Source organism: Triticum dicoccoides, chromosome 7B (assembly GCF_002162155.2).
Source record: "Triticum dicoccoides isolate Atlit2015 ecotype Zavitan chromosome 7B, WEW_v2.0, whole genome shotgun sequence".
Lineage (NCBI taxonomy): Eukaryota > Viridiplantae > Streptophyta > Magnoliopsida > Poales > Poaceae > Triticum > Triticum dicoccoides.
In genome coordinates this window covers 573,541,575-573,613,663 of record NC_041393.1, presented here as the reverse complement: position 1 = coordinate 573,613,663, position 72,089 = coordinate 573,541,575, and the positions used below count along the sequence as shown (strand labels likewise).

Below are 72,089 nucleotides of genomic sequence, written 5' to 3'. Positions count from 1 at the left end.
CTTTTTCTTGACAGTAGGAAGAGGAAATTCAAAACCTCCAATAATAATAGTCGGAACTTTTCCAATAGAATTGATGCTATGAACTTGAGATTGTTTCCTCGGAAAGTGTACCGTATGCTCATTACCATTAACATGAAAAGTGACATTGCCTTTGTTGCAATCAATAACAGCCCCTGCAGTATTCAAAAACGGTCTACCAAGGATAATTGACACACTATCGTCCTCGGTAATATCAAGAATAACAAAGTCCATTAAGATAGTAACGTTTGCAACCACAACAGGCACATCCTCACAAATACCGACAGGTATAGCAATTGATTTATCAGCCATTTGCAAAGATATTTCAGTAGGTGTCAACTTATTCAAGTCAAGTCTACGATACAAAGATAGAGGCATAACACTAACACGTGCTCCAAGATCATATAAAGCAGTTTTAACATAATTTCTTTTAATGGAGCATGGTATGGTTGGTACCCCTGGGTCTCCAAGTTTCTTTGGTATTCCACCCTTAAAAGTCTAATTAGCAAGCATGGTGGAAATTTTAGCTTCCGGTATCTTTATTTTATTTGTAATGATATCCTTCATATACTTAGCATAAGGATTCACTTTAAGCATATCAGTTAAGCGCATACGTAAGAAGATACGTCTAATCATTTCAGCAAAGCGCTCAAAATCCTCATCATCCTTTGTCTTCGATGGTTTAGGAGGAAAGGGCATGGGTTTCTGAACCCATGGTTCTCTTTCTTTACCGTGCTTCCTAGAAACAAAGTCTCTCTTATCATAACGTTGATTCTTTGATTGTGGGTTATCAGGATCAACAGCAGGTTCAATCTCTACATCATTGTTTTTGCTAGGTTGAGCATCAACATGAACATTATCATTAACATTATCACTAGGTTTGAGTTTCAGCATCAGAAATAGAAATATCATTGGGATTCTCAGGTGTGTCTACAACAGGTTCACTAGAAGCATGCAAAGTCCTATCGTTTTTCTTTTTCTTCTTTTTGGAAGAACTAGGTGCCTCTAAATTATTTCTCTGAGAATCCTGCTCGATTCTCTTAGGGTGGCCTTCAGGATACAAAGGTTCCTGAGTCATTCTACCAGTTCTAGTAGCCACTCTAACAGCAAGGTCAGGTTTATTATTTAATTCATCAAGCAAATCATTTTGAGCTTTAAGTACTTGCTCAGCTTGAGTAGCAACCATAGAAGCATATTTGCTAATGAGTTTAAGTTCACCTTTAACTCTAGCCATATAATCACTCAAGCGTCCTATCTTGAAAGCATTATTTTTTAATTCTCTACCAACATAAACATTAAAACTTTCTTGTCTAGCCATAAAGTCATCAAATTCATCTAAGCATGGGCTATGAAATTTAGTAGAGGGAATTTCAACTTTATCATATCTATAGAGAGAATTTATCTTTACTACCTGTGTCGGGTTATCAAGACAATGTGGTTCATCAACAGGCGGTATATTAAGACCATGTATTTATTCAATAGGTGGTAAATTCTTAACATCTTCAGCTTTAATACCTTTTTCTTTCATTGATTTCTTTGCGTCTTGCATATCTTCAGGACTGAGAAATAGAACACCTCTCTTCTTCGGAGTGGGTTTAAGAATAGGCTCAGGAGTTGGCTCAATTGGTTCAGGAATTGCCTCGGGATTTGGCTCAGGAAGAGTCCAATTATTTTCATTAGTCAACATATTATTCAATAGTAATTCAGCTTCATCGACTGTTCTTTCCCTGAAAACACAACCAACACAACTATCCAAGTAGTCCTTGGAAGCATCAGTGAGTCCATTATGAAAGATATCAGGTATTTCATTTTTATTAAGAGGATGATCAGGCAAAGCATTAAGTAATTGGAGAAGCCTCCCCCAAGCTTGTGGGAGACTCTCTTGTTTGATTTGCACAAAATTATATATTTCCCGCAAGGCAGCGTTTTTCTTATGAGCAGGGAAATATTTAGCAGAGAAGTAATAAATCATATCCTGGGGACTACGCACACAGCCAGGATCAAGAGAATTAAACCAAGTCTTAGCATCACCTTTAATGAGAACGGAAATATCTTAAGGATATAATAACAGCGAGACTTATCATCATTAGTAAACAAGGTGGCTATATCATTTAACTTGGTAAGATGTGCCACAACAGTTTCAGATTCAAGGCCATAAAAAGGATCAGATTCAACCAAAGTAATTATTTCAAGATCAACGTAGAATTCATAATCCTTATTAGTAACACAGATAGGTGAAGTAGCAAAAGCAAGGTCGGGTTTGCTTCTAGCATTAAGAGATTGCTGCTTCCATTTAGCTAATAACTTTTTAAGATCATATCTATCTTTGCAAGCAAAAATAGCTCTAGCAGCTTCCTCCTCCATAACATAACCCTCAGAAACAATAGGTAATTCATAATCAGGGGAGATCTTTCATCAGCACTATCATTAATAATAGCATCTTCAATAATTTCATTCTCTCTAACCCTAGCAAGTTGTTCATCAAGAAATTCACCTAACGGCAAAGTAGTATCACGCACAAAAGTAGTTTCATCATGCATAGCAGAAGTGGCATCATCAATAACATGCGACATATCAGAATTCATAGCAGTAGCAGGTTTAGGTGTCGCAAGCTTACTCAAAATAGAAGCAGAATCTAGTGCAGAGCTAGATGGCAGTTCCTTACCTCCCCTCGTAGTTGAGGGAAAAATCTTGGTTCTTTCGTCTTTCAAGTTCCTCATAGTGATCAACAGATATAAATCCCAAGTGACTCAAAGAATAGAGCTATGCTCCCCGGCAACGGCGCCAGAAATTAGTCTTGATAACTCACAAGTGTAGGGGATTGCAACAACTTTCGAGGGTAGAGTATTCAACCCAAATTTATTGATTCGACACAAGGGGAGCCAAAGAATATTCTGAAGTATTAGCAGTTGAGTTGTCAATTCAACCACACCTGGATAACTTAGTATCTGCAACAAAGTATTTAGTAGCAAAGTAGTATGATAGTAAAGGTAACAATGGCAAAAGTAAAGATAACAGTTTTGTAGTAATTGTAACAGTAGCAACGGAAAAGTAAATAAGCAAAGCACAATATGTGAAAAGCTCATAGGCATTGGATTAGTGATGGATAATTATGTCGGATGCGATTCCTCATGTAATAGCTATAACATAGGGTGACACAGAACTAGATCCAGTTCATCAATGTAATGTACGCATGTATTCCGAATATAGTCATACGTGCTTATGGAAAAGAACTTGCATGACATCTTTTGTCCTACCCTCCCATGGCAGCGGGGTCCTAGCGGAAACTAAGGGATATTAAGGCATCCTTTTAATAGAGAACCGGAAAAAAGCATTAGCACATAGTGAATATATGAACTCCTCAAACTATGGTCATCACCGAGAAGTATCCCGATTATTGCCACTTCGCGGTTGTCGGATCATAACACACAATAGGTGAATATAGACTTGCAAGATAGGATCAAGAACACACATATATTCATGAAAACATAATAGGTTCAGATCTGAAATCATGGCACTCGGGCCCTAGTGACAAGCATTAAGCATAGCAAAGTCATAGCAACATCAATCTCAGAACATAGTGGATACTAGGGATCAAACCCTAACAAAACTAACTTGATTACATGGTAAATCTCATCCAACCCGTCACCGTCCAGCAAGCCTACGATGGAATTACTCACGCACGGCGATGAGCATCATGAAATTGGTGATGGAGGATGGTTGATGATGACGACGACGACGAATCCCCCTCTCCGGAGCCCCGAACGGACTCCAAATCAGCCCTCCCGAGAGAGATTAGGGCTTGGCGGTGGCTCCGCATTGTAAAACGCGATGAAACTTTCTCTCTGATTTTTTTCTCTGCGAAACAGAATATATGGAGTTGGAGTTGAGGTCGGTGGAGCGTCAGGGGGCCCACGAGATAGGGGGCACGCCCCCCACCCTCGTGGACAGGGTGTGGGCCCCTGGTCTTGATTCTTTCACCAGTATTTTTTATATTTTCCAAAACTTATCTCCGTGGATTTTTGGTCATTCCGAGAACTTTTGTTTTCTACACATAAAACAACATCATGGCAGTTCTGCTAAAAACAGCATCAGTCCGGGTTAGTTTCATTCAAATCATGCAAGTTAGAGTCCAAAACAAGGGCAAAAGTGTTTGGAAAAGTAGATACGTTGGAGACGTATCAGTCGGCAACGAGGATGATGCGCGGCGCGGGCAAGGGCGGGGGCGAGGGTGTGGGCGGTGACGGCGACGGCGCAGGGCGGCAAAGCCGATGGCATGGGGCGTCAAGGCGGTGAGGTCGGGGCAGCGGTGGCGTCGGGGGTGACAACGACGGCGCGGGGCGAGGGTGGCGACGGGGGCAGCGACGACGGGCACGGGCGACAGCGACGGTGGCGCCGGGCGCGGGCGACATGGCAAAGGGCGGCGTCGGCGGCGGGAGAATGAGGAACTGAAACGAAAATTTGACAAGTGTTGTTTATATAGGCAAAGCATTGGTACCGGTTGGTGGCACCAACCGGGACCAAAGACCCCCTTTAGTCCCGGTTGGAGCTGCCAACCGGGACAAAAGGCCTCTTTTCAGCGGCCCAAAGGGCGGGAAGAAGAGGCCTTTGGTCCCGGTTGGTGGCACCAACCGGGACTAAAGGTGGACATTTGTCCCGGTTGGTGCCACCAACCGGTACTAATGCCCCCCTTTGGTACCGGTTGGTGCCACCAACCGGGACCAAACGCCTCGTGCTGCCCGTGGCCAAAACTTTAGTCCCACCTCGCTAGTTGAGAGGGGCGGGCAGTGGTTTATAAGCCCCACTGCCGCACCCCTCTCAAGCTCCTCTCTATTGCAGGCTTACGGGCCTAATTGTCACTGATATGCCTGATGGGCCTACTGGGCCTTCTGCGAGCCTGAATCCTGGCCCATGGTAGGGTTTCTAGTCGTATTCACGCCGTAGTGGCCCAGTAGGTGGCATTTTTTTATTTTTCCCAGTTTTTTTTTGTTTTTTGCATTATTTATTTTCTTTTGTTTTTTGCTTTATTTTTTAGTTCCTTTTGCTTTTAGGTAATAAAAAATATAAACTTTCTGTTAGTGCCATTTCTTTTCCAATTTCAATAGTTTAAACTTGAATTTGTTGAAATTTATGTGAATCACTAGTTTTTGAATAACATTACTATAAACATAGATTTTTGAGTGATTCTTTTTCCTACTATTTAATATTACTGTGTTTTATCATTATATTCAAAAATAGATTTTGTTATTTTAGTGTCTAACATAAAAATTCTTTATGATAATTCTTTTTGCTATTAAAGTTTCTAACAAAAAAAATTCTTTATGAAAATTCTTTTTGCTATTTTATATAATTTTAGTTTCAATAATACTAGAGGTTTATAAAAGTTTTTTAGTTGATTCCTTTTGCTATTGGAGTTTTATAAAAGCTTTTTAGTTGATCCTTTTTGCTATTGAAGGATGTTATATTTTGTTTTAGTTGATCATAACAGAATATTTTAATTGATTATTTTTAGTTCATTCTTTTTGATATTAGTTCATTCTTTTTTCTTTTAGTTCATTCTTTTTGCTATTAGTTCATTATTTGAGCTAAATGACCCTTAAATTGAAAAGCACTACAAATGAACTCTGAAAAGGTTGAAAGTTGGCATGGTATCATCATTTCACCCACATAGCATGTGCTAAAATGTTGAGAGGGTTACGACAAAAACTAGATACAAAATAGACAATCTCTTTGGAAGTATCAGGGTTTCGGAAGAAAACTCATCTGTTACAAAGGGATTTCATTTGTTCAAATGTAACTGCAATGATATTCTACATCAAAGGCATCATCATACTAGTTGTTGATAGAAAGTCTTCACTTTTTCTTTTCTTGTGTGATTTGCTTATTGCGCCGTAACCATGGATAATCTTCATCGTTCAACAGGATGCTTGGGTCAGCCTTGACTTTGGAGGGAGGAATTTCGTGAAACTTTTAATAATCTTCAGACGTCTGTCTTGCCCTCCAATCCCATGCTGTCTCTTTTTCCTGAAAGAATTATGTGGCGCTTTGGCTCATCGTATGATGTATCCGCTTCCTTATATTTTCTTTTTCTCGGTTTGGTAGACATGTCCTTCACATAGAAAACCTGCGCCACATCATTGGCTAGGACGAATGGCTCTTCTGTGTACCCCAGATTGTTCAGATCCACTAATGGCATTCCGTACTGTGGTTCTACCTTTACCCCACCTCCTGACAGATTGACCCATTTGCACTTAAACAAAGGGACCTTAATATCATTTCCATAGTCAAGTTCCCATATGTCCACTATGTAACCATAATATGTGTCCTTTCCCCTATTGGTTGCTGCATCAAAGCGGACACCACTACTTTGGTTGGTGCTCTTTTGATCTTGGGCGATCGTGTAAAATGTATTCCCATTTATCTCATACCCTTTGTAGGTCATTACAGTCAAAGATGGTTCCCTCGCCCACGAGTACAGGTCATCGGAAACAGTATTGTCACACCTGAGACATGTTTGGAACCAACTGCCGAAACTCCTGATGTGTTCACATGTAATCCAGTCCTCACACTGGTCCGGGTGTTTGGAGCGTAGAATGTTCTTGTGTTCATCGACATATGGGGTCACCAAGGTAGAATTCTGTAGAACCGTGTAGTGTGCTTGAGACCAAGAATGCCCGTCCCTACATACTATTGAGTCCCCTCCTAGCGTGCCTTTTCCACCCAGTCTCCCTTCATACCACGATTGAGGTAAACCTATCTTCTTAAGGTCAGGAATGAAGTCAACACAAAACCCAATGACATCCTCTGTTTGATGGCCCATAGAGATGCTTCCTTCTGGCCTAGCACAGTTACGGACATATTTCTTTAGGACTCCCATGAACCTCTCAAAGGGGAACATATTGTGTAGAAATATAGGGCCCAGGATGACAATCTCGTCGACTAGATGAACTAGGACGTGTGTCATGATATTGAAGAAAGATGGTGGGAACACCAGCTCGAAACTGACAAGACATTGCGCCACATCACTCCTTAACCTTGGTAGGATTTCTGGATCGATCACCTTCTGAGAGATTGCATTGAGGAATGAACATAGCTTCACAATGGCTAATCGAACGTTTTCTGGTAGAAGCCCCCTCAATGCAACCGAAAGCAGTTGCGTCATAATAACGTGGTAGTCATGAGACTTTAGGTTCTGGAACTTTTTCTCTGGCATATTTACTATTCCCATTATATTCGACGAGAAGCCAGACGGGACCTTCATACTGAGCAGCCATTCAAAGAAGATTTCCTTCTCTTCTTTGGTAAGAGCGTAGCCGGCAGGACCTTCATACTGCTTTGGAGGCAAGCCGTATTTTTCGTGCAAACGTTGCAGGTGAAGGAAATATGCCCTAGAGGCAATAATAAAGTTATTATTTATTTCTTTATTTCATGATAAATTTTTATTATTCATGCTAGAGTTGTATTAACTGGAAACATAATACATGTGTGAATACATAAACAAACATAGTGTCACTACTATGCCTCTACTTGACTAGCTCGTTAATCAAAGATGGTTAAGTTTCCTAACCATAGACATGAGTTGTCATTTGATTAACGGGATCACATCATTAGGAGAATGATGTGATTGACTTGACCCATTCTGTTAGCTTAGCACTTGATTGTTTAGTATGTTGCTATTGCTTTCTTCATAACTTATACATGTTCCTATGACTATGAGATTATGCAACTCCCGTTTACCAGAGGAACACTTTGTGTGCTACCAAACGTCACAACATAACTGGGTGATTATAAAGGTGCTCTACAGGTGTCCCCAAAGGTACTTGTTGAGTTGGCGTATTTCGAGATTAGGATTTGTCACTCCGATTGTCGGAGAGGTATCTCTGGGCCCTCTCGGTAATGCACATCACTATAAGCCTTGCAAGCAATGTGATTAATGAGTTAGTTGCGGGATGATGCATTACATAACGAGTAAAGAGGCTTGCCGGTAATGAGACTGAACTAGGTATTGAGATACCGACGATCGAATCTCGGGCAAGTAACATACCGATGACAAAGGGAATAACGCATGTTGTTATGCGGTTTGACCGATAAAGATCTTTGTAGAAAATGTAGGAGCCAATATGATCATCTAGGTTCCGCTATTGGTTATTGACCGGAGACGTGTCTTGGTCATGTCTACATAGTTCTCGAACCCGTAGGGTCCGCACGCTTAACGTTCGGTGACGATTTATATTATGAGTTTATGTGTTTTGATGTACCGAAGGTAGTTCAGGGTCCTGGATGAGATTGGGGATATGACGAGGAGTCTCGAAATGGTTGATACGTAAAGATCGATATATTGGATGACTATATTCGGACATCGGAAAGGTTCCGAGTGATTCGGGTATTTTTCGGAGTACCGGAGAGTTACGGGAATTCGCCGGGGAGTAGATGGGCCTTATTGGGCTTTAGGGAAAAGAGAGAGGGGAGGCTGCGCCCCCCCCAAGGCCTAGTCCGAATTAGACTAGGGGGAGGGGCTACGCCCCCTCCTTCGTTCTCTCCTCTTTTCCCTTTCCTTCTCTCCTACTCCTACTACATGGAAGGGGGGAATCCTACTCCCGATGAGAGTAGGACTCCCCTTGGGGCACGCCTAGGAGGGTCGGCCTCTCCCCCTCCTCCACTCCTTTATATACGTGGCCAGGGGGCACCCCATAGACACACAAGTTGATCTGTTGATCTCTCTCAGCCTTGTGCGGTGCCCCCCTCCACCATATTCCACCTCGGTAATATCGTAGCGGTGCTTAGGTGAACCCTGCGTCGGTAGAATCATCAACATCGTCATCACGCCGTCGTGCTGACGAAACTCTCCCGCAAAGTTCTGCTGGATCGGAGTTCGTGGGACGTCATCGAGCTGAACGTGTGCTGAACTCGGAGGTGCCATACGTTCGGTACTTGGATCGGTCGGATCGTGAAGACGTACGACTACATCAACCGCGTTGTGCTAATGCTTCCGCTTTCGGTCTACGGGGGTACATGGACAACACTCTCCCCTCTTATTGCTATGCATCACCATGATCTTGCGTGTGCATAGGAATTTTTTTGAAATTATTACGTTCCCGAACAGTGGCATCCGAGCCAGGTTTTATGCGTAGATGTTATATGCACGAGTAGAACACAAGTGAATTGTGGGCAATACAAGTCATACTACTTACCAGCATCTCATACTTTGGTTCGGAGGTATTGTTGGATGAAGCGGCCCGGACCGACATTACGCGTATGTTTACGCGAGACTGGTTCTACCGACGTGCTTTGCACATAGGTGGCTGGCGGGTGTTAGTTTCTCCAACTTTAGTTGAACCGAGTGTGGCTACGCCCGGTCCTTGAGAAGGTTAAAACAACACTAACTTAACGAACTATCATTGTGGTTTTGATGCGTAGGTAAGAACGGTTCTTTCTCAGCCCGTAGCAGCCACGTAAAACTTGCAACAACAAAGTAGAGGACGTCTAACTTGTTTTTGCAGGGCATGTTGTGATGTGGTATGGTCAAGACTGTTGGGGAACGTTGCAGAAAATAAAAAAATTATATGCTTCACCAAGATCAATCTATGGAGTCATCTAGCAACGAGAGAGAGGAGTGCATCTACATACCCTTGTAGATCGCAAGCGGAAGCATTCAAGAGTACGGGGTTGAGGGAGTCGTACTCGTCGTGATCCAAATCACCGAAGATCCTAGTGCCGAACGGACGGCACCTCCGTGTTCAACACACATACGGCTGGGGAAGACGTCTCCTCCTTCTTGATCCAGCAAGGGGGAAGGAGAGGTTGATGGAGATCCAGCAGCACAACGGCGTGGTGGTGGAAGTAGCGGCGATCTCGGCAGGGCGTCGCCAAGCTCAGCGAGAGGGAGAGGTGGTACGGGGAGAGAGGGAGGCGCCTGGGACTAGGGTGCGGCTGCCCTCCCTCCCCCCTCTTTATATAGGGGCCCTGGGGGGGCGCCGGCCCCCTAGAGATCTAATCTCAAGGGGGCGGCGGCCAAGGGGGGGGACTTGCCCCCCAAGTCAAGTGGGGCGCCCCCCACCCCTAGGGTTTCCAACCCTAGGCACAGGGGGAGGCCCAAGGGTGGCGCACCAGCCCACCTGGGGCTGGTTCCCTTCCCACTTCAGCCCATGTGGCCCTCCGGGATAGGTGGCCCCACCCGGTGGACCCCCGGGACCCTTCCGGTGGTCCCGGTACAATACCGGTGACCCCCGAAACTTTCCCGGTGGCCGAAACTGGACTTCCCATATACAAATCTTCACCTCCAGACCATTCCGGAACTCCTCGTGACGTCCGAGATCTCATCCGGGACTCCGAACAACTTTCGGGTTACCGCAAACTAATATCTCTACAACCCTAGCGTCACCGAACCTTAAGTGTGTAGACCCTACGAGTTCGGGAATCATGCAGACATGACCGAGACAGCTCTCCGGCCAATAACCAACAGCGGGATCTGGATACCCATGTTGGCTCCCACATGTTCCACAATGATCTCATCGAATGAACCGCGGTGTCAAGGATTCAGGTAATCCCGTATACAATTCCCTTTGTCAATCGGTATGTTACTTGCCTGAGATTCGATCGTCGGTATCCCAATACCTCGTTCAATCATGTTACCGGCAAGTCACTTTACTCGTACCGTAATGCATGATCCCGTGACCAACCACTTGGTCACATTGAGCTCATTATGTTGATGCATTACCGAGTGGGCCCAGAGATACCTCTCCGTCATACGGAGTGACAAATCCCAGTCTCGATCCGTGTCAACCCAACAGACACTTTCGGAGATACCTGTAGTATACCTTTATAGCCACCCAGTTACGTTGTGACGTTTGGTACACCCAAAGCACTCCTACGGTATCCGGTAGTTACACGATCTCATGGTCTAAGGAAATGATACTTGACATTAGAAAAACTCTAGCAAACGAACTACACGATCTTGTGCTATGCTTAGGATTGGGTCTTGTCCATCACATCATTCTCCTAATGATGTGATCCCGTTATCAATGACATCCAATTTCCATAATCAGGAAACCATGACTATATGTTGATCAACGAGCTAATCAACTAGAGACTCACTAGGGACATGTTGTGGTCTATGTATTCACACATGTATTACAATTTCCGGATAACACAATTATAGCATGAATAATAGACAATTATCATGAACAAGGAAATATAATAATAATCATTTTATTATTGCCTCTAGGGCATATTTCCAACAGTCTCCCACTTGCACTAGAGTTAATAATCTAGTTACATTGTGATGAATCGAACACCCATAGAGTTCTGGTGTTGATCATGTTTTGCTCGCGGAAGAGTTTGAGTCAAGGATCTGCGACATTCAGATCTGTATGCACTTTGCAAATATCTATGTCTCCATCTTGAACATTTTCACGAATGGAGTTGAAGCAACGCTTGATGTGCCTGGTCTTCTTGTGAAACCTGGGCTCCTTGGCAAGGGCAATAGCTCCAGTGTTGTCACAGAAGAGAGTGATCGGCCCCGATGCATTGGGTATGACTCCTAGGTCGGTGATGAACTCCTTCATCCATATTGCTTCATGCGCTGCCTCCGAGGCTGCCATGTACTCCGCTTCACATGTAGATCCTGCCACGACGCTTTGCTTGCAACTGTACCAGCTTACTGCCCCACCATTCAAAATATACACGTATCCAGTTTGTGACTTGGAGTCATCCAGATCTGTGTCGAAGCTAGCGTCGACGTAACCCTTTACGACGAGCTCTTCGTCACCTCCATAAACGAGAAACATATCCTTAGTCCTTTTCAGGTACTTCAGGATATTCTTGACCGTTGTCCAGTGTTCCATGCCGGGAGTACTTTGGTACCTTCCTACCAAACTTACGGCAAGGTTTACATCAGGTCTGGTACACAGCATGGCATACATAATACCCCCTATAGCCGAGGCATAAGGGATGACACTCATCTTTTCTCTATCTTCTGCTATGGTCGGGCATTGAGCCGAGCTCAATTTCACACCTTGCAACACAGGCAAGAACCCCTTCTTGGACTGATCCATATTGAACTTCTTCAATATCTTATCAAGGTATGTGCTTTGTGAAAGACCTATGAGGCGTCTTGATCTATCCCTATAGATCTTGATGCCTAACATGTAAGCAGCTTCTCCAAGGTTCTTCATTGAAAAACACTTATTCAAGTAGGCCTTAATGCTGTCCAAAAGTTCTATATCATTTCCCATCAAAAGTATGTCATCTACATATAATATGAGAAATGCTACAAAGCTCACACTCACTTTCTTGTAAACGCAGGCTTCTCCATAAGTCTGCATAAACCAAAACGCTTTGATCATCTCATCAAAGCGAATGTTCCAACTCCGAGATGGTTGCACCAACCCATAAATGGATCGCTGGAGTTTGCATACCTTGTTAGCATTCTCAGGATCGACAAAACCTTCCGGCTGCATCATATACAGTTCTTCCTTAAGATAGCCGTTAAGGAATGTCGTTTTGACGTCCATTTACCATATCTCATAATCATAGTATGCGGCAATTGCTAACATGATTCGGACGGACTTCAGCTTCGCTACGGGAGAGAAAGTCTCATCGTAGTCAACCCTTTGAACTTGTCGATTACCCTTAGCGACAAGTCGAGCTTTAAAGATGGTAACATTACCATCCGTGTCCGTCTTCTTCTTAAAGATCCATTTTTTTCTATCGCTAGCCGATCATCGGGCAAGTCTGTCAAAGTCCACACTTTGTTTTCATACATGGATCCTATCTCGGATTGCATGGCTTCAAGCCATTTGTTGGAATCTGGGCCCGCCATTTCTTCTTCATAGTTCGAAGGTTCACCGTTGTCTAACAACATGATTTCCAGGACAGGGTTGCCATACCACTCTGGTGTGGAACGTGTCCTTGTGGACCTACAAAGTTCAATAGTAACTTGATCCGAAGTACCTTGATCATCATCATTAATTTCCTCTCTAGTCGGTGCAGGCACCACAGGAACATCTTCCTGAGCTGCGCTACTTACCGGTTCAAGAGGTAGTACTTCATCAAGTTCCACTTTCCTCCCACTTACTTCTTTCGAGAGAAACTCTTTCTCCAGAAAGACCCATTCTTGGCAACAAAGATCTTGCCTTCGGATCTGAGGTAGAAGGTATACCCAATGGTTTCCTTAGGGTATCCTATGAAGACGCATTTTTCTGACTTGGGTTCGAGCTTTTCAGGCTGAAGTTTCTTGACATAAGCATCGCATCCCCAAACTTTCAGAAATGACAGCTTAGGTTTCTTCCCAAACCATAATTCATACGGTGTCGTCTCAACAGATTTAGACGGTGCCCTATTTAAAGTGAATGTAGCTATCTCTAGAGCGTATCCCCAAAATGATAGCGGTAAATCGGTGAGTGACATCATAGATTGCACCATATCCAATAGAGTGCGATTACGATGTTCAGACACACAGTTACACTGAGGTGTTCCAGGCGGCGTGAGTTGTGAAACGATTCCACATTTCCTTAAGTGCATACCCAATTCATGACTTAAATATTCTCCTCCACGACCTGATCGTAAGAACTTTATTTTTCGGTCACGTTGATTCTCTACCTCATTCTGAAATTCCTTGAACCTTTCAAAGGTCTCAGACTTGTGTTTCATCAAGTAGACATACCCATATCTACTTAAGTCATCAGTGAGGGTGAGAACATAACGATAGCCACCGCGAGCCTCAATGCTCATTGGACCGCATACATCAGTATGTATAATTTCCAATAAGTTGGTTGCTCGCTCCATTGTTCCGGAGAACGTAGTTTTGGTCATTTTACCCATGAGGCATGGTTCGCACGTGTCAAATGATTCGAAATCAAGAGACTCCAAAAGTCCATCTATATGGAGCTTCTTCATGCGTTTGACACCAATGTGACCAAGGCGGCAGTGCCACAGATATGTGGGACTATCATTATCAATCTTACATCTTTTGGTATTCACACTATGAATATGTGTAACATCACGTTTGAGATTCATTAAGAATAAACCATTGACCAGCGGGGCATGACCATAAAACATATCTCTCATATAAATAGAACAACCATTATTCTCGGATTTAAATGAGTAGCCATCTTGTATTAAACGAGATCCAGATACAATGTTCATGCTCAAAGCTGGCACTAACTAACAATTATTGAGGTTTAAAACTAATCCCATAGGTAAATGTAGAGGTAGCGTGCTGACGGTGATCACATCGACCTTGGAACCATTCCCGACGTGCATCGTCACCTCATCCTTCGCCAGTCTCCGCTTATTCCGCAGCTCCTGTTTTGAGTTACAAATATGAGCAACCGCACCAGTATTAAATACCCAGGAGCTACTACGAGTACTGGTAAGGTACACATCAATTACACTTATATCACATATACCTTTAGTGTTGCCGGCCTTCTTGTCCGCTAAGTATTTGGGGTAGTTCCGCTTCCAGTGTCCCCTTCCCTTCCAATAAAAGCACTCAATCTCAGGTTTGGGTCCATTCTTTGGCTTCTTCCCGGCAACTGGCTTACCGGGCGCGGCAACTCCCTTGCTGTCCTTCTTGAAGTTCTTCTTACCCATGCCTTTCTTGAAACTAGTGGTTTTATTGACCATCAACACTTGATGTTCCTTTTTGATTTCCACCTCCGCTGATTTCAGCATTGAAAATACTTCAGGAATAGTTTTCACCATCCCCTGCATATTGTAGTTCATCACAAAGCTCTTGTAGCTAGGTGGGAGCGACTGAAGGATTCTGTCAATGACCACCATGTCCGGGAGGTTAATGTCCAGCTGGGACAAGCGGTTGTGCAACCCAGACATTTTGAGTATGTGCTCACTGACAGAACTATTTTCCTCCATCTTACAACTGTAGAACTTGTCGGAGACTTCATATCTCTCGACCCGGGCATGAGCTTGGAAAACCATTTTCAGCTCTTCGAACATTTCATATGCTCCGTGTTGCTCAAAATGCTTTTGGAGCCCCGGTTCTAAGCTGTAAAGCATGCCACACTGAACAAGGGAGTAATCATCAGCACGCGACTGCCAAGCGTTCATAACGTCTTGGTTCTCTAGGATGGGTGCTTCACCTAGCGGTGCTTCTAGGACATATGCTTTCTTAGCAACTATGAGGATGATCCTCAGGTTCCGGACCCAGACCGTATAGTTGCTGCCATCATCTTTCAGCTTGGTTTTCTCTAGAAACGCGTTGAAGTTGAGGTTGACATGAGCGTGGGCCATTTGATCTACAAGACATTTTGCAAAGGTTTTTAGACTAAGTTCTTGATAATTAAGTTCATCTAATCAAATTATTTAATGAACTCCCACTCGGATTAGACATCCCTCTAGTCATCTAAGTGATACATGATCCGACTCAACTAGACCATGTCCGATCATCATGTGAGACGGACTAGTCATCATCGGTGAACATCTCCATGTTGATCGTATCTTCCATACGACTCATGTTCGACCTTTCGGTCTCTTGTGTTCCGAGGCCATGTCTGTACATGCTAGGCTCCTCAAGTCAGCCTAAGTGTTTTGCATGTGTAAATCTGCCTTACACCCGTTGTATGTGGACGTTGGAATCTATCACACCCGATCATCACGTGGTGCTTCGAAACAACGAACTTTCACAATGGCGCACAGTTAGGGGGAACACTTTCTTGAAATTATTATGAGGGATCATCTTATTTACTACCGTCGTTCTAAGCAAATAAGATGCAAAAACATGATAAACATCACATGCAATCAAATAGTGACATGATATGGCCAATGTCATATTGCTCCTTTGATCTCCATCTTTGGGGCGCCATGATCATCTTCGTCACCGGCATGACACCATGATCTCCATCATCATGATCTCCATCATCATGTCTCCATGAAGTTGTTCGCCAACTATTACTTCTACTACTATGGCTAACGGTTTAGCAATAAAGTAAAGTAATTACATGGCGTTTATTCATTGACACGCAGGTCATACAATAATTAAGACAACTCCTACGGCTCCTGCCGGTTGTCATACTCATCGACATGCAAGTCGTGATTCCTATTACAAGAACATGATCTCATACATCACATATATATCATTCATCACAACCTTTTTGGCCATATCACATCACAAGGCATATGCTGCAAAAACAAGTTAGACGTCCTCTAATTGTTGTTGCATGCTTTTACGTGGCTGCAATAGGGTTCTAGCAAGAACGTTTCTTACCTACGTAAAAACCACAACGTGATATGCCAATTTCTATTTACCCTTCATAAGGACCCTTTTCATCGAATCCGATCCGACTAAAGTGGGAGAGACAGACACCCGCTAGCCACCTTATGCAACTAGTGCATGTCAGTCGGTGGAACCTGTCTCATGTAAGCGTACGTGTAAGGTCGGTCCGGGCCGCTTCATCCCACGATGCCGCCGAAACAAGATAATAATAGTAGTGGCAAGAAAATTGACAACATCTACGCCCACAACAAGATTGTGTTCTACTCATGCATAGAAACTACGCATAGACCTAGCTCATGATGCCACTATTGGGGAATGTTGCAGAAAATAAAAAAATTCTACGCTTCACCAAGATCAATCTATGGAGTCATCTAGCCACGAGAGAGAGGAGTTCATCTACATACCCTTGTAGATCGCGAGCGGAAGCGTTCAAGAGAACGGGGTTGAGGGAGTCGTACTCGTGATCCAAATCACCGAAGATCCTAGTGCCGAACGGACGGCACCTCCACGTTCAACACACGTATGGTTGAGGAAGACGTCTCCTCCTTATTGATCCAGCAAGGGGGAATGAGAGGTTGATGGAGATCCAGCAGCACAACGGTGTGGTGGTGGAAGGAGCGGCGATCTCGGCAGGGCTTCGCTAAGCTCAGCGAGAGGGAGAAGTGGTACGGGGGGAGAGGGAGGCGCCAGGGACTAGGGTGCGGCTACCCTCCCTCCCCGCCTCTTTATATAGGGGACCTGGGGGGGCGCCGCCCCCCTAGAGATCTAATCTCAAGGGGGCGGTGGCCAAGGGGGGGACTTGCCCCCCAAGTCAAGTGGGGCGCCCCCCACCCCTAGGGTTTCCAACCCTAGGCGCAGGGGGAGGCCCAAGGGGGGCACACCAGCCCACATGGGGCTGGTTCCCTTCCCACTTCAGCCCATGTGGCCCTCCGGGATAGGTGGCCCCACCTGGTGGACCCCTCGGACCCTTCCGGTGGTCCCGGTACAATACCGGTGACCCCCGAAACTTTCCCGGTGGCCGAAACTGGACTTCCCATATACAAATATTCACCTCGGACCATTTCGGAACTCCTCGTGACGTTCGGGATCTCATTCGGGACTCCGAACAGCTTTCGGGTTACCGCATACTAATATCTCTACAACCCTAGAGTCACTGAACCTTAAGTGTGTAGACCCTACGGGTTCGGGAATCATGCAGACATGACCGAGATAGCTCTCCGGCCAATAACCAACAGCGGGATTTGGATACCCATGTTGGCTCCCACATGTTCCAGGATGATCTCATCGAATGAACCACGATGTCAAGGATTAAGGTAATCTCGTATACAATTCCCTTTGTCAATCGATACGTTACTTGCCCGAGATTCGATCGTCGGTATCCCAATACCTCGTTCAATCTCGTTACCGGCAAGTCACTTTACTCGTACTGTAATGCATGATCCCGTGACCAACCATTTGGTCACATTGAGCTCATTATGATGATGCATTACCGAGTGGGCCTAGAGATACCTCTCCGTCATACGGAGTGACAAATCCCAGTCTCGATCCATGTCAACCCAACAGACACTTTCGGAGATACTTGTAGTATACCTTTATAGCCACCCAGTTACGTTGTGACGTTTGGTACACCCAAAGCACTCCTACGGTATCCGGGAGTTACACGATCTCATGGTCTAAGGAAATGATACTTGACATTAGAAAAGCTCTAGCAAACGAACTACATGATCTTGTGCTATGCTTAGGATTGGGTCTTATCCATCACATCATTCTCCTAATGATGTGATCCCGTTATCAATGACATCCAATGTCCATAGTCAGGAAACCATGACTATCTGTTGATCAACGAGCTAGTCAACTAGAGGCTCACTAGGGACATGTTGTGGTCTATGTATTCACACATGTATTACGATTTCCAGATAACACAATTATAGCATGAATAATAGACAATTATCATGAACAAGGAAATATAATAATAATCATTTTATTATTGCCTCTAGGGCATATTTCCAACAAAGACATGATGCTAAATTTTATTGTATGAGATGATCATGTTTTGTAACAAAGTTATTGGCAACTGGCAGGAGCCATATGGTTGTCGCTTTATTATATGCAATGCAATCGCCCTGTAATTGCTTTACTTTATCGCTAAGAGGTAGCAATAGTCGTGGAAGCAATAGTTGGCGAGACGACAACGATGCTACGATGAAGATCAAGGTGTCGTGCCGGTGACGATGGTGGTCATGACGGTGCTTCGGAGATGGAGATCACAAGCACAAGATGATGATGGCCATATCATATCACTTATATTGATTGCATGTGATGTTTATCCTTTATGCATCTTATTTTGCTTGATTGACGGTAGCATTATAAGATGATCTCTCACTAAATTTCAAGGTATAAGTGTTCTCCCTGAGTATGCACCATTGCGAAAGTTCTTCGTGCTGAGACACCACGTGATGATCGGGTGTGATAAGCTCTACGTTCAAATACAACGAGTGTAAGACAGTTTTACACACACAGAATACTCAGGTTAAACTTGACGAGCCTAGCATATACAAATATGGCCTCGGAACACTGAGACCGAAAGGTCGAGCGTGAATCATATAGTAGATATGATCAACATAGTGATGTTCACCATTGAAAACTACTCCATCTCACATGATGATCGGACATGGTTTAGTGGATTTGGATCACGTGATCACTTAGATGATTAGAGGGATGTCTATCTAAGTGGGAGTTCTTAAGTAATATGATTAATTGAACTTTAATTTATCATGAACTTAGTCCTGGTAGTATTTTGCAAATAATGTTGTAAGATCAATAGCTCGCATTGTTGCTTCCCTATGTTTTATATGTGTTCCTAGAGAAAACTAAGTTGAAAAATGATAGTAGCAATGATGTGGATTGGATCCGTGATCTGAGGTTTATCCACATTGCTGCACAGAAGAATTATGTCCTTGATGCACCGCTAGGTGACAGACCTATTGCAGGAGCAGATGCAGATGTTATGAACATTTGGCGAGCTCAATATGATGACTACTTAATAGTTTAGCGCACCATCCTAAACGGCTTAGAATCGGGACTTCAAAGATGTTTTGAACATCATGGACCATATGAGATGTTCCAGGAGTTGAACTTAATATTTCAAGCAAATACCCGAGTTGAGATATATGGAATCTCCAACAAGTTCTATAACTAATAGATGGAGGAGAATCGCTCAACTAGTGAGCATGTGCTCCGATTGTCTGGGTACTACAATCGCTTGAATCAAGTGAGAGTTAATCTTCCAGATCAGATAGTGATTGACAGAGTTCTCTAGTCACCATCACCAAGTTAGTAGAACTTCATGATGAACTATAGTATGCAAGGGATGACGAAAATGATTCCCGAGCTTTTCATGATGATGAAATCGATGAAGGTAGAAATCAAGAAAGAGCATCAAGTGTTGATGATTGACAAGACCACTAGTTTCAAGAAAAGGGCAAAGGGAAAGAAAGGGAACTTCATGTAGAATGGAAAGCAAGATGTCACTTCCGTGAAGAAGCCCAAATCTAGACTAAAGCCTGAAACTGAGTGCTTCTACTGCAAAGGAAATGGTCACTGGAAGCGGAAATGCCCTGAATATTTGTAGATAAGAAGGATGGCAAAGTGAACAAGGGTATATTTGATATACATGTTATTGATGTGTACCTTACTAGGTTTATAGTAGCCCCTGGGTATTTGATACTTGTTCGGTTGCTAAGATTAGTAACTCGAAATAGGAGTTACAGAATAAACAGAGACTAGTTGAGGGTGAAGTGATTATGTGTGTTGGAAGTCGTTCCAAGATTGATATGATCATCATCGCACACTCCCTATACTTTCGGGATTAGTGTTAAACCCAAATAAATGTTATTTGGTGTTTGTGTTGAGCATGAATATGATTTGATCATGTTTATTGCAATACGGTTATTCATTTAAAGTCAGAGAATAATTGTTGTTCTGTTACATGAATAAAACCTTCGATGGTCATACACCCAATGAAAATAGTTTGTTGGATCTCGATCATAGTGATACACATATTCATAATATTGATGCCAAAAGATACAAAGTTGATAATGATAGTGCAACTTATTTGTGGCACTGCCGTTTGGTCATATCAGTGTAAAGCGCATGAAGAAACTCCACAAAGATGGACTTTCAGAATCACTTGGTTATGAATCATTTGATGCTTGTGAACCGTGCCTTTTGGGAAAGATGACTAAAACTCCGTTCTCCAGAACAATGGAACGAGCTACTGACTTGTTGGAAATCATAGATACTGATGTATGTGGTCCGATGAATATTGAGGCTCACGGTGGGTATTGTTATTTTCTCACCTTCACTGATGATTTGAGAAGATATGGGTATATCTACTTAATGAAACATAAGTCTGAAATATTTGAAAAGTTCAAAGAATTTCAGAGTGGAGTGGAAAATCATCGTAACAAGAAAATAAAGTTTCTACGATCTGATCGTGGAGGAGAATATTTGAGTTACGAGTTTGGTCTACATTTGGAACAATGCAGAATAGTTTCGCAACTCACACCACCCGGAACACCACAACGTAATGGTGTGTCCGAACGTCGTAATCTAACTTTACTAGATATGGTGCGATCTATGATGTATCTTACCGATTTACCACTATCGTTTTGGGGTTATGCATTAGAGACAACTGCATTCACTTTAAATAGGGCACCATCAAAATCCGTTGATACGACGCCTTATGAACTGTGGTTTGGCAAGAAACCAAAGTTGTTGTTTCTTAAAGTTTGGGGCTGCGATGCTTATGTGAAAAAGTTTCAACCTGATAAGCTCGAACCCAAATCGAAGAAGTGTGTCTTCATAAAATACCCAAAGGAAACTGTTGGGTACACCTTCTATCACAGATCCGAAGGCAAGATATTCGTTGCTAAGATGGATCCTTTCTAGAGAAGAAGTTTCTCTCGAAAGAAGTGAGTAGGAGGAAAGTAGAGTTTGATAAGGTAATTGTACCTTCTCCCGAATTGGAAAGTAGTTCATCACAGAAATCAGTTCCAGTGATTCCTACACCAATTAGTGAGGAAGCTAATGATGATGATCATGAAACTTCAAATCAAGTTACTACAGAACCTCGTAGGTCTTCCAGAGTACGGTTTGCACCAGTGTGGTACAGTAATCCTATTCTGGAAGTCATTTTACTAGACCATGATAAACCTACAAACTATGAGGAAGCGATGATGAGCCCAGATTCCGCGAAATGGTTGAGGCCATGAAATCTGAGATGGGATCCATGTATGAGAACAAAGTGTGGACTTTGGTGGAGTTGCCCGATGATCGGCAAGCCATATTGTATAAATGTATCTTCAAGAGGAAGACAAACGCTGATAGTAGTGTTACTATCTACAAAGCTTGACTTGTCACAAACAGTTTTTCGACAAGTTCAAGGTGTTGAATACGATGAGATTTTCTCACTCGTATGGATGCTTAAGTCTGTCCGAATCATGTTAGCAATTGCCACATTTTATGAAATTTGGCAAATGGATGTCAAAACTGCATTCCTTAATGGATTTATTAAAGAAGAGTTGTATATGATGCAACCAGAAGGTTTTGTCAATCCTAAAGGTGCCAACAAAGTGTGCAAACTCCAGTGATCCATCTATGGACTGGTGCAAGCATCTCGGAGTTGGAATATACAGTTTGATGAGTTGATCAAAGCATATAGTTTTATACAGACTTGCGGTGAAGCCTATATTTACAAGAAAGTGAGTGGGAGCACTACAACATTTCTAAGTATATGTGAATAACATATTGTTGACCGGAAATAATGTAGAATTTTCTGGAAAGCATAAAGGAGTATTTGAAAAAGAGTTTTTCAAAGAAAGACCTCGGTGAAGCTGCTTACACATTGAGCATCAAGATCTATAGAGATAGATCAAGACGCTTGATAAGATTTTTCAATGAGTACATACCTTGATAAGATTTTGAAGTAATTCAAAATGGAACAGTCAAAGAAGGAGTTCTTGCCTGTGTTGCAAGGTGTGAAGTTGAGTAAGACTCAAAACACGACCATGGCGGAAAATAGAAAAAGAATGAAAAGTCATTCCCTATGCCTCAGTCATAGGTTCTATAAAGTATGCTATGTTGTGTACCAGACCTATTGTATACCTTGCTCTGAGTTTGGCAAGGGAGTACAATTTTGATCTAGGAGTAGATCACTAGACAGCGGTCAAGAATAGCCTTGGTGAGGACTAAGGAAATATTTCTCGATAATGGAAGTGATAAAAGAGCTCGTCGTAAAGAGTTACAATGATGCAAGCTTTTACACCGATCCAGATGACTCTAAGTCTCAGTCTGGATACATATTGAAAGTGCGGGCAATTAGCTAGAGTAGCTCCGTACAGAGCATTGTAAACATAGAATATTTGCAAAATACATACGGCTCTGAATGTGACAGATCCGTTGACTAAACTTCTCTCACGAGCAAAACATGATCACACCTTAGTACTCTTTGGGTGTTAATCACATATCGATGTGAACTAGAATATTGACTCTAGTAAACCCTTTGGGTGTTGGTCACATGACAATGTGAACTATGGGTGTTAATCACATGCAGATGTGAATATTAGTATTAAATCACATGGTGATGTGAGCTAGATTATTGACTCTAGTGCAAATGGGAGACTGAAAGAAATATGCCCTAGAGGCAATAATAAAGTTATTATTTATTTCCTTAATTCATGATAAATGTTTATTATTCATGCTAGAATTGTATTAGCCGGAAACATAATACATGTGTGAATACATAGACAAACATAGTGTCACTAGTATGCCTCTACTTGACTAGCTCGTGAATCAAAGATGGTTAAGTTTCCTAACCATAGACATGAGTTGTCATTTGATTAACGGGATCACATCATTAGGAGAATGATGTGATTGACTTGACCCATTCCGTTAGCTTAGCACTTGATCGTTTAGTATGTTGCTATTGCTTTGTTCATGACTTATACATGTTCCTATGACTATGAGATTATGCAACTCCCGTTTACCGGAGGAACACTTTGTGTGCTACCAAACGTCACAACGTAATTGGGTGATTATAAAGGTGCTCTACAGGTGTCTCCGAAGGTACTTGTTGAGTTGGCGTATTTTGAGATTAGTATTTGTCACTCCGATTGTCGGAGAGGTATCTCTGGGCCCTCTCGGTAATGCACATCACCATAAGCCTTGCAAGCAATGTGACTAATGAGTTAGTTGCGGGATGATGCATTACATAACGAGTAAAGAGACTTGCTGGTAACGAGATTGAACTAGATATTGAGATACCGACGATCGAATCTCGGGCAAGTAACATACCGATGACAAAGGGAACAACATATGTTGTTATGCGGTTTGACCAATAAAGATCTTCGTAGAATATGTAGGAGCCAATATGAGCATCCAGGTTCCGCTATTGGTTATTGACCGGAGACGTGTCTCAGTCATGTCTACATAGTTCTCGAACCCGTAGGGTCTGCAGGCTTAACGTTCGGTGACGATTTATATTATGAGTTTATGTGTTTTGATGTACCGAAGGTAGTTCGGAGTTCCGGATGAGATCAGGGACATGACGAGGAGTCTCGAAATGGTCGAGACGTAAAAATCGATATATTGGACGACTATATCCGGACATCGAAAAGGTTCCGAGTGATTCGGGTATTTTTCGGAGTACCGAGAGTTACGGGAATTCGCCAAGGAGTAGATGGGCCTTATTCGGCTTTAGGGAAAAGAGAGAGGGGAGGCTGCACGCCCCCCCAGGCCTAGTCCGAATTGGACTAGGGGAGGGGATGCGCCCCCTCCTCCCTTCTCTCCTCTTTTCCCTTTCCTTCTCTCCTACTCCTACTACATGGAAGGGGGGGAATCCTACTCCCGGTGGGAGTAGGACTCCCCTTGGGGCACACCTAGAAGGGTCGGACTCTCCCCCTCCTCCACTCCTTTATATACGTGGCCAGGGGGCACCCCATAGACACACAAGTTGATATGTTGATCTCTCCCAGCCGTGTGCGGTGCCCCCTTCACCATATTCCACCTCGGTAATATCATAGCGGTGCTTAGGCGAAGCCCTGCGTCGGTAGCATCATTGACACCATCATCACACCGTCGTGCTGACGAAACTCTCCCCAAAGCTCTGCTGGATCAGAGTTTGTGGGACGTCATCGAGCTGAATGTGTGCTGAACTCGGAGGTGCCGTACGTTCGGTACTTGGATCGATCGGATCGTGAAGACATACGATTACATCAACCGCATTGTGCTAACGCTTCTGCTTTCGGTCTACAAGGGTACATGGACAACACTCTCCCCTCTCGTTGATATGCATCACCCTGATCTTGCATGTGCGTAGGAATTTTTTTGAAATTACTACGTTCCCCAACAACAGGTCCTCCCGTGCCTCCGTTGTATCTTTTGTCTTCCCATACACGCCCAAGAAGCCTAGCAGGTTCACGCAAAGGTTCTTCGTCACGTGCATCACGTTGATCAAAGAGCGGACCTCTAGGTCTCTCCAGTAGGGTAGGTCCCAAAATATAGATTTCTTCTTCCACATGGGTGTGTGTCCCTTAGCATCATTCGGAACAGATAGTCCGCCGGGACCCTTTCCGAATATTACTTTTAAATCATTGACCATAGAAAGTACGTGATCACCGGTACGCATGGCGGGCTTCTTCCGGTGATCTGCCTCGCCTTTGAAGTGCTTGCCTTTCTTTCGACATTGATGGTTGGTCGGAAGGAATCGACGATGCCCCAAGTAAACATTCTTCCTGCATTTGTCCAGGTATATACTTTCGGTGTCATCTAAACAGTGCGTGCATGCGTGGTATCCCTTGTTTGTCTGTCCTGAAAGGTTACTGAGAGCAGGCCAATCATTGATGGTGACAAATAGCAACGCATGTAGGTCAAATTCCTCCTGTTTGTGCTCATCCCACACACGTACACCTTTTCCAGTCCACAGCTGTAAAAGTTCTTCAACTAATGGCCTTAGGTACATATCAATGTCGTTGCCGGGTTGCTTAGGGCCTTGGATGAGAACTGGCATCATAATGAACTTCCGCTTCATGCACAACCAAGGAGGAAGGTTATAGATACATAGAGTCATGGGCCAGGTGCTGTGATTGCTGCTCTGCTCCCTGAAAGGATTAATGCCATCCGCGCTTAAACCAAACCATACGTTCCTTGCGTCACCTGCAAACTCCTCCTAGTACTTTCTCTCGATTTTTCTCCACTGCGACCCGTTAGCGGGTGCTCTCAACTTCCCGTCTTTCTTATGGTCATCTCTATGCCATCACATCGACTTGGCATGCTCTTTGTTTCTGAACAAGCGTTTCAACCGTGGTATTATAGGAGCATACCACATCACCTTGGCAGGAACCCTCTTCCGGGGGCGCTCGTCGTCAACATCATCAGGATCATCTCGTCTGATCTTATACCGCAATGCACCGCATATCGGGCATGCGTTCAAATCCTCGTACGCACCACGGTACAGGATGCAGTCATTAGGGCATGCATGTATCTTCTGCACCTCCAATCCTAGAGGGCAAACAACCTTCTTTGCTGCATACGTACTGTCGGGCAATTCATTGTCCTTTGGAAACTTCTTCTTCAATATTTTCAGTAGCTTCTCAAATCCTTTGTCAGGCACATCATTCTCTGCCTTCCACTATAGCAATTCTAGTACGGTACCGAGCTTTGTGTTGCCATCTTCGCAATTGGGGTACAAACCTTTTTTGTGATCCTCTAGCATGCGATCGAACTTCACCTTCTCCTTTTGACTTTCACACTGACACCTTGCATCAACAATGACCCGACGGAGATCATCATCGGGCACATCGTCTGGTTCCTCTTGATCTTCAACAGCTTCCCCCGTTGCAGCATCACTGTATTCGGGGGGCACATAGTTATCATCACCCTCTTCTTCTTCGTTGTCTTCCATCATAACCCCTATTTCTCCGTGCTTGGTCCAAACATTATAGTGTGGCATGAAACCCTTATAAAGCAGGTGGGTGTGAATGATTTTCGAGTCAGAGTAAGACTTCGTATTCCCACATATAGGGCATGGACAACACATAAAACCATCCTGCTTGTTTGCCTCAGCCACTTTGAGAAAATCATGCACGCCCTTAATGTACTCGGAGGTGTGTTTGTCACCATACATCCATTGTCGGTTCATCTGCGTGCATTATATATAACTAAGTGTGTCAAAAAACATTACAGAACATCATGAATAGATAATTAAGTGACCAAATTAATAGAAGTTCATCATCACATTAAAACCAAAGTACATATATTGTTCTCATCTAACAACATATAGCTCTCCACAGCATCTAATTAATTAAACCATACATTGAAACTATGTAAAATATTTTAATGCCAAAACAAATGCGATCATAACCGCAACCAAGGTAACAATTGAGCCAACGGCATAATGATACCAAGCCTCGGTATGAATGGCATATTTTCTAATCTTTCTAATCTTCAAGCGCATTGCATCCATCTTGATCTTGTGATCATCGACGACATCCGCAACATGCAACTCCAATATCATCTTCTCCTCCTCAATTTTTTTAGTTTTTCCTTCAAGAAATTGTTTTCTTCTTCAACTAAATTTAACCTCTCGACAATAGGGTCGGTTGGAATTTTCGGTCCACATACCTCCTAGATAAATAAAATCTATGTCACGCTGGTCGGCATAATTGTCATAAACAATAAATGAACCAAATAGTTATAAAGATAATATATACCACATCCTAATCATAGACAGGACGAGGGCCGACGGGGGCGGATACCAAAACCATCGCACTAAAGAATAAGAAGCAATAATAAAAGTAAGAAAATTATACAAGTATCTATATAAACATACAAGTAAGAATTTTTTCCTTTCAGAAAGAAGATAAGAACAAGAGGCTCACCACGGTGGTGCCGGCGACGAGATCGGCGCGGGCGATCGACGACGGTGAAGACAGGGACGTGACGTGACGGACCGCTAAACCTAGACAAATATTGAGGAAAATGGAGCTTGGAGGTCGAGCTTGGAGAGGAGAAAGCTTAAGTAGTGTGGCTCGGGCATTCCATCGAACACCTGATGGGCATAGGAGGTAAGCTAGAGCACCACAAGCCTCCCCCGTCGCCGGCCAGGAAAAACAGAGCAGTGGGAGTGCTCTGCTCGCGGGCGAGGATATATATAGGCAACTCATTGGTCCCGGTTTGTGGCAAGAACCGGGACTAAAGGCCACCCTTTCATACCGGCTCATGCCACGAACTGGGTCCAATGGAGGTGGGCCAGGAGCGAGGACCATTGGTCCCGGTTCGTCCCATCAACCGGGACCAAAGAGGCCAGACGAACCGGGACCAATGCCCCCACGAGGCCCGGCAGGCCCCTGGCCTCACGAACCGGGACCAATGGGCCCATTGGGACCGGTTCGTTGCCGAACCGGGACTAATGGGCTTACCTGGCCCAAACGTATGCCATGTTTTCTACTAGTGGTCTTCCTCTCGCCCCGACCAAACCTCTCACCAATGTTTTCAACCCTCTGGTTGAACGAACCAGGAAACTACTTACCGGTTGGCGTGCTAAACTTCTTGATAAAGGTGATCGGCTCATCCTCATTTATGCGGTGCTAGATTCAATCCTCACCTATTTTATGTCTGTTTTTCGCATCCCAAAGAAAACAATCAAAACTCTGGACTCCCTGAGAAGGAGTTTTTTTAGCAGGAGACGATGCTTGCTCAGGTGCTCAATGTCTTGTTGCATGGAAAAATATCTGTTTACCAAAAAATTTGGTGGTCTAGGGCTCAAAAACTTACACGTTCAGAACAACTGCCTCCTTATGAAATTTGCAGCCAAATCACTCTCCACTGCACAAACACCCTGGCTGGAGTGGCTTGATCTTCAACACCCTAACGCTCTAGTCTCCTTACCCCCACAAACCTCTTTTCTGTGCCGCACAATTTCATAGCAAATCCCTACTGTACAAAATATATCCTTCGTGCTCACAAATAGTGGTTCACACACATATTTCTGGCTCGACACTTGGCTGGTCCCACAACCCCTTGCCGTCACCTTCCCCCACCTATTTTCACACTCCACCTTAGAGCTGGTTAAAGTGGCTAACATTTTGCGTTACGGTATTCAAGCTAACCTCTGTAATCGCCTCTCCCTCACGGCAGAACAAGAGCTAGTGTCACTTGTGGCTATTTTGCAGGATTTTATGCCATCGGCGGGGGAAGACCAACGGTTCTTACGACATGACATTGCCTTCTCCACCAAGCACATGCATACAGTGCCCTCATGGCTCGGCCAGATAACGATCTCATTGCTCCCTTCATATGGAATGCCAAAGTTCCTCGGAAGCTCAAAGTATTCGCATGGCTACTCTTCAAAGACCGTCTCAACACTAGGGTCAACCTTGCACGCAAGCATATAATCGATTCAGATATATGCCCTCGGTGTGCTAGGCTACTCGAGGACTCCAACCACCTCTTCATCATGTGCCCTCTTGCTAACAGAATTTGGCAACGACTTGGGCTCCTGCCTCCAACCAGCGAAATCTCAGACCTATGGGACGCCACTACTCCTCCTCACCTCCCGACCACGGCTTGGCCTTCGGTTCTCCTGGCTTTACTATGGATGATTTGGGCAGCACGTAATGACATGGTATTTAGATTGGTCGAACAAAACTTTGTAATAACCCTTAGGAACCTTATTACTGCTTTGGATCTCTGGTCTCATCATCTTGTGCTTTCACAAGACAAGGAGGACGCCTTCTCGTGGCGCTCCTACCTCTCTGCATGTTGCACCGTGCCTATGTAATTCTGTACTCGCTGCCACGGCAACCCTTTGAGCAATATATTCAGGTGGGGGAGCTCCCCCCCGGTGATTCTAAAAAAAAAGATAGTTGTGTGATTGTTTCTCCCATATTGTCATCTATATATGGTTATGGTCTCATTGATCTGTGTGACGTGGACACCTAAATTGCGAAATCTGACTTTTTGGAGCCCCTAGCAAAAATTCATATCCGCATTTGAAATTGGAACTGCCCCTTTTCTTGGTAGCTGCAGTGATTTGACCCACTAGTTAGAGTTATCACCTCGCTTATCACCGTTTCAGCTACATGCTTAATTTACGATTTATGGTTGTTTATTTTTATGGCGGGGATACATAAGCTTTTTTTCATTCTCAAAGAAAAAACATAAGTTTTTTTTTCTTTTGCGTCCATACTATTTGTGCATCCTGTGTAGGTGATGTGTGTGTATTTGGCATGAAAGTGTTCCTATGAGTAAACACATCCCTTACATCAAAAGCCAGGATCACAAGTGCAGTGAGCTATCGCAACATTGTGTTTCTACATATGCAACAAAGCGGAATTTTGTGCGATTTTTTGTGTGTGTATGATGAGAACAATTTTCTTCAACGGAAATACATGGTCATATCTATATCTATATCTATATCTATATCTATATCTATACCTACTATTAAAAGGAGGTGATATTCTTGGTTTGGTCTGCTTGGTTCGGTCCGTGGTAAAAATTTACGTACATCCCCTCACACGTATGCATCGCATGTTTCTCGTCCGATTCACGCCCGATTCACGCACACTATTTTTAATTTTGTCTCCACGAGCACGGTGCCCCATCGGGGCCGACTCGATCTCCTCTTCCGTTGACCCCTTCTTTGATTCTTGCCGTTCTGACTTTGCAGGATCTTCGTAGTGAGGGCTAAGCCAAGTAGATATGTATATACGCAGCCGTACGCAAGCTTTGGGTCTCCGTTCTCTCTGCCGCCGACTCCTAATGCCGAAGCAGCGTTGCCATCCGCAATCCCGCATCTGGCCTCCAACGGTTGGAGCCGCACCACCATCGCCCATCCCCACGCACCCCATAGCCACGCTCGGCTCCATCATCGCTTGTGCCTGCCATCACTCGTACAACGCCGCAGCATTGATGGCTTCAGAGACCACGGCACCCCGGCTGAGACGTGGGCATGCTTGGCGCTGGCTGGAAGGGGACCGGCAAGGACGTCCTGCTCCTCCCGGCTGAGCTCCTTCACGGCACCCGTGGTATGACCGATGCTTACTTGGCCGCCGGCTGGAAGGGGACGCGCGAACGCCCTAATCCTCTAGGCCAATCTCCTCCATGGCGCTTGTGCTGCGTCCCAGGCCTGCTTGGCCGCCGGCTGTACGGGGGGACTCTGATGGCTGCGGAACTGAGGACAAAGGGAGCTCGACAGGCAAGGAATGATGGATCTGTGAGAAGAAGGGAGTTCCATTATAAAGAAAACGAAACTGGGAGATAAAAGCATTACGGGTTATTCTGATGGTTGTTGGTCGTAGCAGGGATGGTGAAAATAAATCTGCGCCATGTCCTTTTGGGCTGCATGAAGGAGCTGAAAACCCCGTTCAAAAACGGAAGGAACTGAAAACTCCAGCCTGGTCCATCTGTGTGCGAGAGAGCAAAACCATGTTTGGCGGACGGTAAGCAGGTGAGTGTAAGATGTTGCAACACCAGATTGAAATATGCTATTGAATCAGTCTTGTACCAGGATTGCTTCAGCGGGTGGTTTAAATTACAGCACTTTTGTTCGGATTTTTGTACTGAAGTTGCCCACTATCTGTTAAGTGAGGATCAACAAAGTTAGATCTTTGTGGGCATAGTGAATTTCCTTTTTGTTTGCATGAGTTACACTTACACTTAATTAGTATGGTCAGATTAGGTAAACTGCACATAGTGATTTTATATGCTCTGACAGAGAACTTTTAAGGGGGTCAAATTATCTGTACAGTTAATCTATTTTAGAGATGAACATAATAGCACATGCACCTCTAATTTAAACATATTATGTCCTCTTAATTCTTATTTCCATCTACCATGAAAGACACTAAGATACAAGAAGAGGATCCGTCGACATATCGACTTCCAAATCTTCGGTTCAGACATCAAGAGTGGACAGGATTCATTATCTCGTCAGCTCAGGGACATTATACTCGCCTGCACCAAGGTCCCAAAAATGCGGTGAAAAAGATGATGAAGATACTGGTCACGACCCCCGTCGTGTGCGGCCACCATGGTGACAGTACACGACCGGGATTCACGACGGGGCTGAGGTGGATCCATGGCAGGATCTTAAGCAATTGCTTGTCATGTCATGTCATGTGATGTTGATGTACACGATGCAGGGCGGGAAGGGTGTCAACAGCGACACGGTGAGGAGGTAAAACATACATAATCCTTTCATGTTTTCTTCCTCGTCAGTTTTCATGGCGGTTATGTTTTAATAGTGTATCCCCGTTGCAACGCACGGGCAATTTTCCTAGTTCATATGTAAAGCATTTATTATTTTGATAGGGAAACCACTTTTCCATTAAACCAGTGTGCACAACGAACCCTCGCAGCACCCAAAGACGCCAGCAGCATATGTGCTTCTTCTTTGCACTTTCCTAATTAGAGTTTCTCAATTTTCCCTTTTTCGGGTAAAAAAATATACTTTTTTTAGAACGAAAAATAAAACTTTGCTAGGTTCAGGGTCGTTTGGACCCATCTCAAGAGAACGGGCTCGATTCCGTCTACAGCCGTATAGAGCGAGATAGGCCCAACAGCCCAGCCCAGCCCAGCCGCAGTCGGCACCCAGCAGACAGACTACCCGCGCCGCGCCGCGCCGCGCCGCCGGTCGCTCCTCCTTCCCCGCCGTCATCTCCAATCGGACCTCCGCGCACACCACCGTCGGCCTCCGCCGCACCGCGCCGCTCCTTTCCTGCGCCGCGCTGGGCTCCTCGTCGCCATGGGCAAGGCCTCCAAAGACAAGCGGGTACGCGGCCTCCCTCTCTTTCGTCTCACCCAGCTTCGCCCCCTCCCCTCCCCCACTTCGCTTCGCTGCCCCTCACCGTGCCCGCGGCTCGCTGGTCTGCCCATCGGTTTCCCAGGACATCTACTACCGGAAGGCCAAGGAGGAGGGATGGAGGGCTCGCAGCGCCTTCAAGCTCATGCAGATCGACCAGGAGTTCAACATCTTCCACGGTCTCGTCTCAACCCAATCGGCTCGTTCGCCTTCCTGCCACTTTGCTTCCATTGATGCACAGCATCGAATTAACCACAGGGCGTTCTCGTTTTGCTGTTCGTGTGTGCAGGAGTGAAGCGTGCCGTTGACCTGTGCGCTGCTCCTGGGAGCTGGAGCCAGGTATTAGCATGCTCAGTTTCGCCCATCCATGCTTGCATGCCTTCGTTCAGTTGCTTATCTCAATCGCAATTGCAGGTTTTGAGCCGCAATTTGTATCTACCGGCAAAGCTATCGTCTGACGGCAAGTAAGTAGTAGCGTCAGTGCGAACACTTTATGTTCCAACATAATTTCATTCTTTGTATCTTATTGTTTCTGTGCTCTGCTTATACCAGAGATGGTGGCCTTCCTCTCATCGTCGCAATCGATCTGCAACCGATGGCTCCGATAGAAGGTGTCATACAAGTGCAGGGCGACATCACCAATGCTCGAACAGCGGAAGTGGTGAGATGGATATTGGATAGACACATATAGATTAATTTTGTGTAATTATTTTTTTGCTTGCTGTAACAGATGTAAATATGCTGCCAGGTTATCAGGCATTTTGATGGATGCAAAGCGGACTTGGTTGTCTGTGATGGTGCCCCTGATGGTAAGATTGCATTGCTAGACGAGTGGTCCATAACCATGTTACATGTGTTTATGGTACTTCTGTTTCTTACTTCGCTTTGGATGATTGCAGTTACTGGACTTCATGATATGGACGAGTTTGTTCAGTCCCAGCTTATATTGGCGGTTGGTATATTTTTATTGGAAGCAATTTGCAGCGTCCATAAGATACATTGTCCAAAAATAATGCTACCTTAACCCTGCAGTTTATGTTCGGCATTCTGCCTTAAAATGTTTACTTTCGGTGCAATTACTTATTTGTATTTTTTTATTGAACATTGGACCATTTTTACTCATTCGTTGCTGTGTATGTTGTAGAACTACATGGTGTAACACTATGGTTCTATTAACTTGTTATATTTTCAACTACTTGCAGTTTTCATTGGCTTAGTTTTCCAGATTGAACTTGCAAGTTGCTTGTTTATTTGGCTAATTTGTGTATATATATGTGTTGCATTTAGGCACTGACAATTGTGACTCATGTACTCAAAGTTGGTGGAAAATTTGTTGCGAAGATTTTCCGGGGTAAAGATACAAGTCTCCTGTATTGCCAGGTATTGGTTGGTGCTGGTTTGCTTGTCTGGTTAGGAATTTCCATATGTACTTCAGAAACATTTTGTTTCATCGAGGAAGTTAGTCATCAGCTTTCATGTGTCTTTTTTGTATATGCTTGATTACAAATAGTCTCTTAAGTGTCACAGTAGAGTTGTCATGATATTGCTACAATTTTACACTCTGTTTGGTAGAAGTGGCATTTAACTTACTGATTCATTCTAGATGTTTGCACGAGGTGTTTATGTGGAAACAGTATAGTGCTTATTGCTATCAATGTTTTATGCAGTTAAAGCTGTTCTTCTCACAAGTTACATTTGCAAAGCCAAAAAGCAGCCGCAACTCAAGTATCGGTAAGCCTTCACTGCTTAAAGGAGAATGAGTCAACATGTACCTTTTGTATGTCTGCCTATTTTCCTATATGACGCACGTCATTTTTGTCGCATTACTGATATTCTGATGTTGTCTTTTTAGCATTGATAATATTTCCCGCTTGATGAGAAGTTTTTTATATGATCTTATCTTTATGTTTGTCAAACAGAGGCATTTGCAGTTTGCGAGAACTACTCACCTCCAGAGGGCTTCAAAGAGAAAGATTTATATCACCTGCTGGAGAAAGTGGGAACTCCTTCTGGGGCTGATGATCTAGGTACTGAGAATGATATGCTCTACTGCCGCAATAGGCTGAACGTATGATACATGATACCAAATTATCTATGCTATTTTTCACGTGCAGATTGCAGAAGCGGATGGTTGGAGGGACCAAACAAGGTCTACATCCCGTTTCTGGCTTGCGGTGACCTCAGCGGTTACGATTCAGACCGCTCATACCCCCTTCCAAGCACAGAAGGCGGCACCTACCAGAGCCTAGATCCAGTCCAGCCTCCCATCGCCCCGCCATACAAAACTGCATTGGAGATGAAGAAGGCGTCTAGCCACGGCGCTGGCACAGATACCAGCAAATTATCTCTTGACCCCCAAACAACATTATAGCTTCAGCTTATGCTCATCTACCCAATCGCCACATGGAAACATATGAATCGTCCTGCAGTGACGTTCAGCACATGTTGCAGAGTAGATGCTGAAGTTGAAGCTGAATTTTGGTTATTCATCCAATCTTGAAGGCAATAGCATGTGGAAGAGATGGTATAAACCGAGGGGTATGCATGCCATGGGCTAAGCAAACTCTGTAATGAACTATAAGCCTGGATCACCATTGTAGTACTTTGCCTTGTGGTCATTTCTGGTATTTTCCATATTGTACTGCGTGTAAGCGCAAAGAATCGTGGCAAACGGTGCTTTATGAGAAATTCAAAAATGAAGTCTTGAATCATACACAGTTGATTATTAAGCAATGTGAAGGAGAGTGGTAATTTGGTGCCCATGGGTATAAAAGTAACCTTTCTTTTTCCTCAAGCCCAATCATTCCATTTGAACTACCCTCTAGTGGACAGTGGATACAAACAAGCTACTGTTGTTTTTCAATACTTTGGTTTTTACAATAATTTGCTGCCAAACACACCCAAATGGTTGGCGGCAAAACATCTCTCGGTTCATCCAATTGCTAGCCCAAGTTTGTCTAATGTGTTGCAATCCACCGGGCGGGGGCCGGATATGTACTCCACGAGCTGCCCAGGTAGTTTATCCAGCAGACCTTGGAGAACGTTCTGACCTGCACACAAAATTGTTGCCTTTCAGTGATGGGTGTCGCAGTTATTTTTCAGGTCAGGAATAGCCACGGTGGTACAGCAGCCGGAGTTAGTCGAAGGTATGTGAAACTGCTGCTGACCTCCATTTTTCTTCATGCGAGCAAACTGTACGATGTCCCGGCTCGCGACATGACCTGTTGAGCTTTCCAGCCGCTTACCGTAGCCCGCCTCTAGCATCTGACAAAGCCAGGGGGAATTGTCAGATAAGCATTAGTGGTACTTCATGTTGCGTTGAAAAATAAGCAGGCAGCCTTTGTTCATCAGGCAAACCACATGTGATTCGTAAAATTGTTTCTGGTAGGTGCAAGTGAATTCCTGCATCTTCGTTGGACGCATGGCACCGCAGATGCCGTTAAAGTGCCTTCAAGAAGCTCAATTCTGAAAATATTCAGTAAATGTTCACCTTCATTTCTGTGAAATCAGCATCTCCTACTCCCACAATGATAATAGACAAGGGCAACTCTGATGCCCTCACAATAGAATCTATTGTTTCTTGCTTGTCAGTAAATACTTCAGCCTGCAAACAATGCTCGGGTGAATTTTGTGAGCTAACATCAATCACATGAGGATATCTGATTACATACCGTAATAATGAGTAAGACCGAATATGTTTTACTTCCGTTTTCCACAGAATGGCTGACAATTTCTGCAGCCTTGTTGATCACGGGCCCAAACATGGTTGGCCCCGCAAGGGAAACCACTTTTAGAGTATATTCATAAGCTGCAAATACCTCAGCAACTCCTGTGAGCTGTGATGGGAATAGAATTAGACAAGTATGTAAACATGAAAGGCGGTCTAAGAAATACAAGTGCTATCAGCTGCAAAAAATGCATTAGGTCTGCAAAACTGGTATAAGCAATATAAATAAAATACCATCAGTTATTCTATATTACTGTATTATACACGTTGCTCTAATATTTTGTCAGCATTCATGAACAACGTTCATTTTGTAGCATGATATTTCTTGTGCCAATAGGTCGAACATGATAAGAACATCACTATTTTGTAACCATGACATTCATGAGTCCAACATGAATCTAATTCCCGAGTCAACAATATCTGCCCGCTAACATTTGCAAGGAAAGCCAAAAAGAGAAGGGTATTCGAAGCTTAACAGAACTTGGCTCTGGAGCACTATGTTCTCGTGTGCGAAACATTAGTTGTTCAGTTAAATACTAGTACTACTGATGAAAAACAAGTAAATGAATGAAGTACATAATGAATCTTACCTCCTCATTGACCAAAACCCATTGCTTGAATTTTGCTACCATTGCCATAAGACCGCAGAACTTTGCCGACCCCTTGTATTGCCTGGTGCATCAAATGGTTCAATGAGAAGGCGTTCAGTTTCAAGAATATCTAATTAACGTCATAAAATTCCTAACCTGCTGGTATAAGTTTAGACTGCCAGAGGGGTCAATGTAGTGCCAAGACGATTGTGAACCAAGAATACCATTACTTGCTGGAAACACAAGCACCAACAAATCGTTAAAATAGCTACATAAAAATCATTTAAGCTGTTAATTAAGAAACTAACCTGTAAAATCTATAGCCACCATAAACATGAGCTCATAACCGTAGGATATATGGTCCAAGAAAGTATATTTTACCTTCTCCTGGAAATTATCCAAGAACAGTTTTCCTTTCTTTCTTTTTAAGAGCTGTCCTTTCAAAAGAACAAAGATTGCTTAGATCAAGAGGCTAGATGGAGTGATTTTTTGTTAAGTATGTTGCGTTGTATAATTAAAATCTAACCTTCCTTTGTCCCTTATGGCTGTATAAATCTGCTCCAGCCTTTGATTTATACAGTGTTTCAAGCTCCCTATTTCTTTTGCTACCGAAGATCCAACAAGCCAACCTGGGCTGATACCATTGATAGATCCATGGATCGGGTAGGCTAGGTTAGATCGGTATTATACCTTCACTTTAGTTCGAGGTGCCTGATGCAGTGGCCATGGTGTCGGTGGCCATGGCGGTGCTGTGGAGGTGAACGGAGGGGAGCTCGGCGTAGAGGTCGACGGTGAAGTGGCTGGTGGCGCTGGCGGCGGCGCTTCCCGCCGCTGTCAGCTCCGCCTCAATCGGTAGGCAGGGCAGGTGGGGTCCGAACCATACTTGGCGTCCTGCACTCGTGGCCCCCACCTCCCTTATATGGAGCTGCGCAACAGGGGCCCGCAACCCAGTTGTGTTGAGCGTCCCCGATCAGGACTAAGTCAAGGGTCCAGTTGGCCGTTGGGCCAACTAGTGGAGATCAACACTAACAAAATCTGCTCCAGCCTTTGATTTATACAGTGTTTCAAGCTCACTGACAGTTGTATGGAGAGTCCTATTTGTCAAAACAGTAACGAAAATGATTAAACTAAGGGATCAATGGCAAAATATGCCAAACTACTTTCTCAACAAACCTACCCAATAATTTTGTGATTTCCATTGACATCAAAGTCTAAACACTCAACTAGCAGTGGGGTATCCTGAAATAAAGTCACAGGTTGAAAAACAAAAGATCAGATTAACCTTGAAATTTCACATGGGCAAAACATGGCCGACGGAAATATTCATTTTCTAAGAATTAGGACTAACTTGGCACCCGCCAAAAAGATAAATGTACTTGCCTTGCTACCATACTGTTGTGATGTCAGTACTATAGGCCTCCAAACAGGTTTTAAATTGTTATTGACCACTTCTGTTTCACAGAGAGGAATTGCAATAGGACTTTCTGACGACCTTGAGATTCTCAGGAAGGGATCCTGCACAACATAAATCAGCCATTCACAACTGCAACTAATCAGATTAACCTTATAAATACCAAGGAAGTTATACATACACTTTTTGGGGCAGTGCCCTTGTTATACAGGTTCAGGCAGTGGAATGTCATCTCAACTGCCATCCTCGACGAAACATTTTCTTGAGCATGAACAGTCAATGTGCTATGTAGTGGAGCTCCAGAATCATTTCGGAGATTCAATTTTAGGCTCCGATTTGGCCTTGTCAGTACCTGGGAAAACAGCAAAGGGGTGCAAAATAAAATATAAGGAGAATGAATTTGTGTTTCTTTTCCTTCATTTGCATTTATTTAGAGAAAATATATACTGCAGCTGGATTATGCATTGGATCATCTAACTGATGTTGGACAACCTTGGATAAACTGCAGATGGCTTCCCCTAGAAAATATTGATCACCCCAACACAACATCTGCACAAGATAAATAATTTAGGCTTCAATAGTTGTGTATAAAGTAACATACTAGAAATTCTAAGGATGCTATAAGGTTCTCTCTTGTGCGAGTCACTAACGTAAATGATAGCCTAGAAAACTTGCAATTAATTTTTGTGGTGAATGGAACAACTCTACCATGAGCTCATCATCCAGATTGTTTAGAACAAATATTCTGTGAAAGTTCTACCCGCTAGTTTGAGCCCTCGTTGATTGTATATGGACAATATTTATGCGAGTTTTAATACCTTTCGTCTTTTGACCCGATATTACATTACGCAGGGGCAAAATAATGAGCAAACAAACACAGGTAGAATGCTCACATGTGTGCGGAAGAAAGAATGAGGCCCCAAACGTGTAATCTGGCTACATGTTTAACACCATTTACTCAGTCCATCAGTTTGGAGGGATAATTATTTGTTGGGCAAATATGCATCACCAAGTAGGATTTTTTTGGTAGAAAACAATGTGCTCAATTCTTTAACCATTTTACTAGGCATGTTGACTATGTTTTAACATATTGGCCCTTTTCTCCAGCATGACTGCATAATATTGTACTGACTGTTGGATGAATGGCAACTAGTATTTCCTGAGGGCCAAAGGCCATTACATATACATGTGTGTCAAAGTGCAGAAAATCCCTTATACAATGGGGATATACCGAAAAGGGACTATACACATCTAACACCCCCCCTCAAACTCATGGTGGATCACCAACACTGAGTTTGGAGAGGAAAAAGCCGTGCTGCGCTCGAGTCTGTGCCTTGGTGAAGAAGTCCGCCAACTGTAACTCAGAGGGCACATAGTGAAGAGCAAGAGTCTGATCCTGCACAGCAGCACGCACAAAGTGGGCATCCACACCGATGTGCTTGGTGAGCTCATGCTTCACCGGGTCACGCGCAATACTGACAGCGCCAGTACTGTCTGACAGTAAGGGAGTCGAGGTAGTAGCAGACACACCAAAATCCTCAAGTAACCACCGTAACCAGATCACCTCAGCCGTCAACATCGCCATGGCTCGCAACTCAGCCTCTGTACTCGAGCGAGAAACTGCAGTCTGTTTCTTTGTCTTCCAGGCAATAAGAGAGCCACCAAGAAAGACACAATAAGCAGACAGCAAGCGTCGATCAGAGGGATCACTAGCCCAGGTAGCATCAGAGTAGGCCTGGAGCTCAAGAGAGCTGGAGCGGGGAAAGAAAAGGCGCTGAGAGATCGTGCCACGAAGATACCGTAGAACACGGAGGAGATGACTATAGTGGACAGAGGTGGGGGCTGAAACAAACTGACTCAGGATGTGGACAGGATAGGAGATGTCAGGATGCGTAACAGCAAGATAGACAAGACTGCCAACAAGATGACGATAGCGAGTGGGATTAGGAAGAGGGTCACCATTGGTGGCACGAAGCTGAACATTGAGCTCCATAGGAGTCACAACCGTGCGCTCATCACCGAGAGCAGCGCGAGCAAGAAGATCCTGAATATATTTTTCTTGGGAGATGTAGAAGCCATCAGAGGTCGAGGAGATCTCAATCCCAATAAAGTAGCGAAGTGGACCAAGATCAGTCATGAGAAACTGGTCGCGAAGGCAAGCCTTAACAAAGGCAATGTAATCAGTTGTCGTCACCAGTGATGATCATGTCATCAACATAGAGAAGGAGAAGAGTCCGACCATGAGGAGACGTGTGAACAAACAACGCGGGATCATGGTCACTGGGCAAGAAACCAGCGGCGGTCACCACAGAGGCAAAGCGCTCAAACCAGGCGCGAGGGGCCTGTTTGAGACCATATAGGGAGCGGCGAAGTCTACAGACCATACGATGAGGAGCATAGTACCCTTGTGGTGGCTGCATATAAACCTCCTCACGCAACTCGCCATTGAGAAAAGCGTTCTGAACATCAAGTTGAGAGATAGACCACTGACGAACAGAAGCCACGGCAAGAAGAGTGCGGACAGTGGTCATGTGGGCCACAGGAGCGAATGTCTCATCATAATCACGCCCCTGCTCCTGCTGAAAGCCACGGGCCACAAGACTAGCTTTGTAGCGCTCAAGAGAACCATCAGAGCGAGTCTTAAGCTTGTAGACCCACTTGCAGGTGATGGGACGGACACCGGAAGGGAGGGGAACCAGATCCCAAGTGCCAGAGCGCTCAAGGGCAGCAAGCTCCTCGGCCATCGCAAGCTGCCATTCAAGCTGAGTCATGGCAGTGCGATAGGAAGTGGGCTCAGTCAAAACAGAGAGACCATACCGATCAGGGGAGTAGCGATTAGGCGGAGGGCGAGGCCGAGCACGGAGGTTATGAACCGGGGAAGGCGTGAGAGGAGGTGCACCAGAGGTGGAAGGCTCGTCAGAGGAGACATCCTCAGTACGAGATCGTCGAGTATAGTTGAGAGGAAACGGTGGGAGAGGACGACGGACTGGAGAGGATGGGGGAGAGGTGGAGGAGGAGGATGGAGAAGACGGGGTCGATGGTGAATGAGAAGGAATGAGAGGTGCCGGAGGAAGAGGTGACACATGAGGCACATAGCAGGGTGTATCGGGAAGGAGAAGGAAAGAAAGGTCGTCCACAGAGAAACTTGAGGAAGAAGAACGTGGGTAGTAAGAACGAGACTCGTCAAAAGTCACATCACGCGAGATGCGCAAGCGACGACCCACAGGATCCCAACATCGATAGCCCTTGTGCTCATCACTGTAGCCAAGGAAAACACACTCAACCGACTGAGCAGTCAGTTTGGTGCGTTCTCGGGGGGCAAGAAGAACATAGCAGATGCATCCAAACATACGAAGAGCTGAGTAGTCAGGAGAGCGACCAGGGAGACACTCCATAGGAATGCCACCCTGCAGAGCAGTCGAGGGCTGAATGTTGATGAGATAGGTGGATGCGGAAACAGCCTCGGCCCAAAAATGGGGTGGAAGGGAAGCAGCAATCATCAGCGCACGAGCGGTCTCAAGAAAATGACGATGCTTTTGCTCGGCAACGCCATTCTGAGCATGAGCACCAGGACAGGAGAACTGGGCAAGAGTACCCTGTTCCGCGAGAAAACCACGCAACAGCTGAGAGATATACTCTCCAGCGGAGTCAGCACGAAAGGTACGAATGGGCGTGGCAAACTGGGTGTGAACCATGGCAGCAAAACGTTTGTATATAGGGAGAACCTCGCTACGAGATTTCATGAAGTAGAGCCAAGTGTAGCAAGAGAAATCATCAATAAACAAAACATAGTAGCGATGACCACCTTTCGAATCAAAGGGAGCAGGACCCCAGACATCAGAATGAACTAAGTCAAAAGGACGCTGAGATACAGACGCACTAGTAGGATAAGGTAACTGAGTTTGTTTGCCAAGTCTGCAACCATTACAATGTAAGGAGACATCTCTAGATACAGACCCTAAGAGGCCCTGACGAACTAAGGAAGACAAGCGAGAGCCACAGATGTGACCAAGTCGATGATGCCACTGCTGGAAGGACGCAGACGAAGAGGCAGCAAGAGCATGAGAGCTGGCAGAAGTGGTGGCAGCGGAAGGAACACAAAGCCAGTCAACCTCCCAAAGGCCCTCTGACTCACGGCGCCGGGGGCCAGCACCAACCAAAGCCTTGGTGCGACGATCCTGAATGGAGCAAGAGTCGGTATCAAGAATGACACGATAACCAGAATCAGTAAGTTGGGCAGCAGAAAAAAGATTCATGGTAAGTCGAGGAACATGTGAAACACTCGAAACAGAAAAAGATGGAGTGGAAAGAATACCACGACTAGCAACAGGAAGAGATGTGCCATCGACAGTAAGAACATTAACAGGCGAATCAAGAGGTCGGAGAGAAGACAACACGGAAGAATCAGAAGACATATGAAAGGAGGCTCCAGAATCCAGAACCCACGAAGATGTACCTGACTGTGTAGATGCCTGTGATGATGAGGATGAGGATGCAGTCACAGTAGCAGCAGAGCCAGTCGACGAGGAGCCTGAGGAAGCAAGAAGACGCTTGAGGCGAACAATGTCCTCGTCAGTGAGTGACGGAGTCGAGGAAGACACAGGAGGCCTGTTGGAGGAGCACCTCTGGTCTCGCTTCTTCTGGCGACAATCAGACTCTGGGTGACCTGGCCGGGAGCAGTAACCACAGACGGTGTCACGGCACGACGTTCCCTTCTTAGCATAAGGAGGATGGCTCACCCCCCCGGAGGAGTGTGCAGGAGCGGTGGAGCAGTGAGGCAAGCAGACGACACAGGAGCCCGAGCAGCCAAAACTGACGGAACCAGAAGTAACCCAGCAGAGCGAAGGCGGGTCTCCTCGGCACGAAGCTCAGCAAGTATCTCTAAGATAGGAACACGACCATGAGCAAGCAAGTGAGCACGGCGAGGCTCAAACTCAGAGCGGAGACGAGATAAGAACTCATGGACCCTCTGAAACTCCAAGTCAGACCTCGTAGTCTGACAACAACGGCAAGTGCCACAAACAATTGTCCACAGTGAGTAAAGCTGACGCCAGATGGCAGAGCACTGGGAATAGAACTCATCCACAGACGAGTCACCCTGCTGAAGAGCATGCTCCTGACGCACCACAAAGAGGTATAGAGCATCACCAGAGGGCTGATAGCGCTGACAAAGATAGGACCACATCGCTGCAACAGTGCCGAGGCCCATGAACTCTGAAGCAAACTGAGGTAGGACACCTGCAGTAAGAACAGCAGCAGCTCGAGCATCATCATTGCACCACTGAGTATAAGCAGACAGATCATCCCGGTAGACAGAAAGAGCATCAGAATATGCGGATACGTGCTGATCATAAGCATCAACTGCAGCATCATCAAGAGCCTTGGCGGCATCCCGATCAGCCTGAGAAGCATCCGCAGCAAGCACCGGCGATACCGGTGGAACAGGAGCCACTGGAGAAACAGGGCTGGGCGGACAGGGAACCTCGCCAGAGATAACACCCCACAGAAGGAGACCCCGCATATGGATGCGCATGAAACCCACAAACTCAGCATAGTTGGTGCCGTCAAAAATCACTGAGCACCGAGGAACAACAATATAACCCGAAGAAGACATGAGGAATTTGCTGCCTTTCTTTCTCTCTCTCTCTCCCTTTTTTTGGATTCAACTGCTACTGTAGGCCCGATCTGGATCAGGCACAACTGCTCGCGAGGCCAGAGAGCGAGCGGGGGATCGAGCGGGCGAACGAGGCCCGATCTGGAGCTGGGACCAGCAGAGCCCGGGGATCTAGCAGCGCTCGAGGGCAGGAGCTCCCGCAGCCGACCGAAGCAGAGGAGGAGGGGTCGGGGGCGGCCGGGCCCGAGCGAGAAGCCGATGCAGCCTCGCGCGTTCGAGGGAGCCGAGTGCTGACGAGCGGCGGCCGGGCCCGAAGCAGAGCAGCACTGGGAGGAGCGGGGGCGAGGGGTCCAGCACCTGGGGACCGGGGCGTCGGCGATAGCAGAGGGGCTCAGCCCATGTGGCAGAGAGGAAAGCCGGTCTAGGCCGGACGGGTGACGGCCGGAGACGGGGGCGGCCGGACTAGGGACGAGGCGCACAGAGTTGCTGCGTGCGGGGGGAAGGGGTTAACCTAGTATCTGATACCATGTTGGATGAATGGCAACTAGTATTTCCTGAGGGCCAAAGGCCATTACATATACATCTGTGTCAAAATGCAGAAAACCCCTTATACAATGGGGATATACCGAAAAGGGACTATACACATCTAACACTGACCACAGGCCTCTTTTCAGTAATTATTTTCTAATTAGCACGAAAGGTATTTACACCACTAAATCTAGCCATAAAAACAAGAAGAGTGAAATAAAACAACAAAGCTTGTCTTGATTTCAAACATGGCTCCAACAAAAACATGAATTACGGCGCAGAATATACCTTCACTGGTGTGTTGAGATGCTCTTTGGCAATGTCATATATCCTGAATCTATGATGCCAAAAAAAGAGTAGCAGTAAGTATGATCGTTCTAGAAGTAATGAGAATGTTTATAGGAGTATTTTATAGACTTACATGAGCAGTTGCGGAATTGCAAATCTGTAATTTATTATGGTTCTCGTGACCCACAAAGGTTCCAGTGAATTCAATATCACTTCAGTGCGGCCAATCTCTTCAAGGTCTTCATTTACTTTTGTGTAAACCACTAAAATAGCATTAGTCTGTACCAAGCAAAGTAGATGACAGTTATAGGCTCCGGTACACACATGTGCTGTAAAAGATTTTGTACACCACAATGAAAAGTCGACATTATCATACATGTGTGCTGGTGCAATTACATATTCAAACGTGTGAGAACCCAGAATTAACTTCCAGACCCTCCTGTGTATATTTGTCAACCCCAGGATCATTGTTGACAACACAGCGAAATGATATCATCGCACAATGCGTAAAAGATATTACAAGTTTAAATATATCTTGCCACAAGGCATACATAGAGAAATGTCTCATGACATTTATTACAATCAGAAAGCAGCGGAAAGTACAATGCGTAGCGACTCCATCTCAGCCACAGGCAGTCGATGTAGTCCACGTGACCTCACTCCTACGGATCGCCATAGTTGTCATAGTCATCACCTTCGTCTTCATGGAACTCTATTGTTCAACAAAAGTATTGCCATGAGTACATTACGTACTCAACATGCCTCCCACGGGGAAGGACCTAATAGCTACATGTGGCTTCAAAGGAAGGCCGTATGGCTCATTTGCATAAAGCTAATTTTGTTTGACAAATAAGGTAGTTGAATAATAGCGGTTTTAGATGAAAACATGTTTTATCCCCAGAATAATATCTTTCTTCAAGTGAGGATCCTCGATCAACTCACGTCCTTCATAGGTTTCAAGAATAGGGGCAAAGAGGGAATAAGCAAGACAGGTCCCGTACGTCAAGAAAGATTCATGTGTTGCCCATGACCGTGGACATGGCTATTCAAATAGTTTTACACTCTGCAGAGGTTGTACACTTTACCCACACGACACAATCCCGACTTGTTGCCACTAGCCGTCGCTAGCATAGTACACCATTTGGTATACCGGCAGGGGGATTGTGACGAGGTCTTTCATTAGACCAAACTTACTGTGCCAAGCCCACTAGGTTTCAACACGGAAGTAACCGCAGTTCACAGTCCGGGCCCCCCTTTTGTGCCGAGGATACTCCTCGCAAGGCAGCTATCCCATCTGCGGTACGGCGATGACGACAATAAGAGTGAACTAACTAATTAACCAAGCCAGTGTCCATATAGCATGTGGCTGTACTGTTATCACAATCTTCAAATCCAAGACTTATTAGGCCTCATGCGGCACGGACGACTGATTGCCCCCTTCAACACGTGAAGAGCGGCCAATCGCTCCTTCAATCCTTGATTCAGCTGTCGCCCGCACCAGTATTCAGATGGTAAGTTTCACCGAGAGTAGAAGAGAGTAGAGGAGATCAACAAGGCCCAACTGGCCTAGCTCAACATTAAGTTTCAACTGTCAATGACCCAGAGGCCATTCAACAAAGCACCTATAGGATGATAAGCATGGCTAAGCATTTCTACTCTACTGGAACTATATACTTCTACTCAGGTGTCAAGTACATAGGCGACAAGCGGATCAGGGTAATGTGTCAATCGACACACTAGCTACAAGAACTCAAATAGGATGCATATAGTAACCATAAAACACAATGCAATTTTGTAAACATAGGATAAATATGATCAAAGAAGGAGGCATGCCTTCATTGTTGAGTCCTTCTTCAGTAACCTGTTCTGTCCTTGTCCAACATCGTCACTCCCTACTCGTCGTAACGATAGCAAATGGAAAACAAATAAATACCCACACAATAGTAAATCCAAAACATCGAAACCAAATTAAGAGTGGATGGTAAGATATTGATCAAGATGGAGATTCCAAAAGGAGATAGCATGATTGGAAGGTAAGCAGAGGACTCAATGAAGTGACATGGTTTAGGTTGAAATGGCTAAGGAAGGCTTGCCAACAAGACTAACGTTCTGATACGCACTATGCTACTATCCACTAGTAGTTCCCACTACACATCTTAGCTAAATGAAGACTACCACATAACAAACACAATGGCATCAACACACATGGAATGGAACCAACATATGCATTTTAACTACCAATCATAGAATGGCATGATAAAGGTAACAGACAACCACAATTAAATATTTAGATGAAATCAAAATAGTTATAATGGTCAATAGCAGGTAAACATGCACATCAACTATATAACAATTCAAAAGCAAGTGTTTCATAAGACAAACAAATAAACAAACAAACAAAAATTACAAACCATACTAGTTAATCAATGAAACATCATACAGCAACATGAATTTAGTTGGACCTAGGTTTAACCTTAAAACAATATTAACGAAAGTAGGATCAACTCCTTTATACCAACCAATTCATTTGTCAAACAATTAACAAGAAACTATACAACACACGGAACAAGTGCATGAACAACTATCCTAGGCATGATATGATTAGGAGTAACAATCAACCAAGAGTAAATATTTGGAAGAATCCAAATACTTATAATGGTTAACAACAAACAAAGACTAAAAATCAATCATAACAACTATTAGCAAGTATTTCTATAAAAGAAGACAAACCAATACTAAGATAGAAACTTATTAAACAACTTAATAATAGCACACATATCACACAACGCATGTGAGTACCGAATCACTAGAGGTCTCAATGAATAACAGAAGCATCACACATACGAGTGATCATGCTAAGATACTAAACTAGGACATGATCTTTATAATAACAAATAACAAATGTCCAATTGACCACTAGCAACAATATTATCACCACATGCTTGTAACAACATGGCAAACTATGCACACTAAGCATAAGAGAAAAATGCAACTCAACTAACATGAAAGGTAAACTATCCTAAGCATGTGATGAGCAATTGAAACATGTATAAATCACTCATAATACTAACATGAGACAAAGTTAAACCATCTTTAAGGAAGAACTAAACTAGGCAACTATAACACAGAACATCATAAGACATGAAAGATCACTTGCATGAATGAGGGTTAGGCATACAGCAATGCAACAATAGATACACATGTATAACACTGAGCAGGGATGATCATTACACGAGGTACCAAATTGTGATGCTAATAGAATACAACTCACAATAATAAGATATCTTAGTTGATATCAACTAACATGACAATCAAGCATGCAATAGGACACCACCATGCATTCTAGTTGTGATGTATAAGCACACCGAGGAAGCATACTAAGCATGTAGGAAAGTAAAAACCAATTCATGGCATCACCAAATCAACATGTATTATACTAGCATGAATTACATGATTCCATGTATTTCCTATCTATAGTATGTCATACACTTGCAAGTACATAGATAAACAACTTAGGCATCATCTAATACATGAATCGATACACACATGTTATGCAATCACAACATCATGACATGGTATGGATCAATCAAGAAGGAATCATATACTACTAGCATGTATCTACTAACATGTATCTCTACCAAGCAAGACCAACCCTAAGTGTGACCATATAGTACAAACTAGCAATCATATATCAGATGATAGGACACGATCAAAACATGTGTTCTACTCTAATCACTTGCTAACAAAGCATGGTAATAACTAGATAAATAAACACCTATGATAATTAGCAAGACGATGTAATAAACTAAGTTCTATGTCACAAGAATAAATTCTATATAGTAATACAAATATGAACCATGACATAAAACAACTAACCAAGTGATCAACCATAACAACATCTACAAAATAAGTTTAACAACTAGGAAATTATATTCTACGCAACGAACTATAATGCACTCATTTCCAATCAACAAGACATTTCATTTGATCTCTAACATAAGCAAAACTATCCAATAAAACGTACAAAAAATATATAAACATCTATTGTCGGAACGCCATGATTTCAAACCAATAAAATAAGAATGCGACATGGAAGAACAAGAATATGTAAACTATATCTAAAACATCACCATGCTAAACAAAATTAAAATACAATATGAAGTATTTCATGACTAGATAAATAAAACAAAGTTTAGAATAATTCTATGCAATTACCAACATGGCGAATGTTCGCCAAATATTGTACGCATGTATAAGATAGGGCTACATGCTACAAAAATAACACTTGAGATAAGTACCAATATAAGATAAATAAATAAAATAAACCTTACAACAAATCTAGTCAATCACATCTAACTCATAGAATTATGAAATAAGTAGGAGCAACTTCTAGGCATATAACGAACATACAAATATCATACTAACATGAAAGTTCACCGGTCAACTCCACGCGTGTTAACAAATCACAAGAAATAATGTGAAACAAAAGTGTAACACACTACTCCAATTAGGCATGAATTATATACATGAAACCATAGAAACTATATTAAAATCAATAGACATGTCTACCACAAGATAATAACAATACAAACAAAATATTATCGACTTGCGATAACAAACACTATAATCGGTAAACAAATAAATCTAACCAGTCATTTGTCACATGCAAAAATTATGAGACCAAAGGATGCACTCATAAACATCTGAACAATGACATATCAATACAAATTTCACCGATGAAGAAACCCGATTCAATCTTCGACAAGAGCGGCTATAACAAAAATTTATACTAAACTCCTATTGATGAAACTAGCGATCTAACTCCACCACGTCGTTTCCATGCTCGTAATAAACGGTTCATCTATTGGATCGGAGATCAACCGGTGAACCAAAATGAGAGAAACATGACCATGCCATTGAAAATCATACGGTTCAGGACCACAACATCATGGGCGCGGCCAACTACTACCATAGGCTGCAACGGGTTGTCTAGCGCGTAGGTTAGATAGGATTGGGTGGGCATGTGGAAGGAATTGGATAGAGACTCACCGAGGTTTGTAGAATGGTGCGATGAACTCGATGAACAGTGTAGACGAACATGTAAAATTGTTCGCGTGTGGTGGATGAAACATGTTGTTTCTTCTCTAAACGGAGCTGCGGCATGGAGGAGAAGTTCCCGGTGCAAGAAAACAGATGGGGATGGCCTCCTTCATCGGGGTCGTACACCAGTGTCCATGGAGCACCGTTTCTTTGCAGAGTGTTATGGAGAGAACAAGGAAGGGAGAGGCAGGAGTTTCTGCGGGGTGCAAGAGGAGGTAGAGGCGCACAATAAGGAGGGGCTGCCGTTTTGGAAACTGATGGGATTTATAGGAAAGAGGGAGGGCTGTTTCTCTTCTGACGCTTCCTCTCTGTGTGCTGTGTGCGAGCGAGCTTAAGGACGAATGAAGGGAAGGAGAAGAGGCCCTCGTTGGGAGAGGTGGAGAGTGGAGAGAAATAGGAAGTCAGGAGGAATTAAAGGAAGGCAACAATCAAGGTACATGGCTGTTTCGTTTGTGGGATCCGGCTTGCCTGTTCCCTCCCCGTGCTCCCATCCGTGCTCCCACTTTATCCTACGGTTATTTTTTTTTCTTTTTTCTTTCTAATCTAATCATCTCCCAGGAATGTACAGAAGAGAAGAAAGAGAAGAGGCGTTAGTTGGAGAGATGGGCCACTTCCTTTAGCCCAACTGGAAAGGAAGAAAGAAAAGATGGACCTAGCCCATTTGGATGGAAAAAAAATATGGCTACACCTACGGAAGAGATATATGTTGAGCAAGGGAATTTTGCCTAGAGTATGAGAGAGGAAATGAATTAGATTTTCCTAAAAGGAAAACTAACTAACATGGAATAGAAGATCAAACAACAATCAAAACAAGTTCCAAAAATACAAATGCGCATAATTTAATATGCTGAAGCGAGAAAAAGAAAACCCAACTAAAAGAGAAGAACAAAACTCAAATTTAAATTTAAGTTCGCATTAGATCAAATTAAATCCACTAAATTATAAAAGTCGAATTTAAGCTTTGTTACCAAATAAAACAAATGAAATTTTCTCGCCCTGATTTTTGGAAATCTTTTTCTCAAACATTCCGAGAATCGGGATGTTACAGATCTACCCCCCTTAAAAGGAATCTCGTCCCCGAGATTCAGGAAAACTAAAGAGAATGGGTTTGGGTTGGCTTCGTCTTCGACATAGTTCCTCTTAGAGACACTTGTGGGTCACGGTCGATTATGATCTTGGTGACAAGCAACTTCAGGGCTTGATTGGAGATACCTCGATGGTTGATACTATCTCTAGCTTGCTGAAAGCTTGGAAGCAGTCCTTCGGTCTTGGCGATGGTAATCTGATAGCTTCTTTGGTTGGTTCAAATTCTTCTATCTTTCCCTTCTTCTTTAGATCAAGCTTTGGTGCGGTTGGACTAATTGATCCTTCCTTCAGGTTGAACTTCATGGTAGGTGCGGTGAAGGTCTTCAACTATTTTTCCTCTTTGCGACGAAGGTCTTCAAAACTTCGTTCTCGCCACAAATCACCGTCTACTACCCCCCTTAAAAGAGGTTTTCCAAAAGGTTCACTTTCATAATAGATATCCAAGTGGTTGTTGTAGCTTCTTTCCACTCAAAGTGTTCTCCAGGGTTGATAGAGAAGAGGGAGAGAGCGTAAGAGGAGTAAAAGAATCCTAAGCAAGGCAGAGATACCCCAGAAGATAAACAAAAGATAACACCGAGATAACCATGAAGCTATCCAAATAAAACTCAAAAGCAACTCATTTTGGCAAATAGGGTTTTAGTATGACTGCATAGGAAAACACCAAAAATATGCAAAAAATACTCACACAAGAAAGGTTTTGCGTCTACATGCTACGAGTTCTATCACTACAGGGGTGTTAACCAACCTAATCCTATATGGCCGGTCACAATAAATCATGGGGCAAATCTTCGACATGGACGATTGGAGCATGATCGACGGTCGTTGCCTTCTTGAGGTCTCGAAGTGTCTTCTCTTGGAGAAATGTTGCTACTCAAAACTTCACGGGTTGAAGTTATCTTGAAATTCTTGGCACATCTTGTGAAGCTTCTGCCTTTTCAAAACCAACAGCAGGGAAAGGGTTTTATATACTATAAGAAGATAAGGAAGTAGAGTTTAAATCTTATTTAAATAAGATAAGGCAAGAAGAGAAATATTGAACAAGAAGAGTATGAGAATGTATCTTTTCAAAATATTTTTTTCTTATAAAGATAGTCCCTAAGGCTTTCCTTTTCTAACTAAGGCCACACGACTAGGTCAACATCGGCTCTGATACCACTTCTGTGAGAACCCAGAGTTAACTTCCAGACCCTCCTGTGTATATTTGTCAATCCCAGGATCATTGTTGACAACACAGCGAAATGATATCATTGCACAATGCGTAAAAGGTATTACAAGTTTAAATATATCTTGCCACAAGGCATACATAGAGAAATGTCTCATGACATTTATTACAATCAGAAAGAAGCGGAAAGTACAATGCGTAGCGACTCCATCTCAGCCACAGGCAGTCGATGTAGTCCACGTGACCTCACTCCTACGGATCGCCATAGTTGTCATAGTCATCACCTTCGTCTTCATGGAACTCTGTTGTTCAACAAAAGTATTGCCATGAGTACATTCCGTACTCAACATGCCTCCCACGGGGAAGGACCTAATAGCTACATGTGGCTTCAAAGGAAGGCTGTATGGCTCATTTGCATAAAGCTAATTTTGTTTGACAAATAAGGTAGTTGAATAATAGTGGTTTTAGATGAAAACATATTTTATCTCCAGAATAATATCTTTCTTCAAGTGAGGATCCTCGATCAACTCACGTCCTTCATAGGTTTCAAGAATAGGGGCAAAGAGGCAATAAGCAAGACAGGTCCCGTACGTCAAGAAAGATTCATGTGTTACCCATGACCGTGGACACGGCTATTCGAATAGTTTTACACTCTGCAGAGGTTGTACACTTTACCCACACGACACAATCCCGACTTGTTGCCACTAGCCGTCGCTAGCATAGTACACCATTTGGTATACCGGCATGGGGATTGTGACGAGGTCTTTCATTAGAGCAAACTTACTGTGCCAAGCCCACTAGGTTTCAACACGGAAGTAACCGCAGTTCACAGTCGGGGCTCCCCTTTTGTGCCGAGGATACTCCTCGCAAGGAAGCTATCCCATCTGCGGTACGGCGATGACGACAATAAGAGTGAACTAACTAATTAACCAAGCCAGTGCCCATATAGCATGTGGTTGTACTGTTATCACAATCTTCAAATCCAAGACTTATTAGGCCTCATGCGGCACGGACGACTGATTGCCCCCTTCAACACGTGAAGGGCGGCCAATCGCTCCTTCAATCCTTGATTCAGCTGTCGCCCGCACCAGTATTCAGATGGTAAGTTTCACCGAGAGTAGAAAAGAGTAGAGGAGATCAACAAGGGCCAACTGGCCTAGCTCAGCGTTAAGTTTCAACTGTCAATGACCCAGAGGCCATTCAACAAAGCACCTATAGGATGATAAGCATGGCTAAGCATTTCTACTCTACTGGAACTATATACTTCTACTCAGGTGTCAAGTAAATAGGCGACAAGTGGATCAGGGTAATGTGTCAATCGACACACTAGCTACAAGAACTCAAATAGCATGCATATAGTAACCATAAAACACAATGCAATTTTGTAAACATAGGATAAATATGATCAAAGAAGGAGGCATGCCTTCGTTGTTGAGTCCTTCTTCAGTAACCTGTTCTGTCCTTGTCCAACATCGTCACTCCCTACTCGTCGTAACGATAGCAAATGGAAAACAAATAAATACCCAAACAATAGTAAATCCAAAACATCGAAACCAAATTAAGAGTGGATGGTAAGATATTGATCAAGATGGAGATTCCAAAAGGAGATAGCATGATTGGAAGGTAAGCAGAGGACTCAATGAAGTGACATGGTTTAGGTTGAAATGGCTAAGGAAGGCTTGCCAACAAGACTAACATTCTGATACGCACTATGCTACTATCCACTAGTAGTTCCCACTACACATCTTAGCTAAATGGAAACTACCACATAACAAACACAATGGCATCAACACACATGGAATGGAACCAACATATGCATTTTAACTACCAATCATAGAATGGCATGATAAAGGTAACAGACAACCACAATTAAATATTTAGATGAAATCGAAATAGTTATAATGGTCAATAGCAGGTAAACATGCACATCAACTATATAACAATTCAAAAGCAAGTGTTTCATAAGACAAACAAATAAACAAACAAACAAAAATTACAAACCATACTAGTTAATCAATGAAACATCATACAGCAACATGAATTTAGTTGGACCTAGGTTTAACCTTAAAACAATATTAAGGAAAGTAGAATCAACTCCTTTATACCAACCAACTCATTTGTCAAACAATTAACAAGAAACTATACAACACACGAAACAAGTGCATGAACAACTATCCTAGGCATGATATGATTAAGAGTAACAATCAACCAAGAATAAATATTTGGAGGAATCCAAATACTTATAATGGTTAACAACAAGCAAAGACTAAAAATCAATCATAACAACTATTAGCAAGTATTTCTATAAAAGAAGACAAACCAATACTAAGATAGAAACTTATTAAACAACTTAATAATAGCACACATATCACACAACGCATGTGAGTACCGAATCACTAGAGGTCTCAATGAATAACAGAAGCATCACACATATGAGTGATCATGCTAAGATAGTAAACTAGGACATGCTCTTTATAATAACAAATAACAAATGTCCAATTGACCACTAGCAACAATATTATCACCACATGCTTGTAACAACATGGCAAACTATGCACACTAAGCATAAGAGAAAAATGCAACTCAACTAACATGAAAGGTAAACTATCCTAAGCATGTGATGAGCAATTGAAACATGTATAAAGCACTCATAATACTAACATGAGACAAAGTTAAACCATCTTTAAGGAAGAACTAAACTAGGCAACTATAACACAGAACATCATAAGACATGAAAGATCACTTGCATGAATGAGGGTTAGGCATACAGCAATGCAACAATAGATACACATGTATAACACTGAGCAGGGATGATCATTACACGAGGTACCAAATTGTGATGCTAATAGAATACAACTCACAATAATAAGATCTCTTAGTTGATATCAACTAACATGACAATCAAGCATGCAATAGGACACCACCATGCATTCTAGTTGTGATGTATAAGCACACCGAGGAAGCATACTAAGCATGTAGGAAAGTAAAAACCAATTCATGGCATCACCAAATCAACATGTATTATACTAGCATGAATTACATGATTCCATGTATTTCCTATCTATAGTATGTCATACACTTGCAAGTAAATAGATAAACAACTTAGGCATCATCTAATACATGAATCGATACACACATGTTATGCAATCACAACGTCATGACATGGTATGGATCAATCAAGAAGGAATCATATACTACTAGCATGTATCTACTAACATGTATCTCTACCAAGCAAGACCAACCCTAAGTGTGACCATATAGTACAAACTAGCAATCATATATCAAATGATAGGACACGATCAAAACATGTGTTCTACTCTAATCACTTGCTAACAAAGCATGGTAATAACTAGATAAATAAACACCTATGATAATTAGCAAGACGATGTAATAAACTAAGTTCTATGTCACAAGAATAAATTCTATATAGTAATACAAATATGAACCATGACATAAAACAACTAACCAAGTGATCAACCATAACAACATCTACAAAATAAGTTTAACAACTAGGAAATTATATTCTACGCAACGAACTATAATGCACTCATTTCCAATCAACAAGACATTTCATTTGATCTCTAACATAAGCAAAACTATCCAATAAAACGTACAAAAAATATATAAACATCTATTGTCGGAACGCCATGATTTCAAACCAATAAAATAAGAATGCGACATGGAAGAACAAGAATATGTAAACTATATCTAAAACATCACCATGCTAAACAAAATTAAAATACAATATGAAGTATTTCATGACTAGATAAATAAAACAAAGTTTAGAATAATTCTATGCAATTACCAACATGGCGAATGTTCGCCAAATATTGTACGCATGTATAAGATAGGGCTACATGCTACAAAAATAACACTTGAGATAAGTACCAATATAAGATAAATAAATAAAATAAACCTTACAACAAATCTAGTCAATCACATCTAACTCATAGAATTATGAAATAAGTAGGAGCAACTTCTAGGCATATAACGAACATACAAATATCATACTAACATGAAAGTTCACCGGTCAACTCCACGCGTGTTAACAAATCACAAGAAATAATGTGAAACAAAAGTGTAACACACTACTCCAATTAGGCATGAATTATATACATGAAACCATAGAAACTATATTAAAATCAATAGACATGTCTACCACAAGATAATAACAATACAAACAAAATATTATCGACTTGCGATAACAAACACTATAATCGGTAAACAAATAAATCTAACCAGTCATTTGTCACATGCAAAAATTATGAGACCAAAGGATGCACTCATAAACATCTGAACAATGACATATCAATACAAATTTCACCGATGAAGAAACCCGATTCAATCTTCGACAAGAGCGGCTATAACAAAAATTTATACTAAACTCCTATTGATGAAACTAGCGATCTAACTCCACCACGTCGTTTCCATGCTCGTAATAAACGGTTCATCTATTGGATCGGAGATCAACCGGTGAACCAAAATGAGAGAAACATGACCATGCCATTGAAAATCATACGGTTCAGGACCACAACATCATGGGCGCGGCCAACTACTACCATAGGCTGCAACGGGTTGTCTAGCGCGTAGGTTAGATAGGATTGGGTGGGCATGTGGAAGGAATTGGATAGAGACTCACCGAGGTTTGTAGAATGGTGCGATGAACTCGATGAACAGTGTAGACGAACATGTAAAATTGTTCGCGTGTGGTGGATGAAACATGTTGTTTCTTCTCTAAACGGAGCTGCGGCATGGAGGAGAAGTTCCCGGTGCAAGAAAACAGATGGGGATGGCCTCCTTCATCGGGGTCGTACACCAGTGTCCATGGAGCACCGTTTCTTTGCAGAGTGTTATGGAGAGAACAAGGAAGGGAGAGGCAGGAGTTTCTGCGGGGTGCAAGAGGAGGTAGAGGCGCACAATAAGGAGGGGCTGCCGTTTTGGAAACTGATGGGATTTATAGGAAAGAGGGAGGGCTGTTTCTCTTCTGACGCTTCCTCTCTGTGTGCTGTGTGCGAGCGAGCTTAAGGACGAATGAAGGGAAGGAGAAGAGGCCCTCGTTGGGAGAGGTGGAGAGTGGAGAGAAATAGGAAGTCAGGAGGAATTAAAGGAAGGCAACAATCAAGGTACATGGCTGTTTCGTTTGTGTAGGTTAGGAACGTACAGAAGAGAAGAAAGAGAAGAGGCGTTAGTTGGAAAGATGGGCCACTTCCTTTAGCCCAACCGGAAAGGAAGGAAGAAAAGATGGACCTAGCCCATTTGGATGGAAAAAAAAATATGGCTACACCTACGGAAGAGATATATGTTGAGCAAGGGAATTTTGCCTAGAGTATGAGAGAGGAAATGAATTAGATTTTCCTAAAAGAAAAACTAACTAACATGGAATAGAAGGTCAAACAACAATCAAAACAAGTTCCAAAAATACAAATGCGCATAATTTAATATGCTGAAGCGAGAAAAAGAAAACCCAACTAAAAGAGAAGAACAAAACTCAAATTTAAATTTAAGTTCGCATTAGATCAAATTAAATCCATTAAATTATAAAAGTCCAATTTAAGCTTTGTTACCAAATAAAACAAATGAAATTTTCTCGCCCTGATTTTTTGAAATCTTTTTCTCAAACATTCTGAGAATCGGGATGTTACAAAACACAATTGAATTGAATTAAATATATCATTGCAATGAACTTTGGCATAAACAAAGATATCAAAATAATAACGAAAACAGAGCAATCTATCGTGAAAATGAGGCATATCGATTTCTGCAATGGTAGTTTCGAGATTCAGCCATTCGGGACGCAAGCCATATTTTCTTAGCTACAACTGAATATTGGCAACCGATAGTAGAACCATAGGGAGTCTTATATAAATACCTCCAACCGATTTGTCGGTTCTATTATCGGTTGCCAATATTCAGTCCATATTTTCTTAGTTACATAAATACGCATGCAAAACGTATTTGTCCACTGGAATTGTAGTTCTTTACATAGAACTTATAGTGCTAAAATAGAAATCCATTTCTTTTTGCCTTTTGTATCACAACTATCCTCATAAAACTACAAGCCTAAACAATGCCAATTTGGAACTTGCGATATTGCTCAGCACACACTTTTTTGGTTCTAGAAAAAGGTTAGAAAATAGAAATAACATGTGGATATAGCAAACTCGGTCTGGTCCCTTTGGACCCCAAAAGATAACTAACATTGAGCAACATCTAGTTCAGTTCCAAGACTTTATTTCATTTTCATAGTTATTGTACAAAAATTGAGCCGCACTAGCAGAAAGGGAATATGAATGTACAGATTGAAATGTGGGAACAACTGAATGTAAGTTCTTACCTCAAAAGGAGCATCTGCATTTCCCGGCTTGGAAGCTGAAAAAGATAACTGTAATGCAGGAATATGGCGATAGGTCAGTGAAATGGGATCATCATATTGACATCCACTATCAGCTAGAGTTCATCCTGCAAAGCCCACATACGAGTCGAATTGGTTCTTCTACGTTACTGCTGGCTCAGGTTAGAAAAGAAGAGGAAAAAAACTTGCAACTCTTCAAGCATATAGATTATTCTTGTACGTGCATTAAAGCCATTATAAAGTCTAAACATTTTAACAGATAAACAGAGACTACAAAATTCTTCTAGCCCAAAATTCAGACACCAGCATGAATCATAACACATGTGGCACACAAATCGCTGCAAGCATATATATACTTGCATCATCCAGACTTAGCACTGTTTGGCAATCCTCCACTCCCCCACCGCGGAGCGGAGCGGAGCGCATGGAGCGCCGTTCTAGCCAGCTCAGATTTATAGCTGCATGCCACTCCGCTCCGGAGCGGAGTTGCGGAGTGGGAGGGAATCCGAACGGGGCCTTAGTGGTATTATGTTTTATTGAACAACTTTTAAACCACAGGGAGTCATATATAAATACCTCCAACCGATAATGCATGGACAAAACGTCCTCACTGCCAAGCGCTGAAGTGAGCATATATACCTCGAGAGGGGTGTAGAGGCCGTGAAGCGCGCGGCTGTTCGTCCAGCCCTGGCTCTTCCCCGCCGCGGCTGGCCCGTGGACGGTCGTCATGCCTACGCTGCCGCCGCACCAGTCCATCTGTAATGCCCGTTGCCTTAGAGCGGTCGAGGCGTGATCAGACGGGGAGCTCACAACGAGAGAGAGAGAGAGATCAGTGAGAGAGAGGCAACAAAGACGGGAGTGGCTACATCGATGGGTCTCCGGGTTTTATACCCGACCACCTCGCCGATGGTTTGGCATGATTGGTTTGATGTCCAGAGTTGACGTGTCAATATTTGCCTATTTGGCAAGGCCTTATAAAAAGTTGACAATGCCCTTCTGAATCCTGTGTTTGTGCGACCTTTGTGTGTGTCTGTGTGTTTGAACCTTTGTGGATTGTTGGTTTGGGCATTTTTGCTTTATAATATAAAGCGGGGTGAAAGTCTTTTTCGATAAAAGTTGACAATGTTGATCAGTTTTGGTAGTATTTTAATTTCTGGCAAGCTAACGCGTCTGCGACAGCGGGTCCAGCGGTCAGGTGTTAGTGTTACACCATCCTCTATCTAGAGCTTACCATATTTGGTTGATATGCACGCGCTCGCCACCCGGCGGGCGCGCTCGTTTCCGACCAGGTGGATTAGCCTGATTGGAAAGTGACACTACGTGCCTATCTATCTATCTACTACCACTATAAAAGAAAGAGAGGGGCAGATCCAAACAATCACACCCATCCATCATCAAGATCTAATGGCCCTTAATTCTCCGGTGTTTAACGCTACCAACCACGTATTAAGCTAATCCATCGATCGCTAACCTGCCCCGCAGTTAAAAAACAAACCAGTTGCCCCGCACGACCGCACGACCTCCTCCTCCTGCGCCGTTTGCCTCCCCCATGACCTCCTCCTCCTGCGACATTCGCCTCCCGCAGCTGCGCCCTTCTCGCAGCCTCGTGCCGCCGTTAGCCATAGGAGCCGCCCCACTGCGCCCTTTGCCGCCTGCCGCGGCCGCGCCCTTTGCTGCCGCCTCGCGCCGCCGAAGCCACGGGATTCGTGGGTCGCCGCCTCCCCATTGCTAGAGGTGCCGCCGGCTGTCCCATCAATCAAGGGGATGAGCACGACATGGCTTCAGACGCGGGCTGCTAAATCGGCGCTGAGCCACTCAATGATCTCCTGCTGGAAACAGAGAGAAGAGGACGTGGAGAAGAATAGGACGGATCTGATCCCGCGGCCGCGCAGTGAGCTTTCAGGATGAGAGCGGCGGGGAGGAGGGCGGTGGGGGGCTGATCAGCGTCGGACTTGCGAAAGCCTTTCCAACACACGGGGATGTCCCCAATGGGTGGGGACACGGTGGCCCGCCTCGGCTCCTCCGCCTACATGCTCTGCGACAGCTCCATCTCCACCTTGCTCTGCACCTTCGTTGTCGCGCTTGGCCCCATCCAGTTCAGCTTCACGTCCAGTTACTCCTTGCCCACTCATCGCCTTTGCCATTGGGCAAATCGCCGAGTTCATCGGTCCTAAAGGGGTGATATTTGAATTCCCTTTGACCCATGTTTGGTCCTATATTCGTTCAATTTTACTGTTAAATGTACGGAGTATTAGTTCATGGATCTGCTCGTGGTTGATTCTCTGATGGAATTACATTCAGTCGTGCACTCAATGACTGACGATGCTCTCTTTTCTATTGGTCCTGCAGTCTCTCATGATCGCCGCAGTTCCCAAACATCATTGGGTGGCTTGCAATATCATTTGCAAATGTAAGGTTTCTTAATTTACGCCTGTTATTTTTACTGATGCTTCCTTCTAAATTGTTCCGCGCGGGATTGTTCTGAATTGAACAAATGTTATTTTAACTTCCTCCTGAATTATGCTGTGCAGGACTCCGTATTTTTGTTCATGGGCCGATTGTTGGAAGGGTTTGGGATTGGTGTGATTCCTACACAGTCTGTATCCCTATTCTCCTAACCTTGTACAAATTCACTCCAGAGTTCAAACATGAACGATAATGCGTTTGCTTTCTTACTGTTGTGTTGTTGCTATGGCCTATGATATGATTGTTTCCCCTAGCATAATCATAATCCTACAATATTTCTATCTGTTCGGTCTTTGTATAGAAAAGAACAAGAACACCAAAATAATATCTAGACCAAAGGAACTTAATTAGCCTATAAGAAGAACTAAAAATGCCGACATTCTGTAATTTGAGAAATATCATATATTACAGCGGTCGGGGTGCAGATAAGTGTGGTTAGAAGTTCGAACAACGAGATCCAGATCAAGTGCCTGATGCCACGCTTCTCCCTGTGAGATTTATCTATTTTTCCTTTATAGATGATGCATATATTTGTAATCCTCCATAGACTTTGCCAAATGTTAGCATGGTTCCTTTATGTTAGTTCTTCCTGTACTTGCTGAGGTGAAGGGATTATGATTTACAAAATGACACTTATGCCAAGCATTTAGGAAAGAATCAGCTTGTATGAAATTATTAGCATGCACTACTTCTCAAGAAAATATTAGTTAGCAAATGTGGTATGATGTGATAGTCCTCCTGCCAAGCGCCCTCTTCAGAAAAGAAAAAATATTCTATGATGACATGCAATGTGATTAGTCATGAATGGTACAAGGTTCCTAAATTGACATGATAGCGTGTTTAATTTTTCTTTAGTTGATCATGTTACTTATTGGCGAATGCTTAATTTGGACATAGGTTCCTCGTTTCCTCACTTATGTTATGTGAAAATGTGAGGGAATCACTGGGGAACCGCCATTGGGGATGCGGGAATCACATGCCGCCGCCACCTGGACGCGCTAGCCACTGCTACCACAGGGGACACGGGCGCACGTGGCAGCCGCTGCTGCCACAGGAGCCACGGGCTCAAGTGGAAGTCGTCATTGCCTCAGGTCCTTCGATACATACGTACATATGCTTCAATCTACTTTTAGGATGCTTTTTTGGCATTTGTGGTTGATTCAGGGTGCTGGGGGGGGGGGGACTCTGTTTGTCAGGAGAATCTACAGAAACATCAAATGTGTAAATTGCTGCTCAGATTCTAGGCTATTAGCATAGTAATATGATGCTCTCAGGTTCTCAGGCAATACTCGAGTGTGTAACTCAACTTGTCAGTTTAGTTGGAGTCCATGTTAGCCACTTTGTAGTGTGTTCCTCAATTCCGGTGAAATATTTATTTGCCTGCTCTGCAATTTTTCTTACCTCCCAGGTCAATTTTTTGTTCTTACCTCTAAACTCTTCTTTAGATTGATTTGGCTATTTCCCATCCATTATATGATAGATAGATTGATGGTTCGCAGACCCATGACAACCCCTTGGAATGCCTATCCTCTCTATATTTACATGCTTATAGACTTGCAGAAACACGGGCTGGTTGTCTCTGTTTATCTTTATACTTAACTTATAGACTAAAACACAGCTGTGAAGAACAATGGGTCATTTTGTCATGAAGCATGAGAATGATAATACCACCTCAAGTGGGGATAACGCAAAAAAAAGAGGAGTTGTGATTACTCAATCTAGACAAATCTACTCTTCTGTCAGTTACGCATCTGTAAAATGAAGATGAGTGTAGGTGGTCATTGTACATCTTAAGGGCCTTTACTGGTTGTATTTTTCACTCTTATGTCGGTAAAATCAAGATGAGTGTAGGTAGTCATTGTATATCTGAAGGGTCTTTACTGGTTGTATTCTTTCTTTTTTTCAATTCACATGATCAGTGCTACCTCTTATGTGTATTGCTAGGCTACAGTTTGGCTTTTCTATTTACTGCTACAGTTGGGTTCTATCTCAAACTACAAAAAACATGTGTATCATGCACATGATGGTTGATGCAAGCCCATGCTTCTCACAGCTTCAATTGAAGTTTTTGTGCTACTCTATTCTTAGTTATATTTCTTATCGATGTGAGATTTCATTACTAGACATTTACCTATTATGCAGTTCTTCAGTGACAGCTGAATTAGCTGAAGGCGACAATGAGCATCAATTTGTTTTCCTTAGATGAAGCATTCTACATTAAATTGTAACTTCTTCAGTACAAGTTGCATGCAATTTTTTAATGGTTAGTTCCAGATTATCCCCTTTTTGTGTACATTTAGTAGATGCTTATATGAATCTATGCCGTCTTCTCTCTTGCTAAAGTTTACATTGAATTCTGTTAAGATTTCCTATTCTTTTTTAATGATGTACTTACTCAAAGCTTCTCTCTCCTACTAGGCTAATTTAGGGAGTTTTACTGGATCATATTCGTTATGTATCCTTTCGTTTAGACATTCGTCCAATTGAATTTTCTCATCCTCTCTGTTAAGTTATTCTCATTGAATTTGCTGCTCATGGGTTAACCTGTGCGGAGATTGCCTTTTATTTGTCTGTAATGTGATGCATTTATTTTAAGAATCCGGTTAAGCTCATGTTCAGCTCGTGTAATGATGTTGCATCATTGATCCATTCAAAAATATTTCCCCATTCTTGAATTGTCTGCAAATTCAGGAAATAAAGTTATATTGCAAGAACTGGAACTGAAGGAAGACCCAAACTCTGAGCACCACATTCTCTAAGGGCCCTTCTATTTGAAATACACTTATGCAGAAGTATGCCCTTATTGCTTTTGTAATGTATGTGACTTCTTATTTGAAATACACTTATGCAGAAGTATGACTTCAGTGCTATTGTACTATATGTGACTGACATCTAGATGCACTTCTGAAGATCATTTGTATGTCTTGCATGTGGCATAATTGTATGTGTGACCGACTTCATTTTTATACGTGCGTTGCACGTGCACGCTTACTAGTGTTCCTAAAAAGGAGACCATGAAAACAAAACAATGGCAGCCACCCACTCTCCTCTCTCGTCGCGCATCATGCGTTCCTGCCCTCATGCCCGGCCGCCCCTGTCGCTCGCCGTAGACGCTCGCCGCCAGCGAGCTCGCCATCATCAAATTGCAAACAAAAGGCCGTTTGATCCGGTAGAAACTTTTTCGTCGCCTCCCTATTGCTCCACGGCGCCGAACACAACTCCGTTCCTTGCTGATGCTGCCCACCCCCGGTTGCAGTGTCAATTGCGACGACGGCATCGCTCGTGGCCAAAAGCCGGTGGTAGCAAAAAAGGTAAGTTGGCTCCATTAAAACTGAAGAACGGTTGTAACAGAAAAGTACACTGGTTCTAGCAAAACCCAAGACGATGGTAGCAAATAATGGACGTTTGTTCTAGCAAAAACCGGACGGTTGTAGCAAGAAAAATGGGCGCTAGTCCCAGCAAACCCAAACATGATTGGACCAACAATGGACATTGAATCAGATCTTATTGCTAGTAGTATGTTGATAGGACTATGCATAGACCGCTCGGAGTGACAGAGATTACCGAGGCTGAGTGTAGAAATTGATAAACACGGGACTGAAGGGGGACCAATATATATCTTAATGCTATGGTTGAGTTTACCTTAATGAGCTTTTTAGTAATTTTGTATGCTTGCTAATAGTTTCAATCATAAGTTCATAAAATTCCAAGTAAGGGATGTCATTCTAGCAGGGGCCTTTCCCACATATAAACTTGTAACGATGATCGGTTTAATAACCTAGCTGATTGAATGGGGACAATTCTGCACACCATACCATCATTATTCCACACTCGTTATTTATATTATATTATATCTTTACTTCGGCAACACCTAAAATTTATGCTTATTTTCTTCGTTATCTTGCAAAGTTACCTATTTATGCTCGCAATGTAGTTTTATTTCTTATTTCTAAATAAAGCAAACGCTCGGTGTACGTAGGGTTGTATCAGTGGCAAATAGGACCTGAGAGAATATTGATTTTAACTTTATCTCCTTGTGGATTCGACACTCCATACTTATTACCTTAATCTTTGGAAAGTGCTACGACAATTCCTTGCACTTCGGGACTATCACTTGCCGAGACTGGCCAATGAAGGCCATCACATCAGCAAGTAGACAACGCCTTCAACAAGGTGACGATGCAAGATCATCGTTGCTGATCTTGACCATTAAAGGCTAGAATGAAGGTTTTCACCTAGACTTGAAGTGGTATTCCAATCACCATCTCGATACGGAATTTTTGATAATTGTGTCGGCCAGTACTCAACGCTAAGCTTCGGTAGCATTGCAGGAGGGTGGGTCATACTCCCACAAAAGATCACTGTCACGGATGTTGGGAGGCAGTCCGCGACGCGGTGCGGATCTAGCCGCTACCCTCCACACCGGAGAGAAACAATCTTCACCTAGAGTTGTTATCTTAATGAGATGTTTTTCTTTCCTCCTCCTCCTACATTAAGCATTGCCTTTTTGCTTGGATAACCTGCGCCTCCCAATGGTGCCGCTGTCGGTCTACCTTGTCTCATGTGATCGTAGGGCCATGGAGGCGCGATGGATCCCGACCGTACCGGCGGGAGGGCTCCGTTTTTCATGTTTTTTTGAGTTTTGTTGGGGTTTGTGTCCTGCTTAGAGAGGCAGGGCAACGGCGGCTTTCTGAAGATGGAATAAGGTTCTCACCGCCTAGTCCCCATCCGGCCATCCCGGTGGTATTTCTAGCATCGTCGGAGGGCGGATCTCGCAGGATTTGGTCGACGTTTGTCTTCGGTGGATCCACGTGGATCATGTCTTCGTTCGTCTGTATTCATGTGTCTACAAGTTGGATTCTTCTGATCGACGCTTCTCTTCATCGGCGGTGGTTGTTCCGATGTCTACTACAACGAGGTTTGTCTGACTCCAATAAGGAGGGGCAAAGACGGCGACACGATTCGGGTCGCTTCAGTGCTTATAGTCGTCGCTAGATGATCTACGAATTTGGATGTACCTTTTACTTTTGGTGTTCTTTGTACTACCTTGACAGTTGATAAATAGATTGGACTTTTTCTCGCAAAAAAAAGAGGCATGGATAACCTGCGTTATTGAAAAGAAGATCATTCCTGGCTTTTCATAGAACGTCCCAGAGACTTATGAAAACTTTATCTAGTTTTAACTCAGATCATCAACCGGTCATGTGGCTGTATTGTAGAATAACTGTAGTTTTCGTGATCCGAGGTTGTGTCATGGCGTACGTTATCTTGCGCAGCCTCGGTCACACGGTGAAGTCATGACGAGTTGAGGATTGGATAGATTTTTTTGCCGCCCTCGCACAGTCGCAGGTAAAAGGAACCTTCGCAACGACTCTCCTTTTGAAAACGATGGAAGCAGTTTTTTTCGTCATACGCAACACTTACGTCTCCTAAGTCCTAACGACACGCTAGAGCGACAGACTATCAATTCACTACGAGTAGTAAATTCCAACAGAACGCATCTGTGCATGTGTGACAGTGGGAGGAAAGTTGAGGGAGGAAAGAATGTAAGTTTACGTTAGTAACTTACGTAGATGCAGCATTATTGGTGACAGTGTGAGCATAGGGATCTGAATCCTAGCCTTTGCAAATCGCAGATCCATCCTGTGATCCTCCCACCACGAGGTGGTTCTCAATGAAGGGAGCTCCTTTTTTTTATTAGAGAGAGACTGTACGATGGAAGGCGGACAGGATCGCCCGTGCGCAAACGAAGGGAGTATTTGGATCGCACAAATTCAACTTTTTTTAGATAAATGGCATGCGCCCGACTTTATAAATAAAGCCATCAGGCAGAATCACATCATAGCCCTCAGAACAACACATAAGCCGAGCAGGCAGAGTTAAGAAGTGCGAGTACATGGCAACCAGCCAAACATGGCACGCAGGCCAGCAAAGAGTCCAAAAGAACCAGAAATTAAGCCCTCCTCCTAGAGCGCCGCACCAGGGAAGACGCCGTAGATCTCATCTTAGATAACATGTCGTCGAATGCCTCTAGGTCCCTTTCCTTAGTCAATGATCTCCACTGTCGCAAAAAGACATTGACTTTAAATAAGCAATTCACAGGGTTAGCCGGGAAAATGTGTTCGATAGTGAACTTGTTTCTAGTAGTCCACAGCAACCAAACAGATCGCTACCCAGCCAACCAGAATACCCTCTTAGACCGGCCTGCTAAAGTATTAACACAACGCCGCAAATCCTCAAAAGAGGGTGGATGCCAATTAACATGAAGCCAAAGTCTATTGCAACTCCAGATGAAATTAGCCAAAGAGCAATGAAAAAATATATGCTCGGTGTTTTCAAGAGCCCCACAAAGCGCACATCTATCAGAGCCCGACCCGTTCCTCTTCCTAATTTGATCGGCCGCAGGAAGTTTTCGCCGGAAAGCTTGCCACAGGAAAATTTTTATCTTAGGAGGAATACGAGCTGGCCAAATATCCTTGAATTTAGCTGTGCGGGCACCCGAGATAAGTTTGGAGTAGGCAGATTTAACTTAGAAACGCCCCGAGGTAGTGTGGGGCCAGACCACGGAGTCATCTTCCTCCGAGAGCAAGGGGAAGCTGGCAGTAAGACGTTGCCAATCATCCAACTCCACAGGAGAAAGAGAATGCCGGAAATCAAGGACCCAGTCGTGAGCCGAGAGCTCAAAGATAGAGATCTCAGGATCAGCGCAATACGAGAACAGGGTCGGGTAGGCCACCGCAAGCGTGGTATCCCCTACCCACCAGTCTAACCAAAAATGAGTGGATTTACCATTCTGAACTACAAATTTAACAAGGGATTGGAAGATCGATCGAACTTTAATGAGCTGGCGCCAAAACTGAGAGCCACCAGAGGAGGAGGCGAGCATAGGGCTTGAGGAGGGGAAGTACTTAGCTTTGAGAAGAGATAGCCAGGTGGGACGCTCCTCGAGGAACATAATCTTCCACCACCATTTTACCACGAGGCACTTGTTCATGACCAAAGTACTAATGATGCCTAGGCCCCCCATGCTCTTAGGTCTGCAAATCAGGTCCCACTTAACCATCCTATATTTGTGCTTATTATCAGAGGAGTTCCAATAGAAAGCACCCCTATGCTTGTCGAAACCAACGTGAATCCCTCCGGACAAGAGATAGAAGCCCATTAGAAACATCGGGAGGGAGGAGAGGCACGCATTAGTAAGGGCAACCTTGCCCGCCTGGGAATTATAACGGCCTCTCCACGACAAGTCTCTACTTCCTACTTTAGTCACTGTCGGGGCAAAATCTTTAGCCAAGAGCTTGAGAGCGGAGATTGGTAGGCCCAGGTATTTGAAAGGATAAGACCCTAGAGAACAATTGAGAAGATGAGCCACTCTCTGAGCTTCTGAATCAGGCACCCCAGTCACAATAACTTCGCTCTTTGGAAAGTTGATTTTAAGACCCGAAAGCGCTTTGAAGCATAAGAGGAGAAATTTCAGGTTCGTGAGGCTGTCCTCATTAAGCTCAACCATAATAATGGTGTCGTCCGCGTATTGAAGGTGAGTGATGCCATTGTGGATAAGGTGAGAACTAACAGGCGTAATGTGCCCAGCATTGGCTGCTCGAGAAAGGATATGAGAGAGAGCATCCGCAACGAAATTAAAGAGCAACGGGGACGCCGGATCCCCTTGTCTAAGGCCCCTACCATTAGCAAAGAAATTACTAATCTAACCATTCACCGCCACAGCCGTGTGCCCACCCGAGACAAGCTGCATAAGACGGTGAACCACCGCTCCCTCGAAGCCCTTAGCAAGAAGAACTTGGCGAAGGAAATTCCAACTCACCGAGTCATAGGCCTTTCCGAAGTCAAGCTTAAGAACCACAGCCTTAGTGTCCTTGGTCCGTAGGTCATGGACTATCTCATGCACAAAGCACCCCATCCAAAATAAATCTCCCCTTTATGAACGCAGATTGAGAAGGACTAATGACACGATGGGCGATCGGAGAAACCCTAGTAGCGAAGCCCTTAGCCGGAATCTTCGCAAAGTTGTTAATTAAAGCAATGGGCCTAAACTGGGAGATCAAGTCAACACCTTTGACCTTAGGGATGAGAGTGAGTACCGCGTAATTCAGTCTAGAGATGTCAACAGTTCCCAGCCAAAAACCTTGTGTAATAGCCTGGATGAGGCCTTTTGACTGAGGACAGAATTACCGAAAGAAAGGAATGGAGAATCCATCAGGCCCGGAAGCCGCATTAGAGTTGGCAGATCGAATCGCTTCGAAAATCTCCTCTTCAGAAGGGGGAATCATCAGACTCTCATTTTCAAAACTCGACACCTGTTCGAGGGGAGTCCAAAAGGACGGCGCCAACCTAAAACCCAACTCCGGTTTAGCAGATAAGAGGTTAGAAAAGAAGTGGGCCACGTGCCCCATAATCACAGACTGATCAGAGACCCTTACGCCCTCGATAAGGAGACTATCAATCAGGCATCTCCGACGTCTACCGTTTGCAATGGCAAAGAAATAGGCCATGGGCGAGTCACCCTTTAAGGTCCAGTTAATAGTGCCTCTTTGCTTCCAATAAACTTCCTCCTGATGATGAATACCCGAAAGAGCCTCTTCAAGACCGTAGCGGATCTGCCATTCGGCCGTGGAGAGGCCTGGATTATCCGCACAAGCATCAAGCACATCAATTTGAGTTACGGGATGAAGTATTACAAAACGAGTAAAGATACTTGCCATTAACAAGATTGAACTAGGTATTGAGATACCGACGATTGAAACTCGGGCAAGTAACATACCGATGACAAAGGGAACAATCGTATGTTGTTATGCGGTTTGACCGATAAAGATCTTCATAGAATATGTAGGAACAAATATGAGCATCTAGGTTCCGCTATTGGTTATTGACTGGAGACGTGTCTCGGTCATGTCTACATAGTTCTTGAACCCATAGGGTCCGCACGCTTAACGTTCAATGATGATTGGTATTATGAGTTTAAGTGATACGATGTACCGAAGATTGTTCGGTGTCCCGGATGTGATCACGGACATGACGAGGAGTCTCGAAATGGTCAAGACATAAAGATTGATATATTGGACGACTATATTCGGACACCGGAAGTGTTCTAGAGAAGTTTCGGATAAAACCAGAGTGCCGGGCGGTTACCGGAACCCCTCAGGGGAACTACTGGGTCTAGATGGGCCTTAGTGGGAGAATAGGAAGGGCCAAGAGGGGTTGGCCGCCCCCGCCCCCTTGAGTCCAAATAGGATAAGGGAAGGCCCCCCTTTCCTTCCCTTCTCCCTCTTCCTTCCTCCTTCCCCCTCTCTTCCCTTGTTGGAAAACTACTAGGAATAGGATTCCTAGTAGGAATCCTACTTGGGGTGCGCCCCATGAGGGCCGGCGGTCTCCTCCCTTGCTCGTTTATATACGGGGGCAGGGGCACCCTATAACACACAAGTTGACAATTGTTTTAGCCGTGTGCGGTGCCCCCCCTCCACAGATATGCACTTCAGTCATATCGTCGTAGTGCTTAGGCGAAGCCCTGCGCCGGTAACTTCATCATCACCATCACCATGCCGTCGTGCTAATGAAACTCTTCCTTGACCTCAGCTAGATCTAGAGTTCATGGGACGTCACCGAGCTGAACTTGTGCAGATCGCGGAGGTGCCGTACCTTCGGTGCTAGGATCGGTCGAATCGTGAAGACGTACGACTACATCAACCGCGTTGTCATAACACTTCCGCTTTCGGTCTACGAGGGTACGTAGACAACACTCTCCCCTCTCGTTGCTATGCATCGCCTAGAGATAGATCTTGCGTGATCGTAGGAATTTTTTTGAAATTACTGCGTTCCCCTTTAGTGGCATCCGAGCTAGGTCTATGCATAGATGTTATATGCACGAGTAGAACACAAAGAGTTGTGGACGATAATAGTCATACTGCTTACCAGCATGTCATACTTTGATTCGGCGGTATTGTTGGATGAAGCGGCTCAGACCAACATTACGCGTACGCTTACGCGAGACTGGTTCTACCGACGTGCTTTGCACATAGGTGGTTGGTTAGTGTCCGCTTCTCCAATTTTAGTTGAATCGAGTGTGTCTACGCCCGGTCCTTGTTGAAGGTTAAAACAGCACACTTGACGAAAAATCATTGTGGTTTTGATGCGTAGGTAAGAACGGTTTTTGCTAGAAGCCAGTAGTAGCCACGTAAAACTTGCAACAACAAAGTAGAGGACGTCTAACTTGTTTTTGCAGGGCTTGCTGTGATGTGATATGGTCAAGGCACGATGTGATATAAATTGTTGCATGAGATGATCATGTTTTTAACAAAGTTATCAGCAACTGGCAGGAGCCATATGGTTCTCGCTTTATTGTATGCAATGCAATCACCATGTAATTGTTTTACTTTATCACTAAGCGGTAGCGATAGTCATAGTAACAATAGTTGGCGAGACGACTGCTACGATGGAGATCAAGGTGTTGCGCTAGTGACGATGGAGATCATGATGATGCTTCGGTGATGGAGATCATGAGCACAAGATGACGATGGCCATATCATGTCACATATTTTGATTGCATGTGATGTTTATCCTTTATGCATCTTATTTTGCTTAGAACGTCGGTAGCATTATAAGATTATCCCTTACTAAATTTCAAGGTACAAGTGTTCTCCCCGAGTATGCACCGTTGCTACAGTTCATCGTGCCGAGACACCACATGATGATCGGGTGTGATAAGCTCTAGGTTCACATACAACGGGTGCAAGCCAATTTTGCACACGCAGAATACTCGGGTTAAACTTGACGAGCCTAGCATATGCAGATATGGCCTCAGAACACTGAGATCGAAAGGTCGAGCGTGAATCATATAGTAGATATGATCAACATAGTGATGTTCACCATTGAAAACTACTCCATCTCACATGACGATCGGACATGGTTTAGTTGATTTGGATCGCGTGATCAATTAGATGATTAGAGGGATGTCTATCTAAGTGGGAGTTCTTAAGTAATATGATTAATTGAACTTTAATTTATCATGAACTTAGTACCTGATAGTATTTTGCATGTCTATGTTGTTGTAGATCAATGATCCGTGCTACCGTTCCTTTGAATTTTAATGCGTTCCTAGAGAAGGTTAAGTTGAAAGATGATGGTAGAAACTACACGGACTGGGTCCGTAACTTGAGGATTATCCTCATTGTTGCACAGAAGAATTACTTCCTGGAAGCACCGCTTGGTGCCAGGCCTACTGCAGATGCTACTGATGACGTTAAGAACGTCTGGCAGAGCAAAGCTGATGACTACTCAATAATTCAGTGTGCCATGCTTTACGGCTTAGAATCGGGACTTCAAAGACATTTTGAACGTCATGGAGCATATGAGATGTTCCAGGAGTTGAAGTTAATATTTCAAGAAAATGCCTGAGTTGAGAGATATGAAGTCTCCAACAAGTTCTACAGCTGTAAAATGGAGGAGAATAGTTCTGTCAGTGAACACATACTCAAAATGTCTGGGTATCATAATGACTTGACTCAGCTGGGAGTTGATCTTCCAGTTCATTGTGTCATTGACAGAGTTCTTCAATCACTGCCACCAAGCTATAAAGGCTTCGTGATGAACTATAATATGCAAGGGATGAACAAGACTATTCCCGAGCTCTTCGCAATGCTAAA

General features: G+C 43.7%; 2 protein-coding genes across 2 annotated transcripts; one reads left to right on the top strand and one right to left on the bottom strand.

The window, feature by feature from the left end:
- Nucleotides 1–31,890: 31,890 nt before the first annotated feature.
- Nucleotides 31,891–34,859, top strand: LOC119338901 (putative tRNA (cytidine(32)/guanosine(34)-2'-O)-methyltransferase). Its single transcript, XM_037611111.1, has 11 exons — nucleotides 31,891–32,078; nucleotides 32,194–32,287; nucleotides 32,398–32,447; nucleotides 32,523–32,572; nucleotides 32,661–32,769; nucleotides 32,857–32,917; nucleotides 33,008–33,060; nucleotides 33,396–33,488; nucleotides 33,776–33,839; nucleotides 34,028–34,135; nucleotides 34,223–34,859. The coding sequence occupies exons 1-11, from the start codon at nucleotides 32,052–32,054 to the stop codon at nucleotides 34,477–34,479; spliced, it is 966 nt and encodes a 321-aa protein (XP_037467008.1). The 5' UTR covers nucleotides 31,891–32,051; the 3' UTR covers nucleotides 34,480–34,859.
- A 180-nt stretch (nucleotides 34,860–35,039) lies between these two features.
- Nucleotides 35,040–58,695, bottom strand: LOC119339133 (protein BONZAI 3-like). Its single transcript, XM_037611286.1, has 17 exons — nucleotides 58,606–58,695; nucleotides 57,949–57,996; nucleotides 44,400–44,545; nucleotides 44,267–44,315; nucleotides 38,329–38,385; nucleotides 38,018–38,188; nucleotides 37,806–37,940; nucleotides 37,603–37,664; nucleotides 37,471–37,519; nucleotides 36,952–36,990; nucleotides 36,734–36,857; nucleotides 36,582–36,658; nucleotides 36,451–36,507; nucleotides 35,780–35,944; nucleotides 35,599–35,712; nucleotides 35,276–35,372; nucleotides 35,040–35,158 (listed from the first exon to the last, which is right to left on the bottom strand). The coding sequence occupies exons 1-17, from the start codon at nucleotides 58,693–58,695 to the stop codon at nucleotides 35,040–35,042; spliced, it is 1,599 nt and encodes a 532-aa protein (XP_037467183.1).
- Nucleotides 58,696–72,089: the final 13,394 nt, after the last annotated feature.

Coding starts and splice junctions, on each gene's coding strand:
- LOC119338901 (XM_037611111.1), top strand. CDS start 32,052: ATGGGCAAGGCCTCCAAAGACAAGCGG. Junction 32,448..32,522: donor CTCCTGGGAGCTGGAGCCAG/GTATTAGCATGC, acceptor TCGCAATTGCAG/GTTTTGAGCCGCAATTTGTA. Junction 34,136..34,222: donor TTCTGGGGCTGATGATCTAG/GTACTGAGAATG, acceptor TTTCACGTGCAG/ATTGCAGAAGCGGATGGTTG.
- LOC119339133 (XM_037611286.1), bottom strand. CDS start 58,695: ATGACGACCGTCCACGGGCCAGCCGCGGCGGGGAAGAGCCAGGGCTGG. Junction 35,945..36,450: donor GCAATGGTAGCAAAATTCAA/GCAATGGGTTTT, acceptor TTCCCATCACAG/CTCACAGGAGTTGCTGAGGT. Junction 35,373..35,598: donor CTGATTTCACAGAAATGAAG/GTGAACATTTAC, acceptor TGGCTTTGTCAG/ATGCTAGAGGCGGGCTACGG.